At 38.9% G+C, this 72,089-nt stretch overlaps 1 protein-coding gene across 3 annotated transcripts; it reads right to left on the reverse strand.

The window, feature by feature from the left end:
- Positions 1-8,857: 8,857 nt before the first annotated feature.
- Positions 8,858-56,671, reverse strand: PRRG3 (proline rich and Gla domain 3). 3 transcript variants are annotated; one of them, XM_053698937.1, is made up of 4 exons: positions 56,615-56,671; positions 30,106-30,137; positions 10,960-11,120; positions 8,858-9,719 (listed from the first exon to the last, which is right to left on the reverse strand). In XM_053698937.1, the coding sequence occupies exons 2-4, from the start codon at positions 30,110-30,112 to the stop codon at positions 9,240-9,242; spliced, it is 648 nt and encodes a 215-aa protein (XP_053554912.1). In that variant the 5' UTR covers positions 30,113-30,137; positions 56,615-56,671; the 3' UTR covers positions 8,858-9,239. The 3 variants fall into 3 exon arrangements, with proteins under 3 accessions (XP_053554912.1, XP_053554914.1, XP_053554915.1); XM_053698939.1 differs by having other exon boundaries at positions 56,554-56,641; XM_053698940.1 differs by lacking the exons at positions 30,106-30,137; positions 56,615-56,671 and adding an exon at positions 56,554-56,607.
- Between the last annotated feature and the right edge of the window lie 15,418 nt (positions 56,672-72,089).

Here is a 72,089-nt window from a genome sequence, read left to right on the forward strand (position 1 = left end):
ACAGTTGAAATAACAATGAACCAAAATAGTTATAGCAACCAATTTTTCACAGTAAATGTATTAAGTTAGCAAAGGATTGCACCCACCAGCAAATGGATGATTAACCCCTTAATACCCAAAAACGGATTAACAATTTAATAATTAACGTTTTTCTCACAGTCAAAACACACTGTCACAGGTCTGCTGTGACTGATTACCTCCCTCAAAATGAATTTTGAAGACCCCTGAGCTCTCTAGAGACGATCTGGATCATGGAGGATGAAGTAGACAGATTGTGACTGAATTTTTACTGCGCAAAAAAGCGCTAAAATAGGCCCCTCCCACTCATATTACAACAGTGGGGAAGCTCAGAAAACTGTTTCTATGCAGAAAATAAAGATGGCCATGTGGTAAAAATCATGCCCCAATAAGTTTTATCACCAAGTACCTCACAAAAAACGATTAACATGCCAGTAAACGTTTTAAACATACATTTGAAAAGTTATGAATTGTTATTAATAAGCCTGCTACCAGTCGCTTTTACTGCAGTTAAGGCTCATACATTATTTCAGTATTAACAGTATTTTCAGAGTCAATTCCATTCCTTAGAAAAATACATTCAGTGTACACACACTCATCAGCCTGATACCAGTCGCTATCACTGCATTTAAGGCTGAACTTACTTTACATTGGTATCAGCAGTATTTCCTCAGTCAATTCCATTCCTCAGAAAAATAATGTACTGCACATACCTCTTTTGCAGGGAGGCCCTGCATGCTATTCCCCTTCTCTGAAGTTACCTCACTCCTCAGATGAGAACAGCCAGTGGATCTTAGTTACGTCTGCTAAGATCATAGAAAACGCAGGCAGATTCTTCTTCTAATGCTGCCTGAGAATAAACAGCACACTCCGGTGCCATTTAAAATAACAAACTTTTGATTGTAGAAATAAACTAAGTTAAAAAACACCACAGACCTCTCACAGCGACCTATCTTAGTTAGGCTGCAAGAGAATGACTGAATATGACATGTGAGGGGAGGAGCTATATAGCAGCTCTGCTGGGTGATCCTCTTGCAGCTTCCTGTTAGGAAGAGATATATTCCATAAGTAATGGATGACCCGTGGACTGACTACACTTAACAAGAGAAATAGGAAATACAAATATGTTAACAAATGAAATGTAGAATGTACTTATCTGCACAAGCAGCAAAAAGAAAGAAGGAATTGGGAATATGTGGACAGTTTATGGGCACTATGATCATGCTCATTTGCATGTCTCTATTTCATTGCTTGTTCTTGTTTTCACTGTAATGTAACTTGTTTATGTTTTACTGATTTGTCGTTTCTTTGAAAAGCTGCAATAGTAGTAAAAAGAAGGTAAAGCATAATAGGAGTCTCTGTGCTTGTAATAAAAGATTATACACCTTCAATCAGATTATATGTAGCAAAGCCAAGTTTTGTCACCAGAAAAAAAAAAAAAAAAAAAGTACTAATACATATTTTTTTCTTTGCTTTCCATTTTATTTTTCTCTTGCACGTAACTGTATATATTTACATTATATATGATGTGCTGATGGCAAAGTGGAACTTTTTCATGATGGCTTAAAATGTAAAACAATTTAGATTACTTGTGAAGATTGGAGACGCTTCATTTATTTTTGGTCAGTATTTCTCCTGAAAAATGTGGCATTAACAAACACAATGATGTATGCTCTTTGTATACCCATACAGCTGCGCTTTTATCCTCATGGCTGCCAGTAACACACACAGATGAATCAATTCATAACCCCTTCACTCCAGAGCTATGATTTCACCCCATTAGCTGTCAGCAACACACCCAGGTCAGCTATCCTGCCCCTTAACAACAACATTTGTTCCTGCAACACAAACCAGTGATTGCACCCTGTTAGCTGACAGTAACAGACTGGATTTGACCCCTTTGCCACAGAAACAAAAGTTAGATTTTATCGTCCTTAGGTGCCAGTAAGACTCAGTTTGATAACTAAATTGTTTTTGTTACTGCTGTGTTTTTGTGTAGGTAGTGGAACTTACTTGTTATGCTCTGCTCACATACTACTGAAACACCTACCTTTACAAATACGGTAGGAAGATGGCCAACTTCAAAAAGTAAAGATAGTGCATACATATTTTGGAAAGGCAGCACCATATATGTAAATCACTGTTTTTTAAACCTGTCCTCAGACCTCCCCGAACAGGCCACATTTTGAGGATATCTAAACTAGAGCACAGGTGCAATAATCAGCTGATTAGTAAACATGATTATTTTACCTGCTCTCATCCAAGGTAATCCTGAAAACCTGGCCTGTTGGGGAGGCCTGAGTAAAGGTTTGAAAACCAGTGATGTAAATTAATAGGGCCATTGGCTGTCTTTATACTGCTAGAGGTTAATGCACATAGGGCCAGTGTGGCACGCTATTTAGCACTTTTGCTCAAACGTTTCCACCGCCAAAAGTAAAAAATTGTGCACATGTGGGTTAGCGCTCGTATTATAAGTTGAAAGTTAAACTTTTGCGCACAAGGAAAACCTGATGCAAAATTCAGTACTTCGAATATTGGGACCAGGCTTACTTCTCCCCACAGACTTTAATGGAGTGCGCAGAAAGAAAAAAAAAAAAAACAAAGAAAAGAAAATATCTGTTCACAGGAATTAAATGGAGTACAACTAAAGACCACAGAGGAACTTAACTGGATACCATCAGTTTATATATCTTTTTGGAGGACTGCCCAACACGTAACAGCCATATTCAAAACATATGTACTACATATTTGTTTTAATGTTTCTATTTTAACTATTTGTTATTTTCATTGTCTTAAACATGGATCCATGTTTCTAATTTTTTATGATTTATTGTAAAAATTGTGATTTTATATATATATATATATATATATATATATATATATATATATATATATATATATATATATATATATATATATATATATATATATATATACACATACAGAGAGAAGTGCACTCACAGGAACGAACAACTGGCTCAATACCATTGTTAGCCTGTTCTATGGCGAGTTACCACCTGGGTGCAGCTTTTTAGCCCAGTAATGCTTTTCACAGAGAAGAAATTTCCTTTAGTATATCAGTCTGATCCCGCCTATTACGGTCAGTCCAGCGCCGAAATACCAGGCAATTCCTCTCTGAACAAGGAACACAGCAACCCCAGACTATCGTTTCGGCCTTCATTGGGCCTCGTCAGTGAGGTGTAGCTATATTCCTCTAAGCATATATATATATATATATATATATATATATATATATTTCACCTTAGCCTTAACTTGGGCCCTTCCTATATTTTTTATGTACAAATTGTCTACTGGGTCTGCTAGGTAATCCACTCTAGGGAGCTATAGGTGCTCACACATACACTGGGTTAAACACTCTAGTTTTTCCCTATCTGTCTTTAAATACCTTTACATCTATTTATATACATAATATATGGGTTAGAAATATAGTGCTGATTACCTTTACATCTATTTATAATCATAAGGGTTAGAGATATAGTGCTGGTTACCTTTACATCTATTTATATACATAACATAGGGGTTAGAGATATAGTGCTGGTTACCTTTACATCTATTTATATACATAACATAGGGGTTAGAGCTATAGTGCTGATTACCTTTACATCTATTTATATACATAACATAGGGGTTAGAGATATAGTGCTGGTTACCTTTACATCTATTTATATACATAACATAGGGGTTATAGATATAGTGCTGGTTACCTTTACATCTATTTATATACATAACATAGGGGTTATAGATATAGTGCTGGTTACCTTTACATCTATTTATATACATAATATAGGGGTTATAGATATAGTGCTGGTTACCTTTACATCTATTTATATACATAACATAGGGGTTAGAGATATAGTGCTGGTTACCTTTACATCTATTTATATACATAACATAGGGGTTAGAGATATAGTGCTGGTTATATACATAACATAGGGGTTATTGATATAGTGCTGGTTACCTTTACATCTATTTATATACATAGCATAGGGGTTAGAGATATAGTGCTGGTTACCTTTACATCTATTTATATACATAATATAGGGGTTATAGATATAGTGCTGGTTACCTTTACATCTATTTATATACATAACATAGGGGTTAGAGATATAGTGCTGGTTACCTTTACATCTATTTATATACATAACATAGGGGTTAGAGATAAAGTGCTGGTTACCTTTACATCTATTTATATACATAATATAGGGGTTAGAGATATAGTGCTGGTTACCTTACATATATTTATATACATAACATAGGGGTTAGAGATATAGTGCTGGTTACCTTTACATCTATAACATAGGGGTTAGAGATATAGTGCTGATTACCTTTACATCTATTTATATACATAATATAGGGGTTATAGATATAGTGCTGGTTACCTTTACATCTATTTATATACATAACATAGGGGTTAGAGATATAGTGCTGGTTACCTTTACATCTATTTATATACATAACATAGGGGTTAGAGATATAGTGCTGGTTACCTTTACATCTATTTATATACATAATATAGGGGTTAGAGATATAGTGCTGGTTACCTTTACATCTATTTATATACATAACATAGGGGTTAGAGATATAGTGCTGGTTATATACATAACATAGGGGTTAGAGATATAGTGCTGATTACCTTTACATCTATTTATATACATAATATAGGGGTTAGAGATATAGTGCTGGTTACCTTTACATCTATTTATATACATAACATAGGGGTTAGAGATATAGTGCTGGTTATATACATAACATAGGGGTTAGAGATATAGTGCTGATTACCTTTACATCTATTTATATACATAATATAGGGGTTAGAGATATAGTGCTGGTTACCTTTACATCTATTTATATACATAACATAGGGGTTAGAGATATAGTGCTGGTTACCTTACATATATTTATATACATAACATAGGGGTTAGAGATATAGTGCTGGTTACCTTTACATCTATTTATATACATAACATAGGGGTTAGAGATATAGTGCTGGTTACCTTTACATCTATTTATATACATAACATAGGGGTTAGAGATATAGTGCTGGTTACCTTTACATCTATTTATATACATAATATAGGGGTTAGAGATATAGTGCTGGTTACCTTTACATCTATTTATATACATAACATAGGGGTTAGAGATATAGTGCTGGTTATATACATAACATAGGGGTTAGAGATATAGTGCTGATTACCTTTACATCTATTTATATACATAATATAGGGGTTAGAGATATAGTGCTGGTTACCTTTACATCTATTTATATACATAACATAGGGGTTAGAGATATAGTGCTGGTTATATACATAACATAGGGGTTAGAGATATAGTGCTGATTACCTTTACATCTATTTATATACATAATATAGGGGTTAGAGATATAGTGCTGGTTACCTTTACATCTATTTATATACATAACATAGGGGTTAGAGATATAGTGCTGGTTACCTTACATATATTTATATACATAACATAGGGGTTAGAGATATAGTGCTGGTTACCTTTACATCTATTTATATACATAACATAGGGGTTAGAGATATAGTGCTGATTACCTTTACATCTATTTATATACATAATATAGGGGTTATAGATATAGTGCTGGTTACCTTTACATCTATTTATATACATAACATAGGGGTTAGAGATATAGTGCTGGTTACCTTTACATCTATTTATATACATAACATAGGGGTTAGAGATATAGTGCTGGTTACCTTTACATCTATTTATATACATAATATAGGGGTTAGAGATATAGTGCTGGTTACCTTTACATCTATTTATATACATAACATAGGGGTTAGAGATATAGTGCTGGTTATATACATAACATAGGGGTTAGAGATATAGTGCTGATTACCTTTACATCTATTTATATACATAATATAGGGGTTAGAGATATAGTGCTGGTTACCTTTACATCTATTTATATACATAACATAGGGGTTAGAGATATAGTGCTGGTTATATACATAATATAGGGGTTAGAGATATAGTGCTGGTTACCTTTACATCTATTTATATACATAACATAGGGGTTAGAGATATAGTGCTGATTACCTTTACATCTATTTATATACATAATATAGGGGTTAGAGATATAGTGCTGGTTACCTTTACATCTATTTATATACATAACATAGGGGTTAGAGATATAGTGCTGGTTACCTTTACATCTATTTATATACATAATATAGGGGTTAGAGATATAGTGCTGATTACCTTTACATCTATTTATATACATAATATAGGGGTTAGAGATATAGTGCTGGTTACCTTTAGTCCACAAGAGAGTGAACGCTGTCGTCTAGCAGCATAAAGCAGATTTGATACACGGGAATCCACAATGGCAGATAGGCTAACCACATTGTAATGGTCTGTAGAAAGTAAGCTCAAAAAGAAGGACAATCTCCTAATAGGTGGATATTACCGTGAGGGTGCACCTTTATGTACTTAGAAGTAGTAGGCAAACACACTATGCACAAGCCTTATATAAAATAATAATTTATTCGGCATACATTAAATCGAAAATGAAGACAAACTCAGACTCACAAAAGACAAGGAGGGAGATACGTTATGTATACCGAATAAATTGTTAATATTTTACATAAGGCTTGTGCATAGTGTGTTTGCCTACTACTTCTAAGTACATAAAGGTGCACCCTCATGGTCATATCCACCTATTAGGAGATTTCCTTTTTGAGCTAAAAATCTATTTATATACATTTTACAATGTAAAATATGTGCAACGAGCCTCGAGTTGCGTGCTTTAGGGCTAATGCAGTGTTGAGTTAGCACATATGAAGAATTAGGTGCACTCCTGTCGGGTTCAAGCGCATAAGTCTGACAGGACAACACATTCTTCATGTGAGCTAAATATTGAAAAATAATAATGTAATTATGGTGTGAGTAACTTAAAATATTAAATATTAAAGTACTAAAATTCTTAATAAACCATATTATATGTATATTTTACAGTGACTATAATCATTAAGAATTGTAGATTTACTTGCCAATGCCTGGTCTTACTTTACACGCACAAGAGACCATAGATGTTTGCTTTGATACTTTTCATGACTTGCTTTGCTTTCCCACACACATTTTACAGGCTACTCATACATGGCTCCAGCTTCTCTTGCTTCCATATAAATATCCAAGCACCTTATCATTGTTTTTTCCAATGTCTAACAGTAATCTCACATGGGCTCTCTCCTACATTTACACAAATGCCTTTTGTACACAGCGGTTATCCCTAACTTTATTTCTTACCTTCTCATAAATGCATCCTTCTTGAATAACATGACTCTTTCCTTCTTCAATAGTTCAGTCTTGTCATTGCCACATTTCATTTTAGACTCCTTCCACTCATTGTTACTGACATCACACCTTAACATGATTTTCCTCAGTAATTCACAATATTTCTTTCATACCTTTTCTGTGATGTATCTCCTTTAATCTCCAAGATAGTCTCTTCTTGCTTCAACATAGATGTCCCTCAAACCACCTTATGTTTTCCTTTTCTTTTGAATGATGGTAAAATCCTAAACGTTTAAGCTCTCTTGTGTATGATAGAAGCATTAATGTATATAAGTATTTATCAAAAAACATTGACTGAAACAAATATAGTCCCTTGTCTTTTCTCTATTTGTCTGTCTGTCTGTCTGGGATAAGACTGATAAATTACAGAAAATGTCTCCTTTGCATGCCAGCATAATCTACACAAAAGACTGTAGAACGAGCAGGAATTTGCTTAGGTACGTTTTTGACGCACTAGTTTTGTATTCAGATCATTGCCTTCTACACAACACTGCATTACTCCTTAGTGGGTTCATTCCTAGAATTAAAGGGACTCAAAAAGTTTATTTTAGGATTCCGACAGATCACACAAATTTAAACAACTTTCCAATGTACTTCTTTTACCTAATTTGCTTCGTTCTCTTTGTCTCCTTTGTTGAAAAGTGTATATAGATAGGCTTGGAAGCTGGGAGCTAGCTACTAATTGTTGGCTGACCATATATGCCCCTTGTGATCGGCTAACCAATGTGTTCAGCTAGTTCCCAGTAGTGCATTGCTGCTTCTTCAAGAATGGTTTCCAAGAGAATGAGTCAAAATTGATAATAGAAGTAAATTGGATGGTTGTTTACATATGTATGCATAGTAGAGTAGATGGTATTTAGCAGTCTGTTATGTGTAGTCAGAATGTCACCTTAGAATAGGCTGTCACAGCATAGCTAGGGGTTACCTTATAGTGCATTAAAACCAAAACGTTCAATGTGCATATTTAGATTATTTGCAATTAATAGTTTTAATACATAAAAAAAAAAAAAAAATACCAAGGCTACAGAATACAGTCGCAATACTCAACAGTGAGGAGGTCTGCCACTTCACTGCCAGTGTGTGTCCTAGATATCTGCAGTCACAGGGTCTCCTAAAATAGACTGAAACTGTCCAAATATTAAACACATTACACAAAAATACAGTGTTGTCTGTGCAGGTAATGTACAGTGTTAAGAGGGACAATGTACTCAGTGCAGGCAGCTAATAAGAGTTCAAGAAACACTCTTTTAAATGGCCTGAGCTCTCTCTCCCCACGTCTACTAGGAAGTTGATAACTGCGGTTACCTGCTGTTTGCATAGTTTTTTTTTTTTTATATAGAGAATGTTGTGGTATTTGAAATTTCAGCATAGGTGGTGGTTTCAACGGACAAAAAAAAATTAAGTGACAAAATAAAGGTAAAGGAACTATTTGAAAACAATTTAGTACACTCCAGCAGTAAACTAAGCATGACCATCTCCAAAAATGGTACACACAAAATTATTTACATAGTGCAAAGTAGACGTTTTATTACTTTGTAAACCTGTAGGCAAAGCTGCTGTTGGGGTACATAGATGGATTGTAAATTCCACAGATTAGCAACAATGCATAGTGCACCCATTTTGAAAATGTCTTTCTATCGACCTCTCAAATCTCAGTAACTGTCCAGCCTTTTAGAAAGTGTGAGGATTTCTTTCCTTCAGGGTGAGCATAAAATATCCAACTTCCCCTTTTTATAATATGATTTTTTCCAATCAGCCTGACATTCCCCTAATAAGCAGACGGCTTACAAAGTAATAGGGGAAGTGGCAACAGGAGCTAAAGTTTTTAAGCTGTTGGCTGGTTACATTGGGATGTTTACAGTGTAATAAAACAAAGGAGTTCACTTGCCAGCATCTTCCACAATATCTTCATATTTTGGGGGAGGGTCACAGTAGGAAGCAGCTGGCATCTCTCCAGAGCCATGCGTCCCTGTCACTTCCTCATAGGATGGTGGAGGACTGCAAGAGCTCAGACTGGTGTGAGGGCGCTGTGGGGGACGCAAGGTGACATTATTATGAAAACTGGTCCTAGTGGCAGAGAGCTCCTGCTGATGGTGAGCAGATGTCTCTCGGTAAACAATCACTCTGGGAAGGGAGCGGGAGGAGCGGCTCTGCAGAAAACGACTCTGAGAGTTATAGGAGGGCCGAGGGCCTGAGACTTTGTGCAACTGACACCTCCAGATAACAAAGAGGACAAAGATGAAAAGAAGAGCCAATCCCAGCAGAGGAAGCACCACAAACACAGAGTCAGAACGCTGGGGCCACTGAGCAGGGTCACGGACAGAGTAAAGAGTGTTTATATAGCCTCTCCAAAATTTCATCTGCAAGAAACAGTAAGAACTTAACACAGACAGGAGGACACAGTACTTGCTATTCAGTCCTTAAAGGCAAGATCTATAAGTAATAGAGTTTATCCCCCCACAGTGTGATAAAGGATGAATTACAGGTAGCCCTCAGTTTACGCCGGGGTTAGATTCCAGAAGGAATGGTTGTAAATCGAAACCGTTGTAAATTGAAACCCAGTTTAATGTAAGTCAATGGGAAGTGAGGGAGTTAGGTTCCAGGCCCCTCTTAAAATTGGCATGAGTAACACCTAATACATTATTTTTAAAGCTTTGAAATGAAGACTTTAAAAGATAAACAGCATTACAAACCTAATAAAATAATCACACAACACAGTATATATAATTAAACTAAGTTAAATGAACAAAAACATTTGCTAAACAGCATTATAAACCTAATAAAATAATCACACAACACAGACTTTACTTGCATTTTTCTGCAAACAGTTCTTTCTATGCATTCCAATCTGGACTGATTCATCTCAGCTTGCTTGGCTTGCATATCTGTGCTGCAACACAAGAGGACAGCTCCACCTACTGGCTATTTTAATCAATGTACTGCTTCTCAATGCTTTTCAATAGCAGTCACATGACTGAAAAAAAGGTTGTTATTCTGAAACGGTGCAAATTGAACCGTTGTAAACTGAGGGCCACCTGTATATGATGTGTTTTCTTATGCTCAACTAGCAAACTAATGCAGAATTAAAAATATATACATGCTGTTTCTACTTCCAATAAGTAAAACAGTGAAAACACAATAGAGTTACAGAATATGACATTTCATTACTACAGGATGACAACAACAGCACAGACATGAATGCAATATGAATAGAAAGACGCTACAACACATGGTCATCTCCTTTTCTGATGTGACACAGACAATAGAATGCAAACAGTCTACCGTTCCCATGATAACTAAACGTAACACAGGGCATGTGTTGTCTAATGTAAACTCTGCTACATATCCTCATATAGACTTAAAGGAGCAAAAGTTCTATTCACTCCCAGATGAAAATGTCTGAAAGCAGAGAGAGAGACACTGCCAGGAGGGATACATGAGATAGGTCACTTAACCAAAGGGTAAGAGAAAGTAAGGTGCCAGAAAATGGAATGTTTCCTTCCCACAAATGGCGACATGGAGTCCGTCATCTGCATGATGATACAGTTAAGTAGCTATGAGACATGAAGACTGCTCCTCCCCCCACAACAATCTCCTCACCGTCTTCTCCTCGCTTTCATACACCTCCTTGACCTCCTCATAGCTGCAGACCTCCTCCATACATTCCCTCTCAATTGTTCCCTGACGAAGTTCCTCTAGGAAACCATTTGCTCGAGGGAGACGTCTAAGGAGAGTATGTGCATTCTGGCGCCCAAGAAATACTGAGAATAATAAAACGTAAAAGTCATATATAGCAGTAGACCTAGACACAGCCATTTGAGGTACAGTGGATATTAAAAGTCTACACACCCCTGTTAAAATGTCAGGTTTCTGTGATGTAAAAAAATGAGACAAAGATAAATCATTTCAGAACTTTTACCACCTTTAATGTGACCTATAAACTGTACAACTCAATTGCAAAACAAACCTAAGATCTTTTAGGTGGAGGGAAGTAGAAATAAAAAACTAAAATAATATGGTTGCATAAGTGTAACTAATACTTTGTTGAAGCACCCTTTGATTTTATTACAACACTCAGTCTTTTTGGGTATGAGTTTTTCAGCATGGCACATCTTGACTTGGCAAGATTTGCCCACTCTTCTTTGCAAAAACCCTCCAAATCTGTCAGATTGTGAGGGCATCTCTTTTGCACAGCCCACTTAAGATCACCCCACAGATTTTCGATTGGATTCAGGTCTGGGCTTTGACTGGGCCATTCCAAAACTTTAATCTTCTTCTGCTTTGGGCGTTGTCATACTGAAAGATGAAGTTTCTCTTCATGTTCAGCTTTCTAGCAGAAGCCTGAAGGTTTTGTGCCAATATTGTCTAGTATTTGGAACAGTTCATTATTCCCTCTACCTTGACTATGGCCCCAGTTCTAGCTGAAGAAAAAACAGACCCAAAGCTTGATGCTGCCACCAAAATGCTGCACTGTGGGTATGGTGTTCTTTTGGTTATATGAAGTGTTGTTTTTGCGACAAACATATCTTTTGGAATTATGGCCAAAAAGTTTAATCTTGGTTTCATCAAACCAGAACACCTTTTGCGACATGCTTTTGGGAGACTTCAGATGTGTTTCTGCAAAATTTAACTGGGCTTGGATGTTTTTTTTTGTAAGAAAAAGCTTCCGTCTTGCCATTCTACCCAATAGCCCAGACATATGAAGAATACTGGAGATTGTTGTCACATGCACCACACATCCAGTACTTGCCAGATATTGCTGCAGCTCCTTTAATGGTGCTGTAGGCCTCTTGGCAGCCTCCCAGACCAGTTTTCTTCTCGTCTTTTCATCAATTTTGAGGGGACTTGGTAATGTCACTGTTGCGCCATATTTTCTCCACTTGATGATGACTGTCTTCACCGTGTTCCATGGTATATCTAATGCCTTGGAAATTCTTTTGTACCGTTCTCCTGACTGACACCTTTTAACAATGAGATCCGTCTGACGCTTTGGAAGCTCTCTGCGAACCATGGCTTTTGCTGTAGGTTGAGACTAAGAAAATGTCAGGAAAGACCTACTAGAACAGCTGAACTTTATTTGGGGTTAATCAGAGGCATTTTAAATGATGGCAGGTGTGTGATGACTCCTATTTAACATGATTTTGAATGTGATTGCTTAATTCTTAACACAGCTACATCCCCAGTTATAAGAGGGTGTGCACACTTATGCAACCACATTATTTTTTTTTTATTTTTATTTTTTTTACTTCCCTCCACCTAGAAGTTTCAGTTTGTTTTTCAATCAAGTTGTACAGTTTATAGGTCACATTAAAAGGGGGAAAAAGTTCTTAAGTGATTTATCTTTGTCTCATTTTTTTACATCACAGAAACCTGACATTTTAACAGGGGTGTGTAGACGTTTTATATCCACTGTATATAAAATCAAGTAGCCATACACCATGTAGAACAATATACATAAAATAACAGTTATAATATTCTGATGTACTAAAAAGCAGTAATTTAACAACATGCAGAGAAAAAAAAAAAAAAAACTATCTAAGAAATTACATTGCAACAACGTCAATGTTTTGCTAACAAATAATAATATACAGTGATATGATATATTCGTTGGAATATGAAAGTGGCAAGCAGATTATATCTTCTCTTTCCTTTTAAAAGGGACAGTCTAGTAAAAAAAAAAAATTATTCAGATAGGGCATGCAATTTTAAACAACTTTCCAATTTACTTTTGGTAATTCTCTTGCTATTCTTTGTTGAAAGCTAAACCTAGGTCAGTTTATTTGCTACTTTCTAAGCCCTCATAGGCCACCTCATTGACAGATTTTCACAGCTAGACAGCGCTAGTTCACGTGTGCCATATAGATAACATTGTGCTCACTCCTGTAGAGTTATTTATGAGTCGGCACTAATTGGTTAAAATGCAAGTCTGGTAAAAAAAAAACAGAATTTATGCTTACCTGATAAATTACTTTCTCCAACGGTGTGTCCGGTCCACGGCGTCATCCTTACTTGTGGGGAATATCTCTTCCCCAACAGGAAATGGCAAAGAGTCCCAGCAAAGCTGGCCATATAGTCCCTCCTAGGCTCCGCCCACCCCAGTCATTCGACCGACGGACAGGAGGAAAAAGTAGGAGAAACCATAGGGTGCAGTGGTGACTGTAGTTAGAGAAAATAATTCATCAAGCCTGATTAAAAAACCAGGGCGGGCCGTGGACCGGACACACCGTTGGAGAAAGTAATTTATCAGGTAAGCATAAATTCTGTTTTCTCCAACATTGGTGTGTCCGGTCCACGGCGTCATCCTTACTTGTGGGAACCAATACCAAAGCTTTAGGACACGGATGAAGGGAGGGAGCAAATCAGGTTACCTAAACGGAAGGCACCACGGCTTGCAAAACCTTTCTCCCAAAAATAGCCTCCGAAGAAGCAAAAGTATCAAATTTGTAAAATTTGGCAAAAGTGTGCAGTGAAGACCAAGTCGCTGCCTTACATATCTGATCAACAGAAGCCTCGTTCTTGAAGGCCCATGTGGAAGCCACAGCCCTAGTGGAGTGAGCTGTGATTCTTTCAGGAGGCTGCCGTCCGGCAGTCTCATAAGCCAATCTGATGATGCTTTTAAGCCAAAAGGAAAGAGAGGTAGAAGTTGCTTTTTGACCTCTCCTTTTACCAGAATAGACGACAAACAGAGAAGATGTTTGTCTGAACTCTTTTGTAGCTTCTAAGTAGAATTTTAGAGCACGGACTACATCTAAATTGTGTAGCAAACGTTCCTTCTTTGAAACTGGATTCGGACACAAAGAAGGTACAACTATCTCCTGGTTAATATTTTTGTTGGAAACAACCTTTGGAAGAAAACCAGGCTTAGTACGCAAAACAACCTTATCTGAATGGAACACCAGATAGGGCGGAGTACACTGCAGAGCAGATAACTCAGAAACTCTTCTAGCAGAAGAAATAGCAACCAAAAACAAAACTTTCCAAGATAACAACTTAATATCTATGGAATGTAAAGGTTCAAACGGAACCCCTTGAAGAACTGAAAGAACTAGATTTAAACTCCAGGGAGGAGTCAAAGGTCTGTAAACAGGCTTGATCCTAACCAGAGCCTGAACAAATGCTTGAACATCTGGCACAGCTGCCAGTCGTTTGTGTAGTAAGACAGATAAGGCAGAAATCTGTCCCTTTAGAGAACTCGCAGATAATCCTTTATCCAAACTTTCTTGTAGAAAGGAAAGGATCTTAGGAATCTTTATCTTATTCCATGGGAATCCCTTGGATTCACACCAGCAGATATATCTTTTCCATATTTTATGGTAAATTTTTCTAGTTACCGGTTTTCTGGCTTGAACCAGAGTATCTATCACAGAATCTGAAAATCCACGCTTTGATAGAATCAAGCGTTCAATCTCCAAGCCGTCAGCTGGAGGGAGACTAGATTTGGATGTTCGAATGGACCCTGTACAAGAAGGTCCTGTCTCAAAAGAAGCTTCCATGGTGGAGCCGATGACATATTCACCAGGTCTGCATACCAAGTCCTGCGTGGCCACGCAGGAGCGATCAAGATCACCGAGGCCCTCTCCTGCTTGATCCTGGCTACCAGCCTGGGAATGAGAGGAAACGGTGGAAACACATAAGCTAGATTGAAGGTCCAAGGCGCTACTAGTGCATCCACTAGAGTCGCCTTGGGATCCCTGGATCTGGACCCGTAGCAAGGAACCTTGAAGTTCTGACGAGACGCCATCAGATCCATGTCTGGAATGCCCCAAAATTGGGTCAACTGGGCAAACATCTCCGGGTGGAGTTCCCACTCCCCCGGATGGAAAGTCTGACGACTCAGATAATCCGCCTCCCAGTTTTCCACTCCTGGGATGTGGATCGCAGACAAGTGGCAGGAGTGATCCTCCGCCCATTGTATTATTTTGGTCACTTCTTTCATCGCCAGGGAACTCCTTGTTCCCCCCTGATGATTGATATAAGCAACAGTCGTCATGTTGTCCGATTGGAATCTTATGAATCTGGCCTTTGCTAGCTGAGGCCAAGCCCTGAGAGCATTGAATATCGCTCTTAGTTCCAGAATGTCTTCCCGAGACCATAGTCCCTGAGCTTTCAGGAATTCCCAGACCGCGCCCCAGCCCACTAGACTGGCGTCGGTCGTGACGATGACCCACTCTGGTCTGCGGAAGCTCATTCCCTGGGATAGGTGGTCCAGGGATATCCACCAACGGAGTGAATCTCTGGTCTTCTGATCTACTTGAATCACTGGAGACAAGTCTGTATAGTCCCCATTCCACTGTTTCAGCATGCACAGTTGTAATGGTCTTAGATGAATTCGCGCAAAAGGAACTATGTCCATTGCTGCAACCATCAACCCTACTACTTCCATGCACTGAGCTATGGAAGGACGTGGAACTGAATGAAGAACTTGACAAGCGCTTAGAAGTTTTGACTTTCTGACATCTGTCAGAAAAATCCTCATTTCTAAAGAATCTATTATTGTTCCCAAAGAAGGGAACTCTTGTCGATGGAGACAGAGAACTTTTTTCTATGTTCACCTTCCATCCGTGAGATCTGAGAAAGGCCAGAACGATGTCTGTATGAGCCTTTGCCTTTGAAAGGGACGACGCTTGTATTAGAATGTCGTCCAAGTATGGTACTACTGCAATGCCCCTCGGTCTTAGAACCGCTAGAAGGGACCCGAGTACCTTTGTGAAAATCCTTGGAGCAGTGGCTAACCCGAATGGGAGGGCCACAAACTGGTAATGTTTGTCCAGAAAGGCGAACCTTAGGAACTGATGATGTTCTTTGTGGATAGGAATATGTAGATACGCATCCTTTAGATCCACGGTAGTCATAAATTGACCTTCCTGGATGGTAGGTAGAATCGTTCGAATGGTTTCCATTTTGAACGATGGTACTCTGAGAAATTTGTTTAGGATCTTTAAATCCAGAATTGGTCTGAAGGTTCCCTCTTTTTTGGGAACTACGAACAGATTTGAGTAAAATCCCATTCCTTGTTCCGCCATTGGAACTGGGTGTATCACTCCCATCCTTAACAGGTCTTCTACACAATGTAAGAATGCCTGTCTCTTTATTTGGTTTGAGGATAAGTGAGATATGTGAAACCTTCCCCTTGGGGGTAGTTCCTTGAATTCCAGAAGATAACCCTGAGAAACTATTTCTAGCGTCCAGGGATCCTGAACATCTCTTGCCCAAGCCTGAGCAAAGAGAGAGAGTCTGCCCCCACTAGATCCGGTCCCGGATCGGGGGCTACTCCTTCATGCTGTTTTGTTAGCAGTTGCAGGTTTCTTGGCCTGCTTACCCTTGTTCCAGCCTTGCATCGGTTTCCAGGCTGGTTTGGTCTGTGAAGCATTACCCTCTTGCTTAGAGGATGCAGAATTAAAGGCCAGTCCATTCCTGAAATTACGAAAGGAACGAAAATTAGACTTATTCTTGGCTTTGAAAGGCCTATCTTGTGGGAGGGCGTGGCCCTTTCCCCCAGTGATGTCTGAGATAATCTCTTTCAATTCTGGCCCAAAGAGAGTTTTACCCTTTAAGGGGATATTAAGCAATTTTGTCTTGGATGATACATCCGCTGACCAAGACTTTAGCCAAAGCGCTCTGCGCGCCACAATTGCAAACCCTGAATTTTTCGCCGCTAATCTAGCTAATTGCAAAGCGGCATCTAAAATAAAAGAATTAGCCAACTTAAGTGCGTGAACTCTGTCCATAACCTCCTCATATGGAGTCTCTCTACTGAGCGACTTTTCTAGTTCCTCGAACCAGAACCACGCTGCTGTAGTGACAGGAACAATGCACGAAATGGGTTGCAGAAGGTAACCTTGCTGTACAAAAATCTTTTTAAGCAAAACCTCCAATTTTTTATCCATAGGATCTTTGAAAGCACAATTATCCTCGATAGGAATAGTAGTGCGCTTGTTTAGAGTAGAAACTGCCCCCTCTACCTTAGGGACTGTCTGCCATAAGTCCTTTCTGGGGTCGACCATAGGAAATAATTTCTTAAATATAGGAGGGGGGACAAAAGGTATGCCGGGCTTCTCCCACTCCTTATTCACTATGTCCGCCACCCATTGGGTATAGGAAAAGCGTCGGGGTGCACCGGAACCTCTAGGAACTTGTCCATCTTGCATAATTTTTCTGGAATGACCAGGTTGTCACAATCATCCAGAGTAGATAACACCTCCTTAAGCAGTGCGCGGAGATGCTCTAATTTAAATGTCACAACATCAGGTTCAGCATGTTGAGAAATTTTTCCTGAATCTGAAATTTCCCCATCTGACAAAATCTCCCTCATGGCCCCTTCAGATTGGTGTGAGGGTATGACAGAGCAATTATCATCAGCGCCCTCTTGCTCTTCAGTGTTTAAAACAGAGCAATCACGCTTTCTCTGATATGCAGGCATTTTGGATAAAATATTTGCTATGGAGTTATCCATTACTGCCGTCAATTGTTGCATAGTAATAAGCATTGGCGCGCTAGAAGTACTAGCGGCCTCCTGCGTGGGCAAAACTGGTATAGACACAGAAGGAGATGATGTAGAACCATGTCTACTCCCTTCATCTGATGAATCATCTTGGGCAACTTCATTATCTGTGGCAGTACTGTCCTTACTTTGTTTGGACGCTATGGCACAATTATCACACAATTTTGAAGGGGGAGACACATTGACTTTCATACATATAGAGCTTATCTGAAGGTACAGACATGTTAAACAGGCTTAAACTTGTCAATAAAGCACAAAAACATAATTTATGCTTACCTGATAAATTCCTTTCTCCTGTAGTGTGGTCAGTCCACGGGTCATCATTACTTCTGGGATATTAACTCCTCCCCAACAGGAAGTGCAAGAGGATCACCCAGCAGAGTTGCTATATAGCTCCTCCCCTCTACGTCACACCCAGTCATTCGACCGAGAACCAACGAGAAAGGAGAAGCTAAAGGGTGCAGTGGTGACTGGAGTATAATTTAAAAATTTAGACCTGCCATAAAAAACAGGGCGGGCCGTGGACTGACCACACTACAGGAGAAAGGAATTTATCAGGTAAGCATAAATTATGTTTTCTCCTGTTAAAGGGACACTGTACCCAAAATTTTTCTTTCGTGATTCAGATTGAGAATGAAATTTTAAGCAACTTTCTAATTTACTCCTATTATCAAATTTTCTTCATTCTCTTGGTATCTTTATTTGAATTGCAAGAATGTAAGCTTAGATGCCGGCCCATTTTTGGTGAACAACCTGGGTTGTCCTTGCTGATTGGTGGATAAATTCATCCACCAATAAAAAATTGCTGTCCAGAGTACTGAAACCAAAAAAAAGCTTAGATGCCTTCTTTTTCAAATAATGATAGCAAGAGAACGAAGAAAAATTGATAATAGGAGTAAATTAGAAAGTTGCTTAAATTTGCATGCTCTTTCTGAATTACAAAAGAAAAATTTTGGGTACAGTGTCCCTTTAAGTGTGGTCAGTCCACGGGTCATCATTACTTCTGGGATACCAATACCAAAGCTAAAGTACACGGATGACGGGAGGGACAGGCAGGATCTTATACGGAAGGAACCACTGCCTGAAGAACCTTTCTCCCAAAAACAGCCTCCGCAGAAGCAAAAGTGTCAAATTTGTAAAATTTGGAAAAAGTATGAAGAGAAGACCAAGTTGCAGCCTTGCAAATCTGTTCAACAGAGGCCTCATTCTTAAAGGCCCAAGTGGAAGCCACAGCTCTAGTAGAATGAGCTGTAATTCTTTCAGGAGGCTGCTGTCCAGCAGTCTCATAAGCTAAACGTATTATGCTACGAAGCCAAAAGGAGAGAGAGGTAGCAGAAGCTTTTTGACCTCTCCTCTGACCAGAATAAACGACAAACAGGGAAGACGTTTGTCGAAAATCTTTAGTTGCCTGTAAATAAAATTTCAGAGCACGGACTACATCCAGATTGTGTAGAAGACGTTCCTTCTTTGAAGAAGGATTAGGACACAAGGATGGAACAACAATCTCGTGATTGATATTCCTGTTAGTGACCACCTTAGGTAAGAACCCAGGTTTAGTACGCAGAACTACCTTGTCTGAATGAAAAATCAGATAAGGAGAATGACAATGTAAAGCAGATAACTCAGAGACTCTCCGAGCCGAGGAAATAGCCATTAAAAACAGAACTTTCCAAGATAACAGCTTGATATCAATGGAATGAAGGGGTTCAAACGGAACACCCTGTAAAACGTTAAGAACTAAATTTAAGCTCCATGGTGGAGCAACAGTTTTAAACACAGGCTTAATCCTGGCCAAAGCCTGGCAAAAAGCCTGAACGTCTGGAACTTCTGACAGACGCTTGTGTAAAAGAATGGACAGAGCTGAGATCTGTCCCTTTAAGGAACTAGCAGATAAACCCTTTTCTAAACCTTCTTGTAGAAAGGATAATATCCTAGGAATCCTAACTTTACTCCATGAGTAACTCTTGGATTCGCACCAATGTAAGTATTTACGCCATATTTTATGGTAAATCTTTCTGGTAACAGGCTTCCTAGCCTGTATTAAGGTATCAATAACTGACTCCGAAAAACCACGCTTTGATAAAATCAAGCGTTCAATTTCCAAGCAGTCAGCTTCAGAGAAATTAGATTTTGATGTTTGAAAGGACCCTGAATTAGAAGGTCCTGTCTCAGAGGCAGAGACCAAGGTGGACAGGATGACATGTCCACTAGATCTGCATACCAGGTCCTGCGTGGCCACGCAGGCGCTATAAGAATCACCGATGCTCTCTCCTGTTTGATTCTGGCAATCAATCGAGGAAGCATTGGGAAGGGTGGAAACACATAAGCCATCCTGAAGGTCCAAGGTGCTGTCAAAACATCTATCAGGACTGCTCCCGGATCCCTGGATCTGGACCCGTAACAAGGAAGCTTGGCGTTCCCACAGTCCTCTCACACATCCTATCTATTAGTTGGGTGCAAGAGAATGACTGGGTGTGACGTAGAGGGGAGGAGCTATATAGCAACTCTGCTGGGTGATCCTCTTGCACTTCCTGTTGGGGAGGAGTTAATATCCCAGAAGTAATGATGACCCGTGGACTGACCACACTTAACAGGAGAAAAACGTTTTAAAACAAAACCGTTACTGTCTCTTTAAATTTTAAACAGAGCACACTTTATTACTGAATATGTGAAAAAATATGAAGGAATTGTTCAAAATTTACCAAATTTTCACCACCGTGTCTTAAAGCATTCAAAGTATTGCACACCAATTTTCAGAGCTTTAACCCTTAAATTAACAAAACCGGAGCAGGTTACAGTTTTAACCCCTCTACAGTCCCAGCTACAGCCTTTGCTGCGACTTTACCAAACCCAGGGGGGAATACGATACCAAATGAAGCCTTCTAGGAACTTTTCCAAACCCTTTCAGATCCTCACACATGCATCTGCATGTCTTGCTCTCAAAAGTAACTGCGCAGTAATGGCGCGAAAATGAGGCTCAGCCTACAACTGGGAAGGCCCTTCCTGACTGGAAAAGTTGTCTAACACAGTGCCTGACGTTAAAAAACGTTCCCCAAGTTTATAAGTGTGAATTACCAGCATAAACATGTATAAAATGCCCAAATAAAGCAATCGATTTTGCCCATAAAAGTGTCTACCAGTTTTATAGCCCATATTAAGCCCTTTATTCTGTTTGAGACTAAGAAAATGGCTTACCGGTCCCCATGAGGGGAAATGACAGCCTTCCAGCATTACACAGTCTTGTTAGAAATATGGCTGGTCATACCGTAAGCAGAAAAGTCTGCTAACTGTTTCCCCCAACTGAAGTTACTTCATCTCAACAGTCCTATGTGGAAACAGCAAACGACTTTAGTTACTGTCTGCTAAAATCATCTTCCTCACAAACAGAATTCTTCATCTTTTTCTGTTTCAGAGTAAATAGTACATACCAGCACTATTTTAAAATAACAAACTCTTGATAGTAGAATAAAAAAACTACAACTAAACACCACATACTCTTAACCATCTCCGTGGAGATGTTGCCTGTGCAACGGCAAAGAGAATGACTAGGGTGGGCGGAGCCTAGGAGGGACTATATGGCCAGCTTTGCTGGGACTCTTTGCCATTTCCTGTTGGGGAAGAGATATTCCCCACAAGTAAGGATGACGCCGTGGACCGGACACACCAATGTTGGAGAAAAAAAAAAAAACTGAAATAAGGGAAATGTCTGCAGAGGCTTAGATACAAACTTATCAGAGGTAAAAAGTATATTAATATAACCCATGCTGGTTAAAGGTAAGGTAAAGTTTAGGGCTATTGAAATCATATAATCAATGTAATAATTAACCAGAAGGTAGTCGCTAACTTTATTTTGTGTTTTATTATGTAGTTTACATGCAATCCTAAGTTTATATTTCCTACCGTTTTATTCAATTCTCCTCCCCCATGCCACTTCCGTGTTTCTATCTCTTATTTCAGCGAGCGGTCTCACCCCTCTGCTTACGTCTGCTCAATGCGCGTTCACAGAGTGGATTTCGTATGCGCATGCGCCACTTCCCCCACTGCCCGATACAAAGTTTAAATAGTAACTATTTATTCATAAATAAAGACCTTACAGATGTAAATACATATTACGTTAATAACACTCACTTGCTGCGCCGATCGTTGCAATTGTTATTATGAAACAAAACAAAGCAATCGCTACAGAGCAAGCACTGAGTATGCGCGACTCACGAACGAGCACGGGTGGAAGTAGGTTAAGTTTAGTCCGACGCATGCGCTCAGTCATCGAGTGACGTAGGAATGGATGGGCTAAACCCCTGAAGGGGAAACAGCTGATTGGACTATAATATCGCTCGCAACTGTCAATCAAAGTTTAGAAAATGTCAGGCGGACGAAAGATTGGTGTCAGAACAGTACTTCTAAGGTAGAAAAAACATAATTTATGTAAGAACTTACCTGATAAATTCATTTCTTTCATATTAGCAAGAGTCCATGAGCTAGTGACGTATGGGATATACATTCCTACCAGGAGGGGCAAAGTTTCCCAAACCTTAAAATGCCTATAAATACACCCCTCACCACACCCACAATTCAGTTTAACGAATAGCCAAGAAGTGGGGTGATAAGAAAAAAGTGCGAACGCATATAAAATAAGGAATTGGAATAATTGTGCTTTATACAAAAAAATCAAAACCACCACAAAAAAGGGCGGGCCTCATGGACTCTTGCTAATATGAAAGAAATGAATTTATCAGGTAAGTTCTTACATAAATTATGTTTTCTTTCATGTAATTAGCAAGAGTCCATGAGCTAGTGACGTATGGGATAATGATTACCCAAGATGTGGATCTTTCCACACAAGAGTCACTAGAGAGGGAGGGATAAAATAAAGACAGCCAATTCCTGCTGAAAATAATCCACACCCAGAATAAAATTTTTAATGAAAAAACATAAGCAGAAGATTAAAACTGAAACCACTGCCTGAAGTATGTTTCTACCAAAAACTGCTTCAGAAGAAGAAAACACATCAAAATGGTAGAATTTAGTAAAAGTATGCAAAGAGAACCAAGTTGCTGTTTTGCAAATCTGATCAACCGAAGCTTCATTCTTAAACGCCCAGGAAGTAGAAACTAACCTAGTAGAATGAGCTGTAATCCTTTGAGGCGGAGTGTTACCCGACTCAACATAGGCATGATGAAATAAAGATTTCAACCAAGATGCCAAAGAAATGGCAGAAGCTTTCTGGTCTTTTCTAGAACCGGAAAAGATGACAAATAGACTAGAAGTCTTTCGGAAAGACTTAATAGCTTCAACATAATATTACAAAGCTCTAACAGCATCCAAAGAATGCAATGATTTCTCCTTAGAATTCATAGGATTAGGACATAATGAAGGAACCACAATTTCTCTACTAATGTTGTTAGAATTCACAACCTTAGGTAAAAAAATTCAAAAGAAGTTCGCAGCACCGACTTATCCTGATGCAAAATCAGAAAAGGAGACTCACAAAAAAGAGTAGATAATTCAGAGACTCTTCTGGCAGAAGAGATGGCCAAAAGAAACAAAACTTTCCAAGAAAGTAATATAATGACCAAAGAATGCATGGGTTCAAAAGGAGGAGCTTGAAGAGCCCCCAGAACCAAATTCAAACTCCAAGGAGGAGAAATTGACTGAATGACAGGTTTTATACGAACCAAAGCTTGTACAAAACATTGAATATCAGGAAGATTAGCAATCCTTCTGTAAAAAAAGAACAGAAAGAGCAGAGATTTGTCTTTCAAGAAACTTGCGGACAAACCTTTATCTAAACCATCCTGAAGAAATATAAGTCTTCCAGACTCTATAATATATCTCTCTAGATACAGATTTACGAGCCTGTCACATAGTATCAATCACAGAGTCAGAGAAACTTCTTTGACCAAGAATCAAGCGTTCAAACTCCACACCTTAAAATTAAGGTTTTGAGATCCTGATGGAAAAAAGAACCTTGAGACAGAAAGACTGGTCTTAACGGAAGAGTCCACAGCTGGCAAGAGGCCATCCGGACAAGATCCGCATACCAAAACCTGTGAGGCCATGCTGGAGCTACCAGCAGGACAAACGAGCATTCCTTAGAATATTGGAGAATACCCTTGGAAGAAGAACTAGAGGCGGAAAGATATAGGCAGGATGATACTTGTAAGGAAGAGATAATGCATCCACTGCCTCCGCCCGAGGATCCCTGGATCCGGACAGATACCAGGGAAGTTTCTTGTTTAGATGAGAAGCCATCAGATCTATTTCTGGGAGTTCCCACATTTGAACAATCTGAGGAAATACCTCTGGGTGAAGACCATTCGCCCAGGTGCAACGTTTGGCGACTGAGATAATCCGCTTTCCAATTGTCCATACCTGGGATATGAACCGCAGAGATTAGACAGGAGCTGGATTCCGCCCAAACCAAAATTCGAGATACTTCTTTCATAGCCAGAGGACTGTGAGTCCCTCCTTGATGATTGATGTATGCCACAGTTGTGACATTGTCTATCTGAAAACAAATGAACAACTCTCTCTTCAGAAGAGGCCAAGACTGAAGAGCTCTGAAATTGCACGGAGTTCCAAAATATTGATCAGAAATCTCACCTCCTGAGATTCCCAAACCCCTTGTGCCGTCAGATACCCCCACACAGCTCCCCAACCTGTAAGACTTGCATCTGTTGAGATTATAGTGCAGGTCGGAGGAACAAAGAAGCCCCCTGAACTAAACGATGGTGATCTGTCCACCATGTCAGAGAGTGTCGTATAATCGGTTTAAAGATATTACGTGAGATATCTTTGAGTAATCCCTGCACCATTGGTTCAGCATACAGAGCTGAAGAGGTCGCATGTGAAAACGAGCAAAGGAGATCGCATCTGATGCGGCAGTCCTAAGACCTAAAATTTCCATGCATAAGGCTACCAAAGGGAATGATTGTGACTGAAGGTTTTGACAAGCTGAAATCAATGTTAAACTTCTCTTGTCTGACAAGGACAGAGTCATAGACACTGAATCTATTCTAGAAACCTAAAAAGGTTACCCTTGTCTGAGGAATCAATGAACTGATTGGTAAATTGATCCTCCAACCATGAACTTGAAGAAACAACACAAGTCGATTCGTATGAGATTCTTCGAAAATGAGAAGACTGAGCAAGTACCCAGATATCGTCCAATAAGGAAATACCAAAACCCTGTTCTCTGATTACAGAAAGAAGGGCACCGAGAACCTTTGAAAAAAATTCTTGGAACTGAGGCTAGAGCCACAAAACTGGTAATGCTTGTCTTAAAAAGAGAATCTCAGACACTAAAAGTGATCTGGATGAATCGGAATATGCAGATACACATCCTGTAAATCTATTGTAGACATATAATGCCCTTGCTAAACAAAAGGCAGGACAGTCCTACAGAAACTGAATGTTGGAATCCTTACATAACGATTCAATATTGATAGATCCGGAACTGGTCTGAAGGAATTGACCTTCTTTGGTACAATGAAGAGATAAAATAAAACCCCAGCCCCTGTTCCAGAACTGGAACTGGCATAATTACTCCAGCCAACTCTAGATCTGAAACACATTTCAGAAATGCTGAGCCTTTGCTGTGTTAACTGGGACACGGGAAAGAAAAAATCTCTTAGCAGGAGGCCTTAACTGAAGCCAATGCTGTACCTTTCTGAAACAATGTTCTAAAACCAGAAATTGAGAACAGAATTGATCAAAATTTCTTTGAAGAAAACGTAATCTGCCCCATACCAGCTGAGCTGGAATAAGGTCCGCACCTTCATGGGTACTTAGGAGCTGGCTATAGGTTTTCTATAAGGCTTGGATATATTCCAAACTGGAAATAGTTTCCAAACTGATACCGCTCCTGAGGATGAAGGATCAGGCTTTTGTTCCTTATTGTGAGGAAAGGAACGAAAAATGATTATTAGACCTAAATTTACCTTAGATTTTTTATCCTTTGGTAAAAAAGTCCCCTTCCTTCCAGAAACAGTTGAAATAATAATTTATTACCCTGGAAAGAAAAGGAAAGCAAAGTTGACTTAGAAGACATAACAGCATTCCAAGTTTAATCCATAAAGCTTTTCTAGCTAAAATAGCTAGAGACATATACCTGACATCAACTCTAATGATATCAAAAGATGGTATCACCAATAAAATTATTAGCATGTTATAGAATAATAATAATGCTATAAAATTATGATCTGTTACTTGTTGCGCTAAAGCTTCTAACCAAAAAGTTGAAGCTGCAGCAACATCCGCTAAAAATATAGCAGGTCTAAGAAGATTACCTGAACATAAGTAAGCTTTTCTTAGAAAGGATTCAATTTTCCTATCTAAAGGATCCTTAAAATGAATTACTATCTACCGTAGGAATAGTAGCACATTTAGCAGGAGTAGAGACAGCCCCATAACCTTAGGGATTTTGTCCCAAAAAAAACTCTAATCTGTCAGATGGCACAGGATATAATTGCTTAAACGTTTAGAAGGAGTAAAAGAATTACCCAAATTATTCCATTCCCTGGAAATTACTTCAGAAATAGCATCAGGGAGATTAAACACTTCTGGAATAACTACAGGAGATTTAAAAACCTTATTTAAACGTTTAGATTTAGTATCAAGAGGACCAGAATCCTCTATTTCTAATGCAATTAATACTTCTTTAAATAAAGAACGAATAAATTCCATCTTGAACAAATACAAAGATTTATCAGCATCAACCTCTGAGACAGAAACCTCTGAACCAGAAGAACCATTATCAGTATCAGAATGATGATGTTCATTTAAAAATTCATCTGAAAAAAGAGAAGTTTTAAAAGACTTTTATGTAAACTAGAAGGAGAAATAACAGACATAGCCTTCTTAATGGATTTAAAAAATAAAATCTCTTATGTTTATCAGGAACACTCTGAAAATTAGATGTTGACGGAACAGCAACAGCTAATGTAACAGTACTAAAGGAAATTTTATCTGCATTAATAAGTTTGTCATGACATGCAATACAAACAACAGCTGGAGAAACAGATACCAAAAATTATAGCAGATACACTTAGCTTGGTAGCTCCAGCACTAGACAGCGATTTTCCTGTAGTATCTTCTGACTCAGATGCAACGTGAGACATCTTGCAATATGTAAGAGAAAAAACAACATATAAAGCAAAATTGATCAAATTCCTTAAATGACAGTTTCAGGAATGGGAAAAAATGCCAGTGAATAAGCTTCTAGCAACCAGAAGCAATGAAAAAATAAGACTTAAATAATGTGGAGACAAAAGCGACGCCCTTATTTTTTAGCGCCAAATAAGACGCCCACATTATTTGGCGCCTAAATGCTTTTGGCGCCAAAAATGACGCCACATCCGGAACGCCGACATTTTTGGCGCAAAATAACGTCAAAAAATGACGCAACTTCCGGCGACACGTATGACGCCGGAAACGGAAAAGAATTTTTGCGCCAAAAAAGTCAGCGCCAAGAATGACGCAATAAAATGAAGCATTTTCAGCCCCCGCGAGCCTAACAGCCCACAGGAAAAAAAGAGTCAAATTTTTGAAGGTAAGAAAAAATGATTAATTCAAATGCATTATCCCAAATATGAAACTGACTGTCTGAAAAATAAGGAAAGTTGAACATTCTGAGTCAAGGCAAATAAATGTTTGAATACATATATTTAGAACTTTATAAACAAAGTGCCCAACCATAGCTTAGATTGTCACAGAAAATAAGATTTACTTACCCCAGGACACTCATCTACATGTTTGTAGAAAGCCAAACCAGTACTGAAATGAAAATCAGCAGAGGTAATGGTATATATATAAGAGTATATCGTCGATCTGAAAAGGGAGGTAAGAGATGAATCTCTACGACCGATAACAGAGAACCTATGAAATAGACCCCGTAGAAGGAGATCACTGCATTCAAATAGGCAATACTCTCCTCACATCCCTCTGACATTCACTGCACGCTGAGAGGAAAACCGGGCTCCAACTTGCTGCGGAGCGCATATCAACGTAGAATCTAGCACAAACTTACTTCACCACCTCCATCGGAGGCAAAGTTTGTAAAACTGAATTGTGGGTGTGGTGAGGGGTGTATTTATAGGCATTTTAAGGTTTGGGAAACTTTGCCCCTCCTGGTAGGAATGTATATCCCATACGTCACTAGCTCATGGACTCTTGCTAATTACATGAAAGAAATATGTAATTAGGAGACATATTATTATAATGATGAATGAAACTTATGCTAATTTTTAAATCTATGAAAGATAGCGTTAAGTTGTGTGCTCAACTTTACCTTACCTTTAAGCAAAACTGGAGAATGGGTATTAAAGGGATTATCTATCTTTTTAAACAATAAAAATCCTTGAGTAGTCTGTCCCTTTAAAGATGTTCCTTTCCCCTTGCAGGCTAGTAAAAATCATGACAAAAAACAAACCTGATAACTTTACCACAATTGAAAAAATGTATTGAAAAAAAAACACAATGCATTCTGTTTCAGAGTACTTTCTTTTCTACAAAATCTTCTACTAAAAACTGGGGGTAATTACATAGATACATTTTATAAACTTAATTTCAAGTGCTATAAAGTCCCCCCCCCCCTACAAGCTGTAACAACTGGATAAACAAAGCTTTATACTGGCTTGAGAAAAATAACCACATCTTGAACAGACATCCTCTTATTGGGATAATCTGTAAGGCTTAGTGAAGAAATGGCTATCCTAAGTCTCTGCTTTACAAATCTGCTTAGCTGTTGATGCCTTCTCTATACAAAATGCTGATGTAGCCATTTGCAGTAGGGCCAGACATGGCTAAAAGCACAGTAGGGAGTTGTGTAGAGGTTCTCCTCTTCCAACTGCATTCCTCAAGGCAAGGCTATGTAAAGAACCCTGATCAGTAAGCCTTGGGATGTCTGCGAAGGGGAACATTCCAATTCAACATTTTATTTCTAAACTAGCATCTGAAGATCCTTTCATTTGGATTACTCTTGTAAATGCCCAAGAATCATCTTACAACAAAATACAAGAATGTTAAAATCATCGCTCTAGTACAGCTTGAGTGGGTTAGAGGGCAGGGATCTATTAGCTGCTTTCACATTTACACACTGCAGAAGGTTCTGCGGATAGCATGGTGGGTAATTATATCTAGAAATGTGCATTTCAGCATTTGTTCCCTAAACTAAATACCAAAAATGGTTGTTGTCTGCAGCACTCTGCTCCAGATATATTTGTAAAAAAGTGCAACACCCAAAAATCTAGATATTTATGTGTTGCACTTTTGCGACTATAAATGCACGTCTAATCTTATATCTAGGCTGAATGCAAGTTCTAAATCAATGTGTCCTTTAATCTATGCAGCACCTATAAGAACAATATTAGGCTTATTATTATTATTATGATTAATTAATTACCATGTCATAATAGGAATAAGTTGCAGGCTAAAAATATTGATCTATTTCAGCTCTCCTCATTCTAATCGATCACAATTCCCATAAAAAATGACCCACACAATTTGTTATTGTTCCATGTATAAAATAGGATGCCCTACAGGAGAGCGCCTACTGATACGCAAAATATTAACCCCAATAGTAAAAAAAAAAAAAAAAAAACACTTTAAAAAAGTGCTATACACCTTAAAGGCTGTGACACACTGCAAGCGATGGGGTGCGAGACGAAGCAGCTGCTTCGCGTCGCATTGCTTCGGAAGTTCAGATATTTCATCTCTGAGCGCTCAGCTACGCGACCTGATTCAGCAGAGTGCTCAGAGATGAAAAGGCAGGACACACTGAGCGCGCACATCCGCATCTACACGTTGCGCGCCGCTCCGCTTGCAGTGTGTCACAGCCATTATAAATGATAGCAAATTTGGATCATATAAAAAAGCAGCTATCTTAAGGATGGTATAAAAAAAAGAATTCCTTTATTAACAAAGGGCACAGACAGTGCTAAAGATGAGGCAAAAGAAGCCAAACACCTGACTTAATTTGCCTTATCAGTGATTAGGCTTCATCTCCCTCCCGATTATGGCTAAACAGAGTTTGTCATTATCCATCCTGGTCAGAGGCCACTGACCTATTTGATACCCGTGCCTGTCCATTAAAATAAAGGGGAGGATGCTACCTGCTGTAGTTGACCATAGAACAGTAATGATGTGGTAAACAAGTAAAGGTAAAATAACAAGCAGATATATAAACACCAAAGACTATATAATAATACAGCTAAAACCAAGACACAAGGTACAGCTCCAATACTTACACGCCATGACGAATAACTCCTGATCTGTTCACCTGCAGGTATAAACATCATATAATTGTTATATGTAAAGACATTCATAGCACAAAGGAAACTCTCTAAATTCTACCAAAAAAACATGAAATATGCACTCACCAAGTAACAATATGACAATATCAATTGCACTGTGTCCCCATCTCTATTTTGCAGGCTCTGCATCTTAACTCCTTTAACAAACACTTCATTATCTCAGCAACCAAATCCAGCGCCTCATGATCCAGTTATAGCACCTCAATATTATTCAGCTTGGATCATCTATCAGCCTAGAAGCACTGGATGGTGCAAAGTGAAGCATGGTGTTGCAATCACGGAACACATTTCTAAGTGTTAGGTGCAAATTATCTGTTGCTATGGTGACCTAGCAATATGAATATGCCGAGCCCTTGCATAACATATCAGTACAGTAAATTATCAATAAAAAAAGAGAATATATATATATATATATATATATATATATATATATACATACACACACACATATATATATATATATATATATATATATATATATATATATATATATATATATATATATATATATATATATATATATATATATATATATATATATATATATATATACACAAAATTTACTAACAAATACATATAACTTACACTGGAGTATATTTTGCTTATGTAAAAGCTTTTCAAACTCAAGCCACACATTTTAGGAATTAAAGGGACAAGAAACCCACATTTTTTATTTAATGATTCAGATAGAGAATACAAATTTAAACAACTTCCTTATTTACTTCTATTATCTAATTTGTTTTATTCTCTTGGTATCATTTGTTGAAGAAGTAGCAATGCACTGCTGGTTTCTAACTGAACACATTGGTGAGCCAATGAAAATCGGTATTTATATGCTGCGACCAATCAGCAGCTAGAACCAAGGTTCTTTGCTGCTCATGAGCTTGCCTAGATAAACCTTTCAGCAAAGGATAACAAGAGAAGGAAGCAAATTAAATAATAGAAGTCAATTGGAAAGTTGTTTAAAATTGTATTCTCTATCTGAATAATGAAATAAAAATTTTGGGTTTCATGTCCCTTTAAGGAAAGCTTGGTAGACAGGTCCTGGCTTGTTCCATTATTTTCAGAATGTTAATGCCAACAGGAACAGTAGCAGTATAGCAATTTACCATTTATAAGAGTATTGTGTTAACACTACGTTAATGTGATAGATTTGGGGTTTTATAAATTAAATTAGTATAATTTGCATTCATATTGTAGTAAAATTATTATTTAGATACACCACCTTCTAGGATCTGAACCTACCAATATAAATGGACCAAAAAGTGATCCCTGATAAAATATCTTCTTTACCAGTTCCTTTGACTGAGACAAATCTTAAGTTAAAGACTAGATGGTATTTCTCTCCCACTCGCCTACATTCTATATATGCCTCCATGTACCTGTTTTTAATGTATACAGAATAAAGGATGGATATGTTATTTTGTGCCTCTCTTTTTGGAGTGCAGCTGCATCTTTTGCGTTTTGGATTATATCACAGGATTGATTCACCACTTGGTTTGCACCAACGCAGCATTGTGGAGTTTGTAGTCCTTGCCCTGCCCTGGATTTTCCTGGGAATAACTTGGAACGCCATCGGTCTGTTTGGTTGTGTAGTAATAAAACTCTGTTGGGCCTAGATGCTTAAAGGGGCACTGAACCCAAATTTTTTCTTTCATGATTCAGAGAGCATGCAATTTTAAGCCACTTTCTAATTTATTCATACGATCAATTTTTCTTCGTTCTCTTGTTATCTTTATTTTAAAAAGAAGACATCTAAGCTTTTTTTTATTCAGAACTCTGGACAGCATTTTTTATTGGTGGATGAGTTTTTGCAAAATATGCCCGGAAGAAAAAGGAAAAAAAAAAAAAAAAAATCAATGCAGATGCATGGGGATCTTATTTGTTTAGTAAGGGATCTGGGAGGGGGAGGGATGTAGATTATTAAGGGGGGCCAGCTACACTACAGAAAACACATTTTTAATCTAAAAAAAGTAAAAAAAACGATTTTTGGGGGCAAATTGGGTACTGGCAGACAGCTGCCAGTACCCAAGATGGCGGCAAATAGGTAGAGGGGGAGGGTTAGAGAGATGTATGGGGGGGATCAGGGAGGTTGTGGGGTAAGGGGGGATGCAGACTGCAGACAGTATAAAAAAAAATGTGTCAGGTGGGAGGCTGATCTCTACCATAAGATAAAAATTAACCCTACAAGCTACCTAATTAACCCCTTAACTGCTGGGCATATTACAAGTGTGGTGCGCAGCAGCATTTAACGGCCTTATTATTACCAAAAAGCAACGCCAAAGCCATATATGTCTGCTATTTCTGAACAAAGGGGATCCCAGAGAATCATTTACAACCATTTATGCCATAATTGCACAAGCTGTTTGTAAATAATTTCAGTGAGAATCCTAAAATTGTGAAAAATTTAACAGTTTTTTTTATTTGATCGTATTTGGCGGTGAAATGGTGGCATGAAATATACCAAAATGGGCCTAGATCATTAATTTGGGTTGTCTATTACACTACACTAAAGCTAAAATTAAACCTAAAAGCTCCCTACAAGCTCCCTAGTTAACCCCTTCACTGCTGGGCATAATACACGTGTGGTGTGCAGCGGCATTTAGCGGCCTTCTAATTACCAAAAAGCAACGCCAAAGCCATATATGTCTGCTATTTCTGAACAAAGGGGATCCCAGAGAAGCATTTACAACCATTTATGCCATAATTGCACAAGATGTTATTAAATAAATTCAGCGAGAATCCTAAAGTTTGTGAAAACAATTGTGAAAAAGTCAACAATTTTTTTTATTTGATCGCATTTGGCGGTGAAATGGTGGCATGAAATATACCAAAATGGGCCTAGATCAATACTTTGGGATGTCTACTAAATAAAAATATATAAATGTCAAGGGATATTCAGGGATTCCTGAAAGATATTAGTGTTCCAATGTAACTAGCGCTAATTTTGAAAAAAAGTGGTTTGGAAATAGCAAAGTGCTACTTGTATTTATTGCCCTATAACTTGCAAAAAAAAAAGCAAAGAACATGTAAACATTGGATATTTCTAAACTCAGGACAAAATTTAGAAACTATTTAGAATGGATGTTTTTTTGTGGTTGTAGATGTGCAACAGATTTTGGGGGTCAAAGTTAGAAAAAGTGTGTTTTTTTCCATTTTTGCCCTCAGATTTTTTTTTTTATAGTAAATTATAAGCTATGATGAAAATAATGGTATCTTTAGAAAGTCCATTTAATGGCGAGAAAAACGGTATATAATATGTGTGGGTACAGTAAATGAGTAAGAGGAAATTACAGCTAAACACAAACACTGCAGAAATTTAAAAATAGCCATTGTCATTAAGGGTAAGAAAATTGAAAAATGGTCTGGTCATTAAGGGGTTAATCTTACAGAGTGAGTAGTGGGTTGTTCTTTAGACTTAACCCCATTCATTTTTCTCAAACTATCCGTCTCTGACTTGCAAACACAAATGTACTATGTCTAAAATATCTTATTCCCCTTCATTTGAGGCAGACAGCGCCTGCCTCAAAGCTAGAGTGGAAAAACTTTTACATATACACTTGCCCTGCAGAAGTTTTATATCATTAAAGAAGGAAAACTGGAGTTCTTTATAAACCTGGAGTTGTACTGAAATAATGCCAATTCTTAACTTTATTCCTTGGTATAAACCCACTATTCTTTATTAATCCCAAATGTTGTCACTACTTCAATCCACACTCTTATAAATGGAGAGGAGGGGTCTCCCCGTTAGATCTTTGTACTAACTTTTGCTCTTCCCTTATACTTAATGTTTGGGTTTAATACACTGTATGACACTTAAAGCAGCAGGTTGTGTCATTTGCTACTAGTTCACTACATTGTATTTTGTATTAAGTATTATTTATTGTAATAAAGTTTTATAGCTTTGTATACTATCAAGCTGTTTCAACAATATAATGTACTATAATGAAATTATATTTTTTGTACATCCTCTATACGGCTTATAACAGGGCTCAATCATTCAGTCACCTTGGCACCCATGGTGCCCTCCAAATGAGTGCGTGTGCCCCAGATAGAGAGCTTTGATTACTAAGGAGAGGAGCAGACAGTGATTTTATCTTTCCTTACATCTGCAATCATTAAATGTGGGGCTGACACTTCTAGGGCCCCATCCGATATGCAGCGTCGCCCGCAAAAGCCGGTTTTTGCGCGAGTTTGGTATCCTATATACAGCGCCGCATATAAATGCGGCACGTATATTTCACCCGGCGGACGTAGTTTTATCCCCATAGACTAACATATAAAACCTGCGCAATTTGGTATCCAATATCCAGCGCAAGGCCTTACGTGGTGAAAATGGAGAAAACTTACTCCATTTCACCTTGCCATAAAAAGCAGCTGTAACAGGCCTTGCGCCGAGTATGGGAGCACCGTAACTCCCTAAAATGCCTACAAAAAAAAAAAAAAACCTAATGCGCAATGTCTATCTACCTGTCAACTGCAATCCCCCACCGCAATACCTAATAAAGTGTTTAACCCCTAAATCGCCACTCAATAAAGTGTTTAACCCCTAAACCGCCGCTCCCGGACCCCGCCGCCACCTACATTAAATGTATTACCCCCTAATCTGACCCCCCTACACCGCCGCCACCTATATTAAATGTATTACCCCCTAAATCTAAGTCTAACCCTAACACCCCCTAACTTAATTATTATTTAAATAAATATAAATATTATTAACTAAATTATTCCTATTTAAAACTAAATACTTACCTATAAAATAAACCCTAAGATAGCTACAATATAATTAATAATTACATTGTAGCTATTTTAGGATATATATTTATTTATTTTACAGTTAACTTTGTATTTATTTTAACTAGGTACAATAGCTATTAAATAGTTAATAACTATTTAATAGCTACCTAGTTAAAATAATTACAAAATTACCTGTAAAATAAATCCTAACCTAAGTTACAAATGCACCTAACACTACACTATCAATAAATTAATTAAATGAACTACAATTATCTAAAATAAAATACAATTAAATAAACTAAACTATAGTACCAAAAAAAAAAAAAAAAAAAAAAAAAAAAAAACATAATTTATGTAAGAACTTACCTGATAAATTAATTTCTTTCATATTAGCAAGAGTCCATGAGCTAGTGACGTATGGGATATACATTCCTACCAGGAGGGGCAAAGTTTCCCAAACCTCAAAATGCCTATAAATACACCCCTCACCACACCCACAAATCAGTTTAACGCATAGCCAAAAAGTGAGGTGATAAGACAAAAGTGCGAAAGCATAAAAAAAATAAGGAATTGGAATAATTGTGCTTTATACAAAAAAATCATAACCACCACAAAAAGGGTGGGCCTCATGGACTCTTGCTAATATGAAAGAAATGAATTTATTAGGTAAGTTCTTACATAAATTATGTTTTCTTTCATGTAAATTAGCAAGAGTCCATGAGCTAGTGACGTATGGGATAATGACTACCCAAGATGTGGATCTTCCACGCAAGAGTCACTAGAGAGGGAGGGATAAAATAAAGACAGCCAATTCCGCTGAAAATAATCCACACCCAAAATAAAGTTTAAATCTTATAATGAAAAAACTGAAATTATAAGCAGAAGAATCAAACTGAAACAGCTGCCTGAAGTACTTTTCTACCAAAAACTGCTTCAGAAGAAGAAAACACATCAAAATGGTAGAATTTAGTAAAAGTATGCAAAGAAGACCAAGTTGCTGCTTTGCAAATCTGATCAACCGAAGCTTCATTCCTAAACGCCCAGGAAGTAGAAACTGACCTAGTAGAATGAGCTGTAATCCTTTGAGGCGGGGTTTTACCCGACTCGACATAAGCATGATGAATTAAAGATTTCAACCAAGATGCCAAAGAAATGGCAGAGGCCTTCTGACCTTTCCTAGAACCGGAAAAGATAACAAATAGACTAGAAGTCTTTCGGAAATTCTTAGTAGCTTCAACATAATATTTCAAAGCTCTAACTACATCCAAAGAATGCAATGATCTCTCCTTAGAATTCTTAGGATTAGGACACAATGAAGGAACCACAATGTCTCTACTAATGTTGTTAGAATTCACAACCTTAGGTAAAAATTTAAAAGAAGTTTGCAACACCGCCTTATCCTGAAGAAAAATCAGAAAAGGAGACTCACAAGAAAGAGCAGATAATTCAGAAACTCTTCTAGCAGAAGAGATGGCCAAAAGAAACAAAACTTTCCAAGAAAGTAATTTAATGTCCAGTGAATGCATAGGTTCAAACGGAGGAGCTTGAAGAGCCCCCAGAACCAAATTCAAACTCCAAGGAGGAGAAATTGACTTAATAACAGGTTTTATACGAACCAAAGCTTGTACAAAACAATGAATATCAGGAAGATTAGCAATCAATCTTTCTGTGAAAAAAAACAGAAAGAGCAGAGATTTGTCCTTTCAAGGAACTTGCAGACAAACCTTTCTCCAAACCATCCTGAAGAAACTGTAAAATTCTCGGAATTCTAAAAGAATGCCAGGAAAAATGATGAGAAAGACAACAAGAAATGTAAGTCTTCCAGACTCGATAATATATCTTCCTAGATACAGATTTACGAGCCTGTAACATAGTATTAATCACAGAGTCAGAGAAACCTCTTTGACTAAGAATCAAGCGTTCAATCTCCATACCTTCAAATATAAGGATTTGAGATCCTGATGGAAAAAAGGACCTTGTGACAGAAGGTCTGGTCTTAACAGAAGAGTCCACGGTTGGCAAGAGGCCATCCGGACAAGATCCGCATACCAAAACCTGTGAGGCCATGCTGGAGCCACCAGCAGAATAAACTAGCATTCCTTCAGAATCTTGGAGATTACTCTTGGAAGAAGAACTAGAGGCGGAAAGATATAGGCAGGATGATACTTCCAAGGAAGTGACAATGCATCCACTGCTTCCGCCTGAGGATCCCTGGGAAGTTTCTTGTTTAGATGAGAAGCCATCAGATCTATTTCTGGAAGTCCCCACATTTGAACAATCTGAAGAAATACCTCTGGGTAAAGAGACCATTCGCCCGGATGTAATGTTTGGCGACTGAGATAATCCGCTTCCCAATTGTCTATACCTGGGATATGAACCGCAGAAATTAGACAGGAGCTGGATTCCGCCTCCTTGATGATTGATATATGCCACAGTTGTGACATTGTCTGTCTGAAAACAAATGAACGATTCTCTCTTTAGAAGAGGCCATGACTGAAGAGCTCTGAAAATTGCACGGAGTTCCAAAATATTGATTGGTAATCTCCCCTCCTGAGATTCCCAAACCCCTTGTGCTGTCAGAGACCCCCAAACAGCTCCCCAACCTGTCAGACTTGCATCTGTTGAAATCACAGTCCAGGTCGGAAGAACAAAAGAAGCCCCCTGAACTAAACAATGATGATCTGTCCACCATGTCAGAGAGTGTCGTACAATCAGTTTTAAAGATATCAATTGAGAAATCTTTGTGTAATCCCTGCACCACTGGTTCAGCATGCAGAGCTGAAGAGGTCGCATGTGAAAACGAGCAAAGGGGACCTAGAATTTCCATGCATAAGGCTACCGAAGGGAATGATTGAGACTGAAGGTTTCGACAAGCTGAAATCAATTTTAGACGTCTCATGTCCGTTAGTGACAGAGCCATGGACACTGAATCTATCTGGAAACCTAAAAAGGTTACCCTTGTCTGAGGAATCAATGAACTTTTCGGTAAATTGATCCTCCAACCATGATCTTGAAGAAACAATACAAGTCGATTTGTATGAGATTCTGCTAAATGTGAAGACTGAGCAAGTACCAAGATATCGTCCAAATAAGGAAATACCACAATACCCTGTTCTCTGATTACAGACAGAAGGGCACCGAGAACCTTTGTAAAAATCCTTGGAGTTGTTGCTAGGCCAAACGGCATAGCCACAAACTGGTAATGCTTGTCTAGGAAAGAGAATCTCAGAAACTGAAAGTGATCTGGATGAATCGGAATATGCAGATATGCATCCTGTAAATCTATTGTGGACATATAATGCCCTTGCTGAACAAAAGGCAGGATAGTCCTTATAGTTACCATTTTGAATGTTGGTATCCTTACATAACGATTCAATATTTTTAAATCCAGAACTGGTCTGAAGGAATTCTCCTTCTTTGGTACAATGAAGAGATTTGAATAAAACCCCAGTCCCTGTTCCAGAACTGGAACTGGCATAATTACTCCAGCCAACTCTAGATCTGAAACACATTTCAGAAATGCTTGAGCCTTCACTGGATTTACTGGGACACGGGAAAGAAAAAATCTTTTTGCAGGAGGCCTTATCTTGAAGCCAATTCTGTACCCTTCTGAAACAATGTTCTGAATCCAAAGATTGTGAATTGAATTGATCCAAATTTCTTTGAAAAATCGTAATCTGCCCCCTACCAGCTGGGCTGGAATGAGGGCCGCACCTTCATGTGGACTTGGGAGCTGGCTTTGGTTTTCTAAATGGCTTGGATTTATTCCAGACTGGAGATGGTTTCCAAACTGATACCGCTCCTGTGGGTGAAGGATCAGGCTTTTGTTCCTTATTGTGACGAAAGGAACGAAAACGATTATTAGACCTAAATTTACCTTTAGATTTTTTATCCTGTGGTAAAAAAGTTCCTTTCCCTCCAGTAACAGTTGAGATAATAGAATCCAACTGTGAACCAAATAATTTATTACCCTGGAAAGAAAGGGAAAGCAAAGTTGACTTAGAAGACATATCAGCATTCCAAGTTTTAAGCCATAAAGCTCTTCTAGCTAAAATGGCTAGAGACATATACCTGACATCAACCCTAATGATATCAAAGATGGCATCACAAATAAAGTTATTAGCATGTTGAAGAAGATTAACAATGCTATGAGAATTATGATCTGTTACTTGTTGCGCTAAAGCTTCTAACCAAAAAGTTGAAGCTGCAGCAACATCCGCTAAAGATATAGCAGGTCTAAGAAGATTACCTGAACATAAGTAAGCTTTTCTTAGAAAGGATTCAATTTTCCTATCTAAAGGATCCTTAAAGGAAGTACCATCTGCCGTAGGAATAGTAGTACGTTTAGCAAGAGTAGAGACAGCCCCATCAACCTTAGGGATTTTGTCCCAAAACTCTAATCTGTCAGATGGCACAGGATATAATTGCTTAAAACGTTTAGAAGGAGTAAATGAATTACCCAAATTATTCCATTCCCTGGAGATTACTTCAGAAATAGCATCAGGGACAGGAAAAACTTCTGGAATAACTACAGGAGATTTAAAAACCTTATTTAAACGTTTAGATTTAGTATCAAGAGGACCAGAATCCTCTATTTCTAATGCAATTAAGACTTATTTAAGTAAAGAACGAATAAATTCCATTTTGAATAAATATGAAGATTTATCAGCATCAACCTCTGAAACAGAATCCTCTGAACCAGAGGAATCATTATCAGAATGATGATGTTTATTTAAAAATTCATCTGAAAAATGAGAAGTTTTAAAAGACCTTTTATGTTTACTAGAAGGAGGAACAACAGACATAGCCTTCTTAATGGATTTAGAAACAAAATCTCTTATGTTAACAGGAACACTCTGAGTATTAGATGTTGATGGAACAACAACAGGTAATGTAACATTACTAAAGGAAATATTATCTGCATTAACAAGTTTGTCATGACATTCATTACAAACAACAGCTGGAGGAACAGATACCACAAGTTTACAGCAAATACACTTAATTTTGGTAGATCCAGCACTAGGCAGCGATTTTCCAGAAGTATCTTCTGACTCAGGGTCAATCTGGGACATCTTGCAATATGTAATAGAAAAAAACAACATATAAAGCAAAATTGATCAAATTCCTTAAATGACAGTATCAGGAATGGGAAAAAATGCCAGTGAACAAGCTTCTAGCAACCAGAAGCAATAAACAAAGAGACTTAAATAATGTGGAGACAATAGTGACGCCCATATTTTTTAGCGCCAAAAAAAGACGCCCACATTATTTGGCGCCTAAATGCTTTTGGCGCCAAAAATGACGCCACATCCGGAACGACGACACTTTTGGCGCAAAAAACGTCAAAAATGACGCAACTTCTGGCGACACGTATGACGCCGGAAACCAAGAAAAAAAAATTTGCGCCAAAAAAGTCAGCGCCAAGAATGACGCAATAAAATGAAGCATTTTCAGCCCCCGTGAGCCTAACAGCCCACAGGGAAAAAGTCAAATTTTAAGGTAAGAAAAAAATTGATTTATTCATATGCATTATCCCAAATATGAAACTGACTGTCTGAAATAAGGAACGTTGAACATCCTGAATCAAGGCAAATAAATGTTTGAACACATATATTTAGAACTTTATATAAAAGTGCCCAACCATAGCTTAGAGTGTCACAGAAAATAAGACTTACTTACCCCAGGACAGTCATCTACATGTAGTAGAAAGCCAAACCAGTAATGAAACGAGAATCAGTAGAGGTAATGGTATATATAAGAGTATATCGTCGATCTGAAAAGGGAGGTAAGAGATGAATCTCTACGACCGATAACAGAGAACCTATGAAATAGACCCCGTAGAAGGAGATCATTGAATTCAAATAGGCAATACTCTCTTCACATCCCTCTGACATTCACTGCACACTGAGAGGAAAACCGGGCTCCAACCTGCTGCGGAGCGCATATCAACGTAGAATCTAGCACAAACTTACTTCACCACCTCCATAGGAGGCAAAGTTTGTAAAACTGATTTGTGGGTGTGGTGAGGGGTGTATTTATAGGCATTTTGAGGTTTGGGAAACTTTGCCCCTCCTGGTAGGAATGCATATCCCATACGTCACTAGCTCATGGACTCTTGCTAATTACATGAAAGAAACACCAATTACAAAAAATAAAAAAAGAAGTTTAATCTAATTACACCTAATCTAAGCCCCCTAATAAAATAAAAAATCCCCCCAAAATAATAAAATTCCCTATCCTAAACTAAATTACAAATAGCCCTTAAAAGTGCTTTTTGCGGGGCATTGCCCCAAAGTAATCAGCTCTTTTACCTGTAAAAAAAAGAAATACAATACCCCCCCCCCAACATTACAACCCACCACCCACACACCCCTACTCTAAAACCCACCCGATCCCCCCTTAAATAAACCTAACACTACCCCATTGAAGTTCACCCTACCTTGAGCCGTCTTTACCCAGCCGGGCCAATCCAGGCACAAGTGGTCCTCCAGCCGGGCAGAAGTCTTCATCCAAGCGGCATCTTCTATCTTCATCCTTCCGGCGATGAACGGCTCCATCTTGAAGACCTCCGGCACGGAACATCCTTCTCGGCCGTCAACTACCCGACGAATGGCTGGTCCTTTAAATGACGTCATCCAAGATGGCGTCCCTCGAATTCCGATTAGCTGATAGGATTCTATCAGCCAATCGGAATTAAGGTAGGAAAAATCTGATTGGTTGATTTAATTCTCATTCAGTGTTTCAACGTTTTTCAACTTTTTCCACATTTTTTTTCACTTTACCCCTCTGTGTGTTGTAACACTTTACTGACTCCACACCAATTTACCTTACTGTCACCCTGGTGGTAACTAGGTACCACCACCCTTAGGCTTATTGGGGCATAGTTGGCGCAGGGCCCCAACGCTATTTCTTCTAGAATTTATGAGAAGAGCATCATGAGATGCAAGTCTTCCAAACTCGATAATAAATCTTTACGAGCCTGCAACATAGTAATAATCACTGAGTCAGAGAAACCTCTATGACTAAGCACTAAGCGTTTAATTTCCATACCATCAAAATTAATAATTTGAGTTCCTGACGGAAAAAACAAACCTTAAGATATAAGGTCTGGCCTTAATGGAAGTGACCAAGGTTGGCAACTGGACATTCGAAAAAGAACCATATACCAAAACCTAAGCGGCCATGCTGGAGTACCAGCAGCACAAACTATTGTTCCATAATGATTTTGAAAATCACTCTTAAAAGAAGAACCAGAGGCGGAAAAATATAGGCAGGTTGATAACTCTAAGGAAGTGTCAATGCATACACTGCTTCCGCCTGAGGATCCCCGGATCTGGATAGGTACCTGGGAAGTTTCTTGTTTAGATGATATGCCATCAGATCTATTTCTGGAAGCCATATCTGAACAATTCGAAAAAACACATCTGGGTTTAGAGACCATTCTCCCGGATGTAAAGCTTGATTAACAAAGATAATCCGCTTCCCAATTGTCTATACCTGGGATATAGACCGCAGAAATTAGACAGGAGCTGGATTTAGCCCAAACAAGTATCCAAGATACTTCTTTCACAGCCTAAGGACCAAGAGTCCCACCCTGATGATTGACATACGCCACAGTTGTGACATTGTCTGTCTGAAAACCAATAAACGTATCTCTCTTCAAAAAGAAGCCAAAACTGAAGAACTCTGAGAAACGCACGTTCCAAAATATTGCATGGTAATCTTGCCTCTTGAGATTTCCAAACCCCTTGTGCTGACAGAGATCCCCAGACAGCCTCCCAACCTAAAAGACTCGCATCTGTTGTGATCATGGTCCAGGTTGGATGAACCAAAGAGACCCGTAGAACTATATGATGGAGATCTAACCACCAAGTCAAAGATTTTTGAATATTGGGATTCAAAGATATTAAAAGTGATATCCTAGAATAATCCCTGCACCATTAATTCAGCATAAAAACACTGGAAAGGTTTCATATGAAAATGAGCAAAGGGATTCAATTCCAATGCTACAGCCATGAGGAGACCTAAAAATTCCATATATATAGCTACAGAAGGAAATAATAGAGACTGAAGGTTCCGACAAACTGAACCCAAAATAATTGTCTCTTGTCTGTTAGAGACAAAGACATTGACACAATCTATCTGGAAACCTAAAAAAGGTGACCCTTGTCTGAGGAATCAATGAGCTTTTGATATAAAGATCCTCCAACCATGTCTTTGAAGAAACAACAAAAGTTGAATCGTATGATTCTGCAGATCAAAAAGACTGAGCAAGTACCACGTGATCGTCCAAATAAGGAAATACTGAGAACCTTGAAAAGATTCTTAGAGCTGTCGCTAGGCCAGAAGGAAAAGCAACAAATTGGTAATGCTTGTCTAAAAAAGAGAATCTCAGAAAATGAAAATAATCTGAATGAATACAGAATATGAAGATATGCATCTATTGAATCTATTGTAAACAAATAATGCCCTTGCTGACCAAAAGGCAGAATAGACCATATAAACACCATTCTGAAAGATGGTACTCTTATATGACAATTTAAAAAGATTTTCTATCTTTGGGACAATGAATAATTTTGAACAAAACCCCAAACCCCGTTCCTGAAATGGAACTGGTAAGAATACCCCAGATAACTCCAGGTCTGAGCAGCGCCTTGAGACCCCAACGGGTGACCAACCGCGCTCACAAGCACCCAAAACATACAGGTCTGAAACACACTTCAGGAAAGTGTGAGCCTTACTGGAATAGCTGGAATATGCTAGAGAGAAAAAGACTTCTCACAGGCGGTTTTACTCTGAATCCTATTCTGTACCCCAATCTAAGAAATTTGGACCGAATTGAACCAAACAAATTTAAAAAAAAAAAAAGGAAATAAGAGCCGCACCTACATGCAAATTTAGGGGCTGACTTTGATCTTTTAAATGGCTTGAATTCATTCCATGTTGAAGAAAGCTTCCAATTATAAACATGTTACTTGGAGAAGAATTAGGATTCCGTTCCTTATTAAGAACAAAAACTAATATAAGCTTAAGATTTACTCTTAAAACTTAATCTTGAAGCAAAAAAACTCCCTTCCCCAGAGTAACAGTTGAAAGAATTGAATCCAATTGTGAACCAAATAATTGATTATCTTGGAAAAAAAGAAATATGGATTATAGAAAATCAAATTAGCATTCCAAGATTTAAGTCACAAAGTTCTTCTAGCTAAAATAGCTAAAAACATAGAATTAACCTCAATTGTGAAAATATCAACAACAACAAAAATGACAACACAAATGAAATTATTAGCATGTTGATCAACTTAACAATGCTAAACAAATCATAATCCAATATTTGTTGCACTAAAGCATCCAACCAGAAAGTTGAAGCAGTTGCAACCAGTGTTCCCTCTAAGGACAGTTTTGTGTGCAGCCCAGCAGTGAAACAGTTAACAAGAGAACCATACCTTGCCATCTGCATTGTGCAGTGTTTGCTAATTGCAGGGTGTGGTTACCTAATTAACTGTTTCACTGCTGGGCCGCACACAAAACTGGCCTTAGAGGGAACACTGGTTGCAACATCAGCCAAATAAATTGCAGGCCTAAGAAAAGGACCTGAAATAAAATAATTTTCCTTAGATAAGATACAAGTTTCCCATCTGAAGGAACTTTAAAAAATAAATACTATTTCTTATAGGAATAGTAGTATGTTTAGCAAGAGTAGAGATAGCCCCATTAACTTTGGGGATCTTTCCTCAAAACTCTAAACTAATTGCTGGCAAAGGATACAAATTAAAAAACCTTAAAGAAGGAAAAAAAGAAGTCCCAGGCCTATTCCATTCCCTAGTATCAGGAACTGGAAAAAAACCTCTGAAGAAACAACAGGAGGTTAATAAGCAGAATTTAAATGTTAGCTAGTCTTAAAATCAAAAGAACTAGTCTCCTCAATATCCAATATAATCAACACCTTTTCAACAAAGAACGAATGTACTCCATTTAAAACTAAAAAAGTAGATTTGTTAGTGTCAATATCTGATGAAGAATATTCTGATTGAGAAAAAAAACATAATCAGAGAAGGATAATTCAGTATGTTATCGGTCATTTGAAAATTCATCAACTAAATGAGAAGTTTAAAAAAGACCTATAAATTTTATTAGAAGGCGGGATGGCAGACAAAGCCTTTAGGATAGAATCAGAAAAATATTCTTATAAATTCCTAGGTATATCTTGTACATTATATGTAAAAAGAATAAGCAATAGATAATGCATTAATACTAATGGACTCTGCATGTAAAAGCTTATCATGATAACTTATTACAAACCATAGCTAAAGATAAAAAATCATAACAGAAAAATAAATGAACTTAGCTTTGGTAGGACTGATAACAGTCATCAGGAATCCAACAGTATTTTCTGATACAGGAACAGTTTTTTAGATATCTTGCAAATGTAAGAGAAAAAACAACATATAAAGCAAAATATTACATTGCCTTAAATGACAGTTTCAGGAATGGGAAAAAAATGCAAACAAAATAAGGCTCTGAAAAACAGAAGCAGAATGAAAATAAAAAAAAAACTTAAATAATATCAGAAATCTGGCGCCAAGTATGACGCCCACAACTGACAAGGTATTTTTTTGGCGCCAAGAACGTCTGTAACAGACACGAGCATCATAGATGTGAAAATTCTTGGCGCCGACTAAAACACCGGAAATGACGAAAATACATCAAACGTAATTCTCGCGCCAAAAATGACGCAATAAATTATAGCATTTTGCGCACCCACTAGCCTAACAGCCCGCAATTTAGAAAGAAAGTCAATTGAAAAATTTCAGGTAAGAAACTTTTTTTTTTTAAGCATTTTCCAAAAAATGAAACTGACAGTCTGTAAGAAGGAAATATACTGATTAACCTGAATCATGGCAAATATAAGTATAAAACATATATTTAGAACTTTACATATAAAAGTGCCAAACCATAGCTGAGAGTGTCATAAATAAAAGGAAATATACTTACCAAAAGACACTCATCTACATAAAGTAGATAGCCAAACCAGTACTGAAACAAGAATCAGTAGAGGTAATGGTATATAAGAGTATATCGTCGATCTGAAAAGGGAGGTAGGAGAAGAAATCTCTACAACCGAAAATGAAATAGATCCCCGATAGGATGACCATTGCATTCAATAGGTAATACTCCCATCACATCCCTCTGTCATTCACTGTACTCTGAGAGGAAAACCGGGCTTCAGCATGCTGCGGCGCGCATATCAACGTAGAAATCTAGCACAAACTTACTTCACCACCTCCATAGGAGGCAAAGTTTGTAAAACTGAATTGTGGGTGTGGTAGGGGGTGTATTTATAGGCATTTTGAGGTTTGAGAAACTTTGCCCCTCCTGGTAGGAATGTATATCCCATACGTCACTAGCTCATGGACTCTTGCCAATTACATGAAAGAAATGGGTCTGAACGTTCCCTCTTTTTTGGGAACCACAAAAAGATTTGAATAAAACCCCTGCCCCTGTTCTAGTCTTGGAACGGGACGAATTACTCCCATAGTAGAGAGGTCTTTTACACAACATAAGAACGCCTCTCTTTTTATCTGGTCTACAGACAATCGTGAAAGAAGAAATCTCCCTCCTGGGAGAAAACTTTTGAATTCCAGTTGATACCCGTGGGTCACGATTTCCAGTGCCCAGGGGTCCTGAACATCCCTTGCCCAAGCCTGGACAAAGAGAGAAAGTCTGCCCCCTACTAGATCCAGTCCCGGATTGAGGGCCGCCCCTTCATGCTGTCTTGGTAGTAGCAGCAGGCTTCTTGGGTTGTTTACCCTTGTTCCAGACCTGGTTGGGTCTCCAGACGGATTTGGCCTGAGCAAAATTCCCTTCCTGTTTTGTGGAGGAAGAGGAAGAAGAGGGTACTCCTTTAAAGTTCCGAAAGGAACGAAAATTATTTTGTTTACCTCTCATCTTAACAGTCTTATCCTGAGGTAGAAGAAATGTCAGAAATGATTTCCTTCAACTCAGGCTCGAATAGGGTCTTACCCTTGAAAGAAATAGCCAAGAGCTTTGACTTGGATAACACATCAGTAGACCACGATTTTAACCATAACGCTCTACGCGCTAAAATGGCAAATCCTGCATTTTTAGCCACCAACTTAGCGATTTGAAAGGCGGCATCTGTGATAAAAGAATTAGCCAGCTTGAGAGACTTAATTCTATCTAAAATATCGTCTATAGGAGTCTCAGTCTTTAGAGACTCTAAGGCATCAAACCAGAAAGCCGCTGCAGTAGTAACTGGAATAATGCAGGCTGTCGGTTGTAAAAGGAAACCCTGATGAACAAATAACTTTTTTAGAAGACCCTCCAATTTCTTATCCATAGGGTCTTTGAAAGCACAGCTGTCCTCAATAGGAATAGTGGTATGCTTAGCCAGGGTAGATATAGCTCCCTCCACCTTAGGGACTGTCTGCCAAGAGTCCCGAACGGTGTCCGCTATGGGATACATTTTCTTAAAATTAGGAGGAGGAAGAGAGAACGGTATACCCGGTCTGTCCCACTCCCTCTTGATAATCTCCGAGATTCTCTTAGGAACCGGAAAAAAAAATCAGTGTAAGCGAGTACTTCTAGATATTTGTCCATTTTACGCAATTTCTCTGGTGGTACCATAATAGGGTCACAGTCGTCCAGAGTCGGTAAGACCTCCCGAAGTAACAGGCGGAGGTGTTCCAGCTTAAATTTAAAGGACATGGTGTCCGAATCTGTCTGAGGTAACACTTCACGATTCCGAAAGTTCTCTCTCAGACAAAAAGTTCCCTGACCCCCAACTCAGATCCATGTGAGGGTACAGAAATAGCCAACAAAGCATCAGAGGATTCAGTATTCACATTGATACCTGTCCTACTGCGTTTGCCCTGTAACACTGGTAACTTAGATAATACCTCTGTAAGGGTAGTTGACATAACTGCAGCCATATCCTGAAGAATAAAAGAATTAGACGTGGTTGAGGAACTCGGCGTCGCTTGGGTGGGCGTTAAAGGTTGAGACACTTGGGGAGAATTAGGCGGCATATCCTGATTCTCTTCAGACTGAGAATCATCCTTAGACACACTTTCTTTACATAAAATATGCTTTTTACATTGTAAGGCCCTTTCCGTACAAGAGGTACACAAAGTAAGAGGGGGTTCCACAATGGCATCTAAACACATAGAACAAGGAGTTTCCTCAAGTTCAGACATGTTAAACAGACTAGCAATAGCCATAATAGTCGCTTTTAACCTTATTTATTGATTCAATAGAATTTTCACAAAAAAAAAAAAAATTACTGCGCCTTTAAATAATGAAAGAGCAACAATTTTTCTGTATTGCACAAAAAACGATTTTTCAGCAGAAAAAAATAAACAGTTCAAATTAGCCCAGAAATATTGCACAATTTGGAAGAAAGTGCTAAATCACATTTTAAAGCGTCTTTATTTGTAAATTAAGTCTTAAAAAACGATATCAGCCCCTGCACCTCGCCACAGCTCTGCTGTGGCGCCTACCTGCCCCCAGGGTACTTAAGACTGTGTCAATAACGATCCGGTGACTGAAACTCAACTTTGGGCCCCACCGGAGCTAGTGCCTTGCTGTCTTCTAGTGAAAAGAAAACTGCGCACGAAATAGGCCCCGCCCACCATGGGGGTCGCATTAACCGTCTCCATAACCGCATGGAAAGCGGTTTTAGTAAAGCCATGTGGTCCCCTAAAGTCTTCACCTAAACATTTCACTAGGCCAGTAATAAAAATAGAAAGTCTCTCAGCTGCCTCTCCCAGTGTCAAGCCCATATTGCAATAAATATACAAACCGGTAATTTCAGTACCACCATAAAGCATATAGGTCTACTGCTTACCCCTTCCCCGGTAGGGAATACAGGGAGTGCAGAATTATTAGGCAAATGAGTATTTTGACCACATCATCCTCTTTATGCATGTTGTCTTACTCCAAGCTGTATAGGCTCGAAAGCCTACTACCAATTAAGCATATTAGGTGATGTGCATCTCTGTAATGAGAAGGGGTGTGGTCTAATGACATCAACACCCTATATCAGGTGTGCATAATTATTAGGCAACTTCCTTTCTTTTGGCAAAATGGGTCAAAAGAAGGACTTGACAGGCTCAGAAAAGTAAAAAATAGTGAGATATCTTGCAGAGGGATGCAGCACTCTTAAAATTGCAAAGCTTCTGAAGCGTGATCATCGAACAATCAAGCGTTTCATTCAAAATAGTCAACAGGGTCGCAAGAAGCGTGTGGAAAAACCAAGGCGCAAAATAACTGCCCATGAACTGAGAAAAGTCAAGCGTTTAGCTGCCAAGATGCCACCAGTTTGGCCATATTTCAGAGCTGCAACATCACTGGAGCGCCCAAAAGCACAAGGTGTGCAATACTCAGAGCCATGGCCAAGGTAAGAAAGGCTGAAAGACGACAACCACTGAACAAGACACACAAGCTGAAACGTCAAGACTGGGCCAAGAAATATCTCAAGACTGATTGTTCTAAGGTTTTATGGACTGATGAAATGAGAGTGAGTCTTGATGGGCCAGATGGATGGGCCCGTGGCTGGATTGGTAAAGGGCAGAGAGCTCCAGTCCGACTCAAACGCCAGCAAGGTGGAGGTGGAGTACTGGTTTGGGCTGGTATCATCAAAGATGAGCTTGTGGGGCCTTTTCAGGTTGAGGATGGAGTCATGCTCAACTCCCAGTCCTACTGCCAGTTTCTGGAAGACACCTTCTTCAAGCAGTGGTACAGGAAGAAGTCTGCATCCTTCAAGAAAAACACGATTTTCATGCAGGACAATGCTCCATCACACGCGTCCAAGTACGCCACAGCGTGACTGGCAAGTAAGGGTATAAAAGAAGAAAATCTAATGACATGGCCTCCTTGTTCACCTGATCTGAACCCCATTGAGAACCTGTGGTCCATCATCAAATGTGAGATTTACAAGTAGGGAAAACAGTACACCTCTCTGAACAGTGTCTGGGAGGCTGTGGTTGCTGCTGCACGCAATGTTGATGGTGAACAGATCAAAACACTGACAGAATCCATGGATGGCAGGCTTTTGAGTGTCCTTGCAAAGAAAGGTGGCTATATTGGTCACTGATTTGTTTTTGTTTTGTTTTTGAATGTCAGAAATGTATATTTGTGAATGTTGAGATGTTATATTGGTTTCACTGGTAAAAATAAATAATTGAAATGGGTATATATTTGTTTTTTGTTAAGTTGCCTAATAATTATGCACAGTAATAGTCACCTGCACACACAGATATCCCCCTAAAATAGCTATAACTAAAAACAAACTAAAAACTACTTCCAAAACTATTCAGCTTTGATATTAATGAGTTTTTGGGTTCATTGAGAACATGGTTGTTGTTCAATAATAAAATTAATCCTCAAAAATACAACTTGCCTAATAATTCTGCACTCCCTGTAATGTCAGCCAGTTCTGATATAACAAGTCTCCTCAGAAATAAAAGTCTGCACATACCTCAATGCTGCTTGTAGCATGACACCGTTCTCCACACTGAAGATTTTTCTTGCACTACCTTCAGAAGCTCTGTGGGAACCAGAATGGATCTTAGATAACGTCTGCTAAGATCATCAACATCAGTGCAGAAAAATAATGTCTCCATTCCTCTTGGGAATCCAGACTGAAGATTTCTCCCTGAGAAAAATAGTACACACCGGTACCATTTTAAAATAAAAAAAATTCTTGATTGAAGAATCTAAAACTAACACCTCACTTTACCTCTTCCTATTACTAACACAGACAAAGAGAATGACTGGAGGTGGAGGGAAGGGAGGAGCTATATATACAGTTCTGTTGTGGTGATCTTTGCCACTTCCTGTTAGCAGGAGGATAAATCCCACAAGTAAGGATGAAATATGTGGACTCGTCATATCTTGTAGAAGAAATAGCCCTGATTCCAAACGGTCAGAAAATGGAAAAGTACTGTGGTCCTTATGGGGTTAATCTATCAAAAGCACAAATTAATTGCATAATTTATTAATTTAATGACATTTTGTGTAACAAAAATTGAAAAACTTTAATATTAGCTAATTTTAGCTTAATACGGTCTTAAATTTTAGCTAGTAAGTCCATGAAATCAGCCAGGTGGTATACACACACACACAATCATTTACAACCCTGTCAGCTTCAGACTCTTCTCCGGTTTAAAATAACAGATTATATATTTTTGTAAGCCCACGAGAACATTTGTATGGACATATAGTTTAGTATAGATTAAAAGTATATTTTCTAACTATATCATTGTAGAATATATAAAATGCTTATAATTATAAAGCAATACTACCACATGCAGCAGGCAGTTTAACAGCAAGTACTAGAAATACCACCAGTAAAGGAAAAATATAATGCAAATGTATATAATTGGGTCCCAGTGAAACTGTCACTGTGGTTTCTGGAAAGAGCACAGTTTCGGGCATAGTACTAGGTCCTGGTCTGTGTAGAATGTCACTCCAGTGATCTTGGAAAAAACAAATGTAGTGTTGGGCATAGCATCCTGGAAATTAAATGTAGTATTTGCATTAGGTCCAGTGCAGAATGTCACTGCAGGATCCCAGGAAGAGGGCAGAAAGAATGAATATTTGGACTCCTCTGGCCATCTCGCATTCTGGGAATTATAGTTCCCAGGCAAAGTCTAGAGGATATGAGGTAGGTCATCCACTTTTATTCAGGCTCAGTAAAATTGGGCTGTAGGCACCTGGATTTGGAAAGCACTGAAGTATACCATGCAGTAAATAGAAACTTCCCAGTATAATATATCTAAAAAATCAGCATCATGGCATAGCAAATAATGGCATGCACTACACAGGAGATTTCTAATGGCAACCTATCAAGTACAAAAAAGAAAATAGAGAGACGCACTCAACTGAGACAGAACAAAATCTAGAAACACTTCCGTGCTTGTTCACAAGGACAGTGCCACTCAGGGGGCAGTCTCTTTTAGCACATTTTGCCTTTCACAGAGAAAAAAAATATCCTGTAGCATATCAGTCTGACCCTGCCCAATGACAGTCCAGTGCCAAAAGACCAGGCAATTCTTCTCTGAACAAGAAAAAACAAACCCCAGACAAATGTTTTGGCCTCCTTTGTGCCTCGTCAGTGAGGTGCAGTTGCCTCTCTCTAGGGCAGGGATGGGGAACCTTGGCACTCCTGATGTTTCAGAACTACATTACCCATGATGCTTAGGCACTCGAGTCCAGTTGAGCATCATGGGAAATGTAGGTCTGAAACCCCTGGAGGGCCAAGGTTCCCCATCCCTGCTCTAGGGCATGTGTGCAAGGAGTGTGCTTAGAGGGATATGGCTGCACCTCACTGACAAGGCCCAAAGGAGGCCCGAAACAATTGTCTGGGGTTGCCATTTCCCTTGTTCAGAGGAGAATTGCCTGGTATTTCAGGGCTGGACTGACCTTGTTAGGCGGGATCACTATACTTCAGAAAAGCACAATTGAGCAAAAAGAAGCTACTCAGAGGTGATAAACCAGGCTATAAAAAAACAAGCAACTGAGATGTTGTTCGTTCTTGGCAGACTGCTTCTCTTTATGTTTGAACCTATCAAGTACGCAATATTTTGGATGCCAGCAGTTCAATCACATTGTTACCATGCCAAGATTTTCCCATTCAACATTTTGGAGGGATTCCAGTATAAAACACATTTCCAAAACCTTAATACTCAGCATTTCAACATTTAATAATAAGACACAATGTATTAATATCCTGATACACAGAATAGACACACATAATTAAACACATGAATGCCACACCCTCAACACAGAAGTACAATCCTTTCATGCTTGACTAATCTCCTTGAAACGTATAACCTTATCTCAGAGTTTTGACAACGCCAGGAGTCATGGTTCCTAAAATTCTAGTTCTGACTCCCATTCTTTACATTGTTTCTACATACATCCATGGTGTCTATATCTTTCTATACACACACCCCAACATATACACACAGCTGGGCCAATACCTCAACATGCAGAACCAGCACCACACATCAGCATGAACCTCAACACACTGATTTATTAACAAACAACCAAAATACATCAATACAGTACCTCAGAACCCAGGGCTAGCAGATAAAAACCAAAGACAAACCAGTAACTCAGGATCTTTAACACAAATACTTAGTTTAGTGACAATTTGACACTCAAGCAGAGGATCATATAACAGTATTTATTTTATTAAAAAAAAAACACACACACACAAAAAAGCAAATATCTCCCAGACAAAGCAATTAGCAAACCAGATCCAGCACTTCAACAAGTATCAATAAGGTCAATATCAGAAGAGAACTTAAAACCCCAGCTCTACCCAATAACTTGAAACCAAGACTATACACAATTTGAATACTCTAAACCAGTGCTTTCCAAACTGTGTGTCGGGACACACTAGTGTGTCGGCAGCAGTGTGTAGGTGTGTCCCTGCTTCACCACAATTTTTTTTAAATTTTAATATTTTTTGGGAGGGTTTCTGACTTTCCGCCTGCCTGCTACGTATATCACATGGTTGACACGTGATTGATACCTAGGATCATCTTAACCTATTGGTGCAGCTCAGTGGGAACTGAAACTATTCCCATTGGCGGCTTTGGCGGCACATTGGCTCCTGATTGCACGTGTAGTCTCCTTAATTGGCTCGTAACTGCATGTGTAGTCAGTGAGTAGGACAGCAGTGTGTTTGCAGCGCGGGCAGTAGTCAATCGCACTCCCCGAGCTCTGAGGGTGGCAGCTTAAATGCTGAGCTGAAGTCAGTGGGTTGTTTTTTTTTTGCAACTAGCTCACAGTAGTGCATTGCTGTTCCTGCTCTTGATATATGGATAGGAAGGGGAAGCTTAAAAATGCGAGTGTCTAATATTCCACCAAATATTCAGAAACTGTGTTCATCCCATCAACCTCATACATCCCATTAAAATAGTAAGTAGCTATTGGTGTTAAACCTTTTTTTAATTCTTGCACATACTTACATACTGTTACATAAATGATATAATTACAAAATGTATGTAAGTGTCCGTATCTCTTAAAACAAGTTAGTTTAACCTCCTGTATGCCAGTACAACTGTGTCGCGAAATGATGTAGATCTAAAAAGTGTGTCACCGACATGAAAAGTTTGGAAAGCTCTGCTCTAAACCAAGCATCAAAAATCCAAAACACTATAAGCCAACACCTAGACCCAAGCCATGAAATTAAAATTAGAAAAGACAAATCAATATCTAGCAGCAAGATGTGAATAGAAGACCAAATATTTCAAAACTCAGACTGTACAACCTCAACTTCAAGTTGCAACACTTTGAGACTTGCATAAAGCAGCTAAAAATCCAGACTCAGCATTTCAACATTCCCCCCTCCAAGTTTCTATTCGCCCTTAAGAAATTCCAACAATTCAGACTTAGCTGCTCTTTACGTATGGCCATTAACTAGCAAGGCAGTCAATAAAATAGACAATGCAAGACCCACAGAAAAGCAAACATCTCAATATCCAGTCTCCAAACATCAATAACCAGCTTCTAAACACTAACATGCTGAGTCAGAAATTCAAGAACAAATATTATAAAACCCATAACCCACTAATCTAGCACTTCAACATTAATTTTCTGTATTTCAGCACTAAGATCGAGCACTTCAACAACCAAACTTTTAGAGACATTGTAGTGTAAAAATAAAATGTTCTAGAACCATCAACATCTACAGAATGCACACTACAAATCATGCAATGCAGCTAAATACCAATAACTAGCATCTAAACACTAAAAGACCTCAATACTAAAATAACATTTCAGTAGCCAAACCAAACCACCACCCATACTCAGAACCCCAATACTAACACAGGCCCACCATCCTAAAGGGCAGTTATAGTGCAAACATTAAATGCTTTAATTCAGGGCTTGACAAACCCAGGCACCAGGGAGACACTGACACCTTATAATAAGCCAGGTCTAGAGTCCTCTAAGACACCCATGGGTGCCACCCATTTCCCCCCTCTGGCTGCAACCAGCCACACCTAAAATGTAACCTGGGGCTGCTGGATCCTTTCTAAGACTTGCAGCTAGTAAATACAAATCCAACTTTAGCATAGCCCACCCTCTAATACCACCTGCAAAGCCACTTTATCAATGACACAACTTAGGAGTGGAGGAAGTTAATGTCACTTGGGGGTGACAATCCTGTAATTTAACTTTTAATTCACATTTTTCGGATTTCAAAATTGGACCCATATTTTTTAGTTGAGTGACTTTTTCAATTAGCCAGTTGAAATTCTGTCTGTTAGGCGTCCGTGACCCTACGTCATCCACCTACTCGATGCACTGCGCATGCGCTACATTCTATTTTTTGCTCTGTCTACACGCACGTTCCCATTTCATGCATGCGTACTTTCGTTTACGGCAGCATTGAATACGCATACGAGACTGGTTTCAACCTCTATCGCATGCGCATTAGTGTTGGGAAGCTTAGAATCGCGCATGCGCATTTGCAGCGCTCACCATGAACGCGTTTCTGAGATTACCTATAGAGCGGGGGGGGGGGGGACCACTCTATACGTTACAGCACTTCAAATCAGGAAATAGAGTTTGGGAGGCGTTATCGATGGAACAGTAGGAAAAATTCTGAGTAAAATTAAAAGAATTTTTTTTTTTAATTATTGAATAAAGTTCTAAAATCTAAAAGCGCAATACCAAGGCCCGGCACTTCAAAAACATTACAGAGCCCAAAAAAGGGACATAAAACCAAAACGTTTTTCTTTCATGATTTAGACAAAGCACACGCTATTTTTTTACAAGTTTCGAATTTACTTTTCTTATCGAAATGTGCTTTCTTCTCATGTTCTTTGTTGAAAAGATATCTAGATAGGTAGCATGCCCATGTCTGGACCACTACACAGCAAAAAAGGTGTTGTCATCTAATGTTCTTGCTAATGTATAGCATTCTTGCAAAACTGCTGCCATATAGTGCTGGAGACATGTGCAAGCTCCTAAGTGTACCTTCCTGCTTTTTAACAAAGGATACCAAGAAAACAAAGAAAATTGTATAACAGAAGTAAACTGGAAAGTTCTGGTCAATCAATTCAGAACCTACATCCAACAGAACCCCCAGGACCAATATTCTCAGTCCAAACATCTTACAAGAACCACTCAAAATAAAGAGATTTAATTTCAGCAGCACCCTGCCATCTATGAGCTAGCAAATCATAAAGATTATTTCATAACCACACCAATTATCTCAACAGCTTGACAACTTTAATCCCATATAATTTTTCAACCCCAGGCACAAGGTAGACACAAAAGAAAAACAACATTCATATTGATATCCAGACTTCATCCCCCTCAGCTCCCAGACCCAATATCTAAATGCTCAAACTCATCATCTCAATCCCAGACCCAGATACCTCATTCACAGACCTCAACCCACGCATCTAGCACCAAGAAACAGTATTATAGTAAGCTAGACCCAGTCTCTCAGCAATAACACCCGTTATATAATTAGTATAAATAAGAAACATTTTGACACCCAAAAGCAATAATTGATATTTTTTTAAAATCCCATATGCATACTCAACAACACCTAAATACCCCACACCGGTGCATCAATATCTAGTCAAAGGAAATACTAACTTGTGACCCACACATGACCTGGCTCCCTCCCATTCCCCTGTGTATGACACCCGCGGGTCACCTCATCCTTTGCTCCTCACACCAGTCCAAAACCAGAGGCGTGACCCCTAGGCCACCCACTCCCGATTTGGCCTATCCCCGCTCTGAAGGGGTGGGACCATTTAAACCAGCTGAGCTCCCTCTCAGTGACCAGGGCAGCTGGTACTTGTAGTTTGCGCAGTCCACCCTCGCTGCTATTTTTTTTTAGATTTAGAAATTAAGAGTTTTCCAAAGACAGTAGCAAATGGTATGTAAGGCTTGATGTAACGAGGTGATTTATTACTATATAGTCAGTTAGCTCGGTAACACGGCGTGGCCTTACATAGTTGAACCAGGACTACATCTACCAGCATGCAGTGCGTCAGAAAGCAATTGCTTTAGGTATTTCAGTCGTCGAGAGAGACGCAGACCAGACAGTCAGATAAAAGGAATAAACTGCGTTTTTTTCTCATCGTTTATGTGAAACTACGAATAAACGATCGTAAACAGCGTTATTAGCAGTTATGAAAAGCATAAAAGATGACAAGGAGAAGCAAATCTAATCAGGGTCATATAGCTTTATGCAGTTGCACACATATGTGTAATGTATCTTTGCACCTGTTTTTTATCATTAGTTGAAAATTTTACTTAGGTAGGCTCAAAAGTATGCACTTTGTAGAACATTCTGCAATAACTCAATTTATTGTGCTTAAGAGTAAATAGCTGCTGAGATATATAACTCTGACACATATATAATTCTGCCATCTCGTGCTCAAAGGTGAATAACTGTTGCCTGCCTAACTGTGCTCTGACACATACGCTCCTGAGCCTGCCTACTTGCTCTTCAACAAAAGATACTAAGGACTCCATTTATTTAGCATTCCACACTTCTGACATCTTGTGCTCAAAAGTGAATAACTGCTGCCTGCCTAATAGTGCGCTGACGCATTTGCTCCTGAGACTGCCTACTTGCTCTTCAACAAAAGATACTAAGGGCTCCATTTATTTAGCAGCGGATGCTGCTTTGGCTGCCCATCGTTTCAGGCTCGCCTAAAACATAAGTTAAAAAGCAGCGGTTGTAAGACTGCTGCTTCTTAACCTGTCAAGGTGGCGGATTTAAATCATCCTATACGTACTATTGAGATGATTGACAGTCCCTGCTAACGGCCGTTTGGCCACCAGTGAGTGAGCAGGGGACGGAAAATGCTTGTACAATGATAAATAAGGACAGCAAATACTCTCTGCATTTAGTAATGATAGTGAATCATTTCCACTCGACAAATGATAAATTATTGTTGTACGATAGGAATCATGAAAAAAAATACAGCTGCAGAGCATCATTGCACTACTGGGACCTAGCTCTACATCCGCGACCCACTGACAAGGCATATGTGTAAAGCTCCCAGTAGTGCATTGCTATGTATTCTTTTGAACAAAGGATACTAAGAATAAATAAAGAGTTAATTTGATTAACAGAAGTAAATTAAAAAGTTTCTTAAAATTGAATATTCTATGTGAATCAGGAAGCTTTAATTCAGACTTTTATGTCCCTTTGAAAACAAAACAAGGCAAATATGTTTTGCTTGTCAAGGGTGATGGGTTTGCAGGGTTTTTCCCACAGACCTTCGTGGGTGCAAAAAACAGCCGAAAGGATAGTAAAGCATTTGAATGCATTTTTTTTTCTTTCAGCTGATAATATCCATTAGTGATTTGTGTAATTAATCATTTCTTTTTATTTAGTGTCATTTTATAATGAACATTCCAAAACTTAATTGCAATCATAAATATATATCCTGATGTCCATATTTTAGTTGTGTACAGGCTTTGGTCGTCTGGAAGGAAAGCAAGAGGGGGGCATGCCCCATGTAATTTTGTTTTTATATCCAAGCATAAGAACACATTTCAGTCTCTCTTTTGATGCCAATAAAGAGTAGGATAATTACAGGGAATCATCCCCCATACTTACAACTACTGAGGCTGCAACTGATGTGGTCACTACCAGGTCCATAGCATACCTTATTTGTATCTGGATCGAGTCACTTATGATCTTGATAAAATCCTTTGTGGTCACCAAAGCTTTAATAGTCTGTTATACAGTTGCAAATACAAATTTTATTTGAAATCCATAAGTTCTCTTTGTCCTAGTACTTTAATGTGAATAATTACATGGCATATTTGAAAGATGGACTCAATAAACATTTGTCTTTTTTCTACCTAATCTACTTTAATACTTTAGAATGTACATTAACATCAATATAAACTTGGTACATGAAACAATTGTGTTACCCAGTGTACAATGTAATTATCTTTATTGAAAATGCCTGGAGGGGGAGATGGACGATATACAGCAACCGATCAACAGATGGCAGCATTGTGAAACTGTGTTTGTTACAAGATCCACATTCTCATGCAATACCTTAAAAGTACATTAAGGAGACCCACCTGAAGTTAGACAATGTTTTGTTATTCATTATTTAAAACCTAATGGGGATTTCCATGTTATATATAAACATAGAAAAAAAATAAGCTTTGCGTCACTTAGTAAATACTACCCAATCATACCACAGACTGAGCAAAATCCAATGATATCAAAGATAGGACACTAACTTGGGGATATGACCCCTCAAGAGCCCCATGAATGCACTGCCCCTATTCACTCTCATAGGTCATAATGGCAAACACACACAACGTATAAACATCTGACTGTCACGTGACATGGCTGTGGCTTGTACCTTTAAGGCTTCTCTATAAATTCCCATGATCCTTTTGGCTCCCTGCCTATAATTTTGTGTTTGTGTAGCATGAAGTTCCTATGAACAGAAGTTCCTGCAAACCTTAGGCTTCCTATATTTCTGTGACCTGTTTTCCACTATTTGGATTTACAAACTTCCACCTTACTTGTGCTGTTAACATTGAAGCAACCTTCTCTTTTGCCTACACTTGAGCCAATCCGGATTTCAACACTGCCTTGTCTTTTGACAAACTCTAACCTCATCAGCAGTGCACCTTTTGGCACCCACAGTTCTCTCTACAGCACCACTTATATAGCTTAGCTTACTTAACTTTCATCTGTTTTTACAAACCAGGCGGAGAAGCGTTATAACATTTGCTGCAAACAAAAACCGCAACTCCAGTGTCTCCTCCAGCCTGTCAGCAATCTGACGCCTCTGATTGGACGCTCCGCTCACACCCACCTGTGACATCACGGCCGACTCTGGCGAACTTTGATTCAGTGTTCACACACGCTGAGATTCAGCTGCAGCTCTCCAACAATTGACTATTCACATTAACAGGTACATATGCAGCAGCAGAGTTCTTATTACATCGCCTTCCTATATGATTAACTGATATACTTGCAACTATAATAGACTCCTATTCAGTACCTCCACAGTATTGCTTATCATTATAATACAGGAAACATTCCACAACTTCTCCTGTAACCAGTATTCTTTTTCACACCCCTTGGTGGAGTTTATTTCACCTCTTAACCATATCTGCAATTGTGATTCAAAACATACTTTGCTGCATCCTTACATAATTATAGGCCTTTTGTACTATGGATCCAGCAGATATTCCTAATGTGGTGTACAGCTTATCCCAACGTGTCGATCAACTTGCACAAGGATTAAGAGAGGTGCAAATGCAAAATGAAACCCTACATGCCATAGTGAAGGATAACACACCTGAACCTCCGGTTTCCTTACCTGACAGGTTTTCAGGAGACCGCTCTCTATTTAGACAATTTAGAAATTCTTGTTACTTATTGTTTCCAATGAGACCCAAGACATACCACAACGAAAGGATCAAGGTTATGACTGTCATTTCTTTTTTAAGGGATGAACCCAGGAGATGGGCTGACATGTTTTTTGAAAATGATGACCCCATACTTGGTTCCCTCAGCAATTTCTTTTCTCAAATGAGCCCACTGTATGAAGACACACAGAAACAACTCTCCGCTGAGAATATGATGCGCTCCTTAAAACAGGGTCGCAGACCAGTTGAAGAGTATCTCACTGAATTCAAGCTCTACTCCAAGGATTCTGAATGGAGTGATGTAGCACTACGCAAGCAATACAGATTAGGTCTTTGTGATGCTCTCAAGGATGAGCTAGCATGCACAGACACCCCCAGGTCTCTACAAGCACTCATTCAGCTTACCATTCAAATTGACAGACGCCTTAGAGAGAGGCGTGCTGAACGTCTTCATTCTGAACCTACACATCGTTCATTTTCCTCCCACTCATCAATGACCGTATCTAAAGAAGCTTCCATTCCAATGGAGATAGGCTTTACTAAGGGTCCTTTGCAACCTGATGAAAGGCTTCGTAGGAGAAGGTTAAATCTGTGCATGTACTGCGCTTCTCCTGCACACTCAGTCAGAGACTGTACTGCTCTTCAACGTCAAAAACCCAGTAAGTCACCATGTGTTAAAAACTGCTTCTCTAATCGTTTTACGGATTCTGCTTACTGTGTTATACCTCTCTCCTTGCAGTGGGATCATCAAGCAGTACCAGCTGAAGCCATCGTTGACTCAGGTGCTTATTCAAATTTCCTTGATGCAGATCTAGTTAAAGCTAATAAAATTCCTTTGCAAAAGAAAACTAAACCAGTGTCTGTTTGTGTCATTGATGGTTCCTTTGTTGATACTATCACCCATCAAACAATACCACTTAAAGTTCACACTCCCACTGGACACTATGAATTTCTTTCCTTTGACGTTCTCCCTTCTCCTTTGTTTCCTGTTGTTCTAGGTCTATCCTGGCTTCAAACTCACCAGCCACGGATCAACTGGGAGACTTTACATGTTGAATTGGATTCAAAATTTTGCATAGAGAATTGCTACCTCCACGAAAACCTTCTACAGACTAGCCTCACTGATATACCAGAGGCTTACCATGATTATTTAGATGTCTTCAACAAGAAGGAGGCCGAGTCCCTACCTCCTCATCGCATCTATGACTGCCCTATTGAACTTCTACCTGGTTCCACAATTCCTTATGGGCACATCTACCCTTTATCACAACCAGAACTCAACCACCTGAAATCTTACCTGGACAACAACTTAAAGAAGGGTTTCATCAGGCCTCTAACCTCTCCAGCAGGAGCTGGCATATTCTTTGTCAAGAATAAGGACAATACTCTCCGTCCAATTATCGATTATCGACAACTGAATAAAAGGACTGTCAAGAATAGGTACCCTCTCCCACTCATCCCAGAAATGGTGGAACGCCTCAGTGAAGCAAAGATTTTCACGAAGTTAGATTTAAGAGGTGCCTACAACCTGGTCAGAATATGAGAGGGTGATGAGTGGCTCACTGCGTTTAGGATCCGTAATGGTCTTTTCGAGTATCTTGTGATGCCCTTTGGGCTTTGCAATGCCCCTGCCACGTTCCAGCGTTTCATAAACAATATTTTCAGGGATTTGCTGGACGTGTGTATGGTGGTACACTTGGATGATATCCTCATATACTCAAAGGATTTAGAAGACCACGTCAAGCATGTCACTTGGGTGTTAAAACGTTTACATACTTACCATCTATTTGCGAAGCCAGAGAAATGTCTCTTTCACGTGACAGTACTGTCTTTTCTTGGATACCAAATAACACCATCTGGACTTAGAATGGAAGATAATAAAGTAGAAGCTCTTCTTAATTGGCCCATTCCTACCTGCAAAAAAGAAGTTCAACGCTTCCTAGGATTCGCCAATTTCTACCGAAAATTTATAAAAGGTTTCTCAACCATTGTCAAACCTATTACTTGTCTCACCGGTTCCCAGAAACCCTTTTGCTGGACTAAACAAGCACAAGAAGCATTCAACCTTCTGAAAACCGCTTTCACTGCTGCTCCCATCTTATGCTTCCCTAACCCAGATTTACCTTACATCCTTGAAGTGGATGCATCCAATTCTGCAGTTGGTGCAATGTTATCTCAACAGACATCTCCCACAGATCCTATTCATACTGTTGCATTCTATTCTAAACTTATGTCGGCACCAGAGATGAATTATTCTACAGGAGAGAATAATTCATCTCGTCAATAGAAAGTCATTGGAACACTGGCGACATCTCCTAGAGGGTACAAGCATTCCGATACTCATTTATACTGACCATCGTAATCTGGAGTATCTACAATCCAGCAAGACTCTCTCAGCAAGGCAACTCAGATGGAGTTTATACTTCACAAGATTCAACTTTCACATCACCTACCGTCCAGGCTCTAAGAATGGGAAGGCCGATGCTCTATCCAGATCCCTTAGCTCTCTTCACCACAGGCTGTTTTATCTCCAGATCACTTTATTGCTCTCACGCAAACTGAGTCAGAATCTCTAATTTCTTCCCAATTGCAGGATGACACTATCCCCAAGCACTGTTTACATAGAAGAGATGATGGTTTCTACTGTCATAAGAACAGAATATACCTACCTCCCGCTGTTAGAGACAAAGTCATCTCTATTCATCATGACTCACCTATAGCAGGGCACCCAGGGGTTAGCAGGACAACTGAGCTTCTAGAAAGAAACTATTGGTGGCCTAACATGACCCTCTCTGTTAGACAATATGTGAAGTCTTGTCATATTTGCACGATTTTAAACCGGACAAAGCTCGTCCCTGGAGTACTGTCGGCATGGACTTCATTGTGGATCTCCCACCTTTATTCCTAAAAGAGGTTGTTAGATTACATGGTATATCTACTGTCATCGTTACGGACCGCGGTACGCAGTTCACTTCCAAATTCTGGAAAGAACTCTGCTCCATCCTCAAGATTGATCACCGTTGTAGTACTGCTTACCACCCGCAGACAAATGGGCAGACAGAAAGGGTCAACCAGTGGTTAGAACAATATATACTCTGTTTCCACTAAGCATCTTAAATTAAAACCACCCTGTAAAAAGTTCAGACAAACTTTTCATTGGTCCTTTTGTCATCAAGAAACTTGTCAACCAAAATGCTGTTACTCTCAATCTGCCTGATTGCTACGTATACATCCAACATTTCATGTGTCTCTCCTCAAGCCCTATATTCCCACTAGACTGCAGATCTCAGATTCATCCCTGCCTCAAGTGGTCACTGATGAGGAAGTGTATGAAATAAAAACCATTTTGGATTCATGTTTGTATAAAGGATCTCTACAGTATTTGGTCCGCTGGAAGGGCTTTACCTCCGAGGATGATTCATTGGAACCATCCTCTTATTTGGATGCTCTACGTTTGATCTCTCGTTTCCATCACTCTAATCCTGATAAGCCTGCTCCGCTTCCAGCTGTGCTGCCCCTTTGACGGGGGTACATATCACGTGACATGGCTGTGGCTTGTACCTTTAAGGCTTCTCTATAAATTCCCATTATCCTTTTGGCTCCCTGCTTATAATTTTGTGTTTGTGTAGCATGAAGTTCCTATGAACAGAAGTTCCTGCAAACCTTAGGCTTCCTATATTCTTGTGACCTGTTTTCCACTATTTGGATTTACAAACTTCCACCTTACGTGCTGTTAACATTGAAGCAACCTTCTCTTTTGCCTACACTTGAGCCAATCCGGATTTCAACAGTGCCTTGTCTTTTGACGGACTCTATCCTCATCAGCAGTGTATCTTTTGGCACCCACAGTTCTCTCTACAGCACCGCTTATATAGCTCAGCTTACTTAACTTTCATCTGTTTATACAAACCAGGTGGAGAAGCGTTATAACATTTGCTGCAAACAAAAACCGCAACTCCAGTGTCTCTCTCCTCCAGCCTGTCAGCAATTTGACGCCTCTGATTGGACGCTCCGCTCACACCCACCTGTGACGTCACGGCCGACTCCAGCAAACTTTGAATCAGTGTTCACACACGCTGAGATTCAGCTGCAGCTCTCCAACAATTGACTATTCACATTAACAGGTACATATGCAGCAGCAGAGTTCTTATTACATCGCCTGCCTATATGATTAACTGATATACCTGCAACTATAATAGAGTCCAATTCAGTACCTCCACAGTATTGCTTATCATTATAATACAGGAAACATTCCACAACTTCTCCTGTAACCAGTATTCTTTTCCACACCCCTTGGTGGAGTTTATTTCACCTCTTAACCATATCTGCAGTTGTGATTCAATACATACTTTGCTGCATCCTTACACTGACCTATAAAAACTAGGCTTTGTGTCACTTAGTAGCCAACTAAACCCCAGACTGAGCAGAATCCAATGACACCAAAGTTAGGACCATAACTTAGAGATAAAACCTATAAGGATCTCCCTGAATGCATTGCCCATATTCACTCTCATAGGCCATAATGGCAAACACATACATCGTATATGATAAAATTAGGACCATAACTTGGATAGGACCCCTTAAGAGCCCCCTGAATGGACTGACCCTATTCACTCTCATACATCATAATGGATATAAATACATTGTAAAACACTTCCCCTATAAAAACTAGGCTTTGTGTCACATAGAGACTACTACTCAAGTAAACCCCAGACTGAGCAAAATCCAATGGCACCAAAGTTAGGATCTTAACAATTAGGGGACTCTGAAGGGGTCCTATTCCCAAGTTAGCCTTCGAACTTTGATATCATTGAATTTTGCTCAGTCTGGGGTAAATCTGGGTAGCAGTCACTAAGGCCTAGATTTAGAGTTCGGCGGTAGCCGTCAAAACCAGCGTTAGAGGCTCCTAACGCTGGTTTTGGGCGCCCGCTGGTATTTGGAGTCAGTGATTAAAGGGTCTAACGCTCACTTTTCAGCCGCGACTTTTCCATACCGCAGATCCCCCTACGCCATTTGCGTAGCCTATCTTTTCAATGGGATCTTTCTAACGCCGGTATTTAGAGTCGTTTCTGCAGTGAGCGTTAGAGCTCTAACGACAAGTTTCCAGCCGCCTGAAAATAGCAGGAGTTAAGAGCTTTCTGGCTAACGCCGGTTTATAAAGCTCTTAACTACTGTACCCTAAAGTACACTAACACCCATAAACTACCTATGTACCCCTAAACCGAGGTCCCCCCACACCGCCGCCACTCGATTAAAATTTTTAACCCCTAATCTGCCGACCGCCACCTACGTTATATTTATGTACCCCTAATCTGCTGCCCCTAACCCAGCCGACCCCTGTATTATATTTATTCACCCCTAACCTGCCCCCCACAACGTCGCCGACACCTGCCTACACTTATTAACCCCTAATCTGCCGAGCGGACCTGAGCGCTACTATAATAAAGTTATTAACCCCTAATCCGCCTCACTAACCCTATCATAAATAGTATTAACCCCTAATCTGCCCTCCCTAACATCGCCGACACCTACCTTCAATTATTAACCCCTAAACTTCCGATCGGAGCTCACCGCTATTCTAATAAATGGATTAACCCCTAAAGCTAAGTCTAACCCTAACACTAACCCCCCCCTAAGTTAAATATAATTTTTATCTAACGAAATAAATTAACTCTTATTAAATAACTTATTCCTATTTAAAGCTAAATACTTACCTGTAAAATAAATCCTAATATAGCTACAATATAAATTATAATTATATTATAGCTATTTTAGGATTAATATTTATTTTACAGGCAACTTTGTAATTATTTTAACCAGGTACAATAGCTATTAAATAGTTAAGAACTATTTAATAGTTACCTAGTTAAAATAATAACAAATTTACCTGTAAAATAAATCCTAACCTAAGTTATAATTAAACCTAACACTACCCTATCAATAAAATAATTAAATAAACTACCTACAATTACCTACAATTAACCTAACACTACACTATCAATAAATTAATTAAACACAATTGCTACAAATAAATACAATTAAATAAACTAGCTAAAGTACAAAAAATAAAAAAGAACTAAGTTACAGAAAATAAAAAAATATTTACAAACATAAGAAAAATATTACAACAATTTTAAACTAATTACACCTACTCTAAGCCCCCTAATAAAATAACAAAGCCCCCCAAAATAAAAAATTCCCTACCCTATTCTAAATTTAAAAAGTTACAAGCTCTTTTACCTTACCAGCCCTGAACAGGGCCCTTTGCGGGGCATGCCCCAAGAATTTCAGCTCTTTTGCCTGTAAAAGAATAAATACAATACCCCCCCCCCCCCCAACATTACAACCCACCACCCACATACCCCTAATCTAACCCAATCCCCCCTTAAATAAACCTAACACTAAGCCCCTGAAGATCTTCCTACCTTGTCTTCACCATCCAGGTATCACCGATCCGTCCTGGCTCCAAGATCTTCATCCAACCCAAGCGGGGGTTGGCGATCCATAATCCGGTGCTCCAAAGTCTTCCTCCTATCCGGCAAGAAGAGGACATCCGGACCGGCAAACATCTTCTCCAAGCGGCATCTTCGATCTTCTTCCATCCGGTGCGGAGCGGGTCCATCTTGAAGCAGGCGACGCGGATCCATCCTCTTCTTCCGATGTCTCCCGACTAATGACGGTTCCTTTAAGGGACGTCATCCAAGATGGCGTCCCTCGAATTCCGATTGGCTGATAGGATTCTATCAGCCAATCGGAATTAAGGTAGGAATTTTCTGATTGGCTGATGGAATCAGCCAATCAGAATCAAGTTCAATCCGATTGGCTGATCCAATCAGCCAATCAGATTGAGCTCGCATTCTATTGGCTGTTCCGATCAGCCAATAGAATGCGAGCTCAATCTGATTGGCTGATGGGATCGGCCAATCGGATTGAACTTGATTCTGATTGGCTGATTCCATCAGCCAATCAGAAAATTCCTACCTTAATTCCGATTGGCTGATAGAATCCTATCAGCCAATCGGAATTCGAGGGACGCCATCTTGGATGACGTCCCTTAAAGGAACCGTCATTAGTCGGGAGACATCGGAAGAAGAGGATGGATCCGCGTCGCCTGCTTCAAGATGGACCCGCTCCGCACCGGATGGAAGAAGATCGAAGATGCCGCTTGGAGAAGATGTTTGCCGGTCCGGATGTCCTCTTCTTGCCGGATAGGAGGAAGACTTTGGAGCACCGGATTATGGATCGCCAACCCCCGCTTGGGTTGGATGAAGATCTTGGAGCCAGGACGGATCGGTGATACCTGGATGGTGAAGACAAGGTAGGAAGATCTTCAGGGGCTTAGTGTTAGGTTTATTTAAGGGGGGTTTGGGTTAGATTAGGGGTATGTGGGTGGTGGGTTGTAATGTTGGGGGGGGGGGGGGTATTGTATTTATTCTTTTACAGGCAAAAGAGCTGAAATTCTTGGGGCATGCCCCGCAAAGGGCCCTGTTCAGGGCTGGTAAGGTAAAAGAGCTTGTAACTTTTTTAATTTAGAATAGGGTAGGGAATTTTTTATTTTGGGGGGCTTTGTTATTTTATTAGGGGGCTTAGAGTAGGTGTAATTAGTTTAAAATTGTTGTAATATTTTTCTTATGTTTGTAAATATTTTTTTATTTTCTGTAACTTAGTTCTTTTTTATTTTTTGTACTTTAGCTAGTTTATTTAATTGTATTTATTTGTAGGAATTGTGTTTAATTAATTTATTGATAGTGTAGTGTTAGGTTAATTGTAGGTAATTGTAGGTAGTTTATTTAATTATTTTATTGATAGGGTAGTGTTAGGTTTAATTATAACTTAGGTTAGGATTTATTTTACAGGTAAATTTGTTATTATTTTAACTAGGTAACTATTAAATAGTTCTTAACTATTTAATAGCTATTGTACCTGGTTAAAATAATTACAAAGTTGCCTGTAAAATAAATATTAATCCTAAAATAGCTATAATATAATTATAATTTATATTGTAGCTATATTAGGATTTATTTTACAGGTAAGTATTTAGCTTTAAATAGGAATGTTATTTAATAAGAGTTAATTTATTTCGTTAGATAAAAATTATATTTAACTTAGGGGGTGTTAGTGTTAGGGTTAGACTTAGCTTTAGGGGTTAATCCATTTATTAGAATAGCGGTGAGCTCCGATCGGAAGTTTAGGGGTTAATAATTGAAGGTAGGTGTCGGCGATGTTAGGGAGGGCAGATTAGGGGTTAATACTATTTATGATAGGGTTAGTGAGGCGGATTAGGGGTTAATAACTTTATTATAGTAGCGCTCAGGTCCGCTCGGCAGATTAGGGGTTAATAAGTGTAGGTAGGTGTCGGCGACATTGTGGGGGGCAGATTAGGGGTTAATAAATATAACATAGGGGTCGGCGATATTAGGGCAGCAGATTAGGGGTACATAGGGATAACGTAGGTGGCGGCGTTTTACGGAGCGGCAGATTAGGGGTTAAAAGTGTAATGCAGGGGTCAGCGATAGCGTGGGCGGCAGATTAGGGGTTAATAAGTGTAAGGCTAGGGGTGTTTAGACTCGGGGTACATGTTAGAGTGTTAGGTGCAGACGTAGGAAGTGTTTCCCCATAGGAAACAATGGGGCTGCGTTAGGAGCTGAACGCTGCTTTTTTGCAGGTGTTAGGTTTTTTTTCAGCTCAAACAGCCCCATTGTTTCCTATGGGAGAATCGTGCACGAGCACGTTTTTGATGCCGGCCGCGTCCGTAAGCAGCTCTGGTATCGAGAGTTGCATTTGCGGTAAAAATGCTCTACGCTCCTTTTTTGGAGCCTAACGCAGCATTTGTTTGAACTCTCGATACCAGAGTTAAATTTATGGTGCGGCCAGAAAAAAACCTGCGGAGCGTTAACAGCCCTTTTACCGCCGAACTCTAAATCTAGGCCTTAGTGACTTAAAGCCTAGTTTTGATATGGCAGATGTTAATATGATGTATTTATTTGCATTATAACTTGTGAGAGTGGGAGCAGTGCATTCAATGGGATCCTAAGAGGTCTTATCTTCAAGTTAGGGTCCTAACTTTGATGTCATTGGATTATTCTCAGTCTGGGGTATACTTGGGTAGTATCACTAAGTGACACAAAGCTCAGTTTTATAGGGAAGGTGTTTTTATAATATATGTAAATGCATCATAATGAATGAGAGTGGATAGGACAGTGCATGGAGGGGGCTCTTGAGGAGTCGTAAACCCAAGTTATGGCCCTAACGTTAATGTCATTGTATTTTGCTCAGTCTAAAATATACTTCTCCTTGGGTAGTAGTCACTAAGTGACACAAAGCCTTGTTTTTATATAATGTATTTAAGTGCATTATCACCTATAAGAGTGAATAGGTGCAGTGCATTTAGGGGGTTCTTGAGGGGTTCTAACCCAAAGTTAGGGACCTAACTTTGATGTCATTGAATTGTGTCCAGTCTGGGGTATACCTGGGTAGCAGTCAATTAGTAACACAAAACCTAGTTTTTTAGGTGCCATGATCCAGCCTGAACTTTAACCTGAGACCTGGTTCTAAATTTGCTGCATTTGTACCCAGCCTGCTGATTTACCTCTTCACCACCAGATCGCTTGTTCACAGGCTGAGGTTTTAGGGATACTGTTACTTGCAACTTGGCTCTCTGGCTCCACCTGGCTACCAGCTGTAGGAAGTCATCTACTCAGCATCTTTATTAGGCAGGTTTGCTCTGAGTTCTGGGCCTTGACATTTAGGGGTCAATTTATCAAAGCATCAATATCTGTGCATTCGCCGGCGTCAATACGCTAGCCAGACATCGCTGATGCGGATCTGAATACGGTACCCTTATTTATAAAAAAGGCCGTCCAAAACACGCGGGTCAAGTACAGTGCGAAGAGCATCGGACTGTTGTTAACTAACAGTCATCGATGTCGTGGTTATTCAGGTTTTTCCCAACTTTATACCATTTTATTATTGTCCATGAACAAGCACATTTCTCTAAAGCTAATCTTTTATTTTTCAACTGTCAATGTCCAAGAAATAGCTACATTTATACCTCAACAAACAATATCTCATAGAAAGTTATTTTTATATTTATTTGTTATACAAAGAAAATCTGTTATATGATAGTTTCACATAAATTAATGTGTTTTTGTATTTCTAGGTCATTATATGCTTTTATCTCATATTTTTTATTTTATAAATGATTACTAATGCTAGAATTTGTACATATATCTTTGCACATACTTGTGTATATATATATATATATATATATATATATATATATATATATATATATATATATATATATATATGTGTGTGTGTGTGTGTGTGTGTGTGTGTGTTATGTCAGAAATCTTTTGCAAACATATTTACATGTCCCTAAATTCCTTTTTTTGTTCTAAACAATGCTGTCTTTCATATTTCTGTGTTTATTTATACCACTATATGTATATAGTGTAAATGTATTATTATTCTGAGCAGGAATAATTGCAAATATAACATGTAATCAGGGTATCATATGTATTTATTTGCAATCAATGGATATTTTAAGAACTGGGACAGTTTTCTCTCTGTACCTGTGTAACCCCTCCTGACTGCAATCTAGTTTTAAAAACCACCCCTTCACAGATGTTATAAAATGGGCTGGCATAAAAGATGACATTTCTTACTGAAAAAGAAATTCAAGAGAAGGAAGAAATACACTGAAAATAGCATGACAGTAAAGAGGTGATTTTAATTTCTGCTGTATCTGAATCATGACAGTTTAATGTTAGGTGGGCTATCCCTTTGAGCTATCAGTTTAAGATTATATTGAATCAAACATCAATTCAAATTTAAAATCCTTTTCTAAAATATTACACTGTGTGTCCTAATGTCAGCATCAATGTTTATCTTTTATTCTAAATTCACATATACTTACTTTCAAAGTATAATACACAATGTAACAACCGTCACTTGCAAGTTCTGATGAGTGATCAATGACACAAGTATCAAGCATTTTGATTCGTTAGTGATAGTTTAAAATGTATATTTGAATGAGATTGGCTGATGTCATAAATCATGTGATTATGCATATTCCAATCAAAAGTGGTTGAAAAATTCACTAGTGTGTGGGTTGTTAAAGAGTTTGCATCATAATTGGTGCGAAAAGTTTTGCGTCAAATTTGGGGCGAAGTGGAGAGTGGGACTTGTATTACATGGCTTAAACATGGTGCACATAGATTTTTTCACAAAAAATAAAAAGGATGTTAGCTATATTATGTTGTGTATTTATTTAATTTTTATCTCTATATATATTAGTGTGACAAGTTTGGGGCAAAACTTTTCAACAAATTTGTAGAAATATTAAATATTGTCCCCTTGCTTTGTAATGAGAGACAAATTTGTTGCATAATCCATAAGTAGTAATGTCTTTCATTTTTATCTCTCTGTCTACTAGTGAACCAAATGTGGTGCAATAATATTGTTTGATTTAGAAAGGGAATACAATTTTAATAGTTTCTAATTTACTTTTATTATGTAATATACTTCATTCTCTTTCAGCATCAAACATAAGCTTTCTGTTTTCAAACTCCCATTGAGTTCTATGGCATCCGCGACCTCAAGGGTGGCGGATTGAAAACTAGGTACGCTGCGTCGGAATAAACGCAAGCTTACCTGTTAAATGTTTGATAAATTGGGAAAAGTGTCAAATAGAGTCAAATGCGAATTCGAAACATTCTGTAATGACGCAAGCATCGATCTGCGTCGGATTGAGATCATGGGAT

This window comes from Bombina bombina, chromosome 1 (genome assembly GCF_027579735.1).
Source record: "Bombina bombina isolate aBomBom1 chromosome 1, aBomBom1.pri, whole genome shotgun sequence".
Taxonomy (NCBI): domain Eukaryota; kingdom Metazoa; phylum Chordata; class Amphibia; order Anura; family Bombinatoridae; genus Bombina; species Bombina bombina.

Coding starts and splice junctions, on each gene's coding strand:
- PRRG3 (XM_053698937.1), bottom strand. Junction 9,720..10,959: donor ATGAAAGCGAGGAGAAGACG/GTGAGGAGATTG, acceptor TGTTTCTTGCAG/ATGAAATTTTGGAGAGGCTA.